Below are 72,089 nucleotides of genomic sequence, written 5' to 3' on the forward strand. Positions count from 1 at the left end.
CTGGCCTCCCTTCTGTACTCCAATCCAGAGCTACCATTTACAGGGCATGTTAAGATTTGCAAAACACTTTACAAAAATGACTCCTCTCCCTCATTTCCCCATATCCGACTGGTTGTCTGATCCTGTGGTTCTGCCTTTGTGACATCTCTTCTATAGATTTCCTTCTCTCTTCTGACCCAGCCAGCAACCTGGTGTAGTTCTTCCCCGCCTTACACCTGGACTGAGGAATTAGCTGCTAGTGGCTCTCCCTGCCTCAAGTCTCTCCCCACTTCACACACTTGGATGTTCCTAAAGCACCTCCCTCTTCAACAAACTGCAGTGGCTCCTGTTACTTATCCCAGGACCAAATATGAGATCTTTTGTTGGGCTTGTAAAAGGCTTCCTAAGCCAGCCTCTTCCTACTTTTCTAAGTTTCTTATACTTTACATCCTTCCACCTCCTACTGGCCTGTCTTGCTGTTTATTCTTCCCTCAAAACACTCCACCTCCTGACTCCAGCATTTTCTTTGGCATCTCCAGGTCTGGAATGCTCTCCCTGTTCATCTCTGCCTCCTGGCTTTCTTGGAGTCTCAGCTTAAGTCCTACTTTCTGCAAAAAGCCCCCCCAGGCCTCAATCCTAGGGCTCTCCCCACTCTCAGACTTCTCCCAATTTATCCTGTATCTTTCTAGTTGGTACTTGGTGTTTTGCATGTTGTCTCCCCGTCAGATGGTGAGCAGGGACTGTTTTTGTCTTTCTATTCTGGGCACATTACGCAGTGCCAGGAACATAGTAGGCACTTAAACTCCAGTAGACTTCAAAATCTATGTCAATTTGAAATGAACTTGAGAATTTGAAGGGGTGTCTTGTGGAAGAGACATATACCCATGTATGTCTTATTGGGCTCAGACTATAGAACTAGGAACCACTAAGCAGAAGGAAATTTCAGCTTACAAAAAGAGGGAAGGGGAGGGCTTCCAACCATTATAACTGTAAAAATGGAATTGTTTTAGGGAGTCCGGGACTTCTCATCACTTAAGGTCTTCAGGCCAGGGCTTCCCTTGGTAATCTTGTGGAGAGGATATTGTTGACAGAGTTCAGGATTTGGGCTGGGGTTAGACTAAGTGACTCCTAAAGTCACTCTCAACTCTAAGGGTCAGTGATTTCATCTTTTAAGAAGGTAAGGCAAGGATTGAAAGGTAGAAAGAACATTAGCAACAGGCATCCTGGATAGTTAAGGGAGCAGAGTTATCATGAGGCACCTGTGATCAGACTCAGTAGAAAAACCTGATATTGAAACAAGTGCCTGCCTTATCCAGGACTTCTGTGAACTTTCTGATGGCCATGAGCTAATTCCTGCTAAAAGAATTGCCAGAGGGAGAGGTGAAAGTTGATACAATGGCAAAACAAATTCAGAACCCAAATATTAATACACCTGAAGTCATGCACAAGTTCTTTTGCATATCCAGAAAAAGAAAAAAATAGCCAGGACTTTAGTTTTGAACTTGACTAGGCAGGTTTCTGAGCCCTCACTGTATGTAGGAAACCCTCATTTCATTTGGCTTTGCAGAGATGGTGCTTGCCATCTCTTCCCTGTTACCATTGCTACTCGACCCCAGAAGTTGAGACAGACTAGTAGACTTAATAAGTATTAGTAAAAGCAGAAGCTAGATAGCCAGGGTCTTAATCTGGAGTCTACGACCTTCAAGAGATCCATGAATAGATTTTAAAGGCCCATGAACTTGGGTCAGAAAAATATTTGGATAATTATATTGTTTTCTTTTGTAAACCTGCATTAAAATCATTATTTCTGAGAGAGGGTCCATAGGCTTCCCTACACTGCCAGAGGGGGGGACCATGATACAGAAAAAAAAAAAGACCCTCACCATAGAATATATTCATGCAAAAGCAATCAGTTAAAACTCGATACTTTTTAGATCCTTAATATATACAGAAGCAAAATCAGAAAAGGGCCTAGGCTGGTCAAACAAGAGAGAACCAATAACAGATGGACAGTCTGGGTGCTCTGTTGGTAATGTCAAGAAGGCACTTTGGGTGAACTCCTTTTGTCAAATTTGCAGAAGGACATGGGCAAATGTCCCAATTCTTCCAAAAGAAAAGAGAATGAGTCTACAAACTATTGAGAAATGTTTGACTTTCATTCTTGGCAAAATTTAAGAATAATAAAAAGTGACAAAAACTTGCCAGGTGATTCCATATGGTGGGCAAGGGAGAAAGAAACACTTTGAAGTTTTTGGACTGTTGTTGTGAGGTTGTGAGCCTAGATCAGTGTAAAGATAGTCATGCCTTCAACATAAACACCAAAATTTGAAGTAGGGAGCAATTTTAGGGGAAACAATATTGACTTGTTTTCTTTAATTCATTTTAAAATTTTAATTTATTTTATTCTGAACTTAATAAAACAAACATTTCCACAACATAATGGAATAGCAAAAAATATATCAAACTGCAAATCCATTATGTAGAACTTGCTATTCCTTTTGAATATATAGTAAAGATAACATATGATTTTCTTTTTTCTCTTCTTTTCTTCCTCCCTATAAATGACCACCATTAGACACAAACATGTAATGTGGGGGTGTGCACGTGTGTGCAAGTATGTAAAATCATTCCATACATGTATTTTTTAGTCTTTCTCTGGATGCAAATAGCATCTTCCTTCATAGGTCCTTTGTAGCTAATTTGGTTTTTTTATATTAGTCAAAATGATGTATTTGCTCAAAGTTGTTCTTAAAATAATATTGCTGTTACTACAAACAATATTCTCTTGGTTCTGCTGATTTTGAACATGAATTTGAGATGCTTACAGGACAGCCAGATGGAGATGTTCAGAAGGCTTATCAAAAACTAATACAGGAGTAATGAGAGATCAAGAGATGAAAGAGAGGGAGATTTGGAAGTCATCTGCATATAGATCACTGAAACTCTGACAATTGATGAACTCACCAAGGAAAGGGAGTGTAAAGACAGGACCTTAGACAGCCCTTGGGGACATCCATGGTATTAGAATGGGTCATGGATAATACACAAATGAAACTTGGAAGGAACAGTTATATCAGTAGACAAATCGGGAGAAAACAGTATCAGGAAAACCCAGGAAAGAACATATGGCAAGCTAATTCAAGTGCTTCAGGTCAATGCAGAATAAAAACCAAGAAAAAACTATTGCATTTTGCAATTAAGAAATTGTAACCTGGGAGATTGCCATTTCCATATAGTAGTGGATCAAACTGAGATTGCCGAGGATTGAGAAGTGAATGGGAAATTTTGGAAGTGGAAACAGGGAATATAAAATGATAGTTTGATGTTAAAGTCAACTGAAGGATTTTTAAAGATAGGGAAAAGCTGAGTATGTTTGTAGATACTAAGGAAGAAAAGATTACAAATGAAAGAAAGGTGTGAGGGATGATGAATGGATGAAACTACCAGTGGAGAGAGAAAGGAGTGGAATCAAGAAAAGGTGTAGAGCTCGTGACTTTGGTGAGGAGAAAAGCAGAGATGGAGTAAAGGAGGGAATTTTGCAGAGATTTTTGAGTCGTAGATGAGAGGAACACACCACATGGGGAAACAGCCTCTGCTTTTTTAAGTAAAGTAGGAAATGTAGAGTTCTCTCCTGATAGGAATGGGGGGGGGGGGGAATGGTAAAGAACAAACACCTAAGAAAGAAGAGAAAATCTGGAACAGTTGATGTGAAGAGTGTATTAAGAGATTAGTGAAGAAAGAAGGATGGTGAGCACCCAGGTAAAGGTAAATAAATTTGTACATCATTCAATCAGATTTTGTGATTTCTTCTCGCAGTTCTCAGGAAATCTTGAGGTTTAGCAAAGCATGAGTGGTGATAGGATAAGGGGCAAAGGATTCCAGGGAGAAGACGATGTACGGTTGAATTCCTTAAGTACAAGGAAGAAGTGGAATGAGTAGAGATTGTGATGAAGATGAAGGAGGGATCTGGGGAGAGTGAGCAGGATAGAGGTAAAGATGGGAAGCTGTGTAATCGGAGGGAGGAATTTCTGGATCCTGGCCACAGAACTTATGGGTGATGATGAAATCAAAGGAAAGGCTTTTTCTGTGTGACAGAAGTGAAACGGTGCTTCTCTTGGCTGACAAATTGAAGAGTTTGAGAGTACATCTTGTTGTGTATTGGAGTCTCCTAAGCAAGAGAGCAATCAGTCCTTTAACAGTTATAAAGCACCTACTGTGGGTGGACAAGAGATGCAGGCTGAGGCAGTCCTTTAGGAAGGAGAGAGATTTTGTATCCTTGCTCTCTCTTCATTCCCACTTTGATGATGATGTTGAGTTGTTTTTCCAGTCATGTATGACTCTCTGTGACCTCACGTAGGGTTTTTTTGGCAAGGAAACTGGAGTGATTTGACATTTCTTTTTCTAGCTCATTTTACAGATAAGGAAACTGAGGCAAACAGAGTGATTTGCCAGGTTCCACAACTAGGAAATATTTAAGACTGAATTTGAACTCAGGTTTTCCTCACTCTAGGTACTCTATCCAAGCTAGGTACCACCTAGCTGTCCATCCCCCCCCTTAATTACCTTATATCTATTTTTCTGTCTTCCTAAATAGGAATCATCTGCATTGTAAACTCTTTTGTCTTTGTATCCCCAGTATCTACCACAAGAGTACAATACTGTTTATTGTTAGCCACAAGCCAAGAAAATATTTCCCAGGGTTTTAACTGAAGCTTTTATCTTAAGGGTCTTTTGATGACTGAAATCAACTGCTCATCGGGCTTGCAGACTAACCATAGATATGAGGGATAACTAATACCTTTGCATCATAGGGTTCAAAATCATGGCCAGCCAAAATCTTCAGTGCAACCCAAACCACATTAAAAGATCTGTTTAACAAAAGATGTATTAAGAATGCAGTGCTATATACATAAGGTTAATTTGTAGTTTTCCAAGTCTATATGCAGTATCAGAATTTGAGTTTAATACTACTGCCTTCAGGACAGAATGAGTTTCACAAGACTAAAATATGGGATAGCATCAATTAAGATGAACTTACTTTGGAAGTAGAAGGTTAAGGAAGAGTGACTGGGCAGTGATTATTCTGAAAATGGTCTAAGAATATCAGTAGGCTAAAAATTCAAGAGAAAACTTATCCTGTTTAGTTCTAGAAGGCAGATCTGGAAACCATGGGTAGAAGTTATAAAGAAGCAAATTTGAGTCAGATGTTTGGAAAAAAATCAGCCTCAACAGTGAGAGCTGTCCAAAAAGTGAACTAGACTGCCATGTTGCCCTTCACTAGAGGTCTCCAAAAACAGACCATGTCCACTGTATTGTGGAGGGGATCATGGGGTGCAAACTGGAGTAGACAGCTTTGTAGGGCTCTGTCACCTCGATTCTGGAATGGAATCTGTCAGTCACTACCAGCAGATTAGTGAACACCCAGCACCAGCCTAGCACTCTCCTGCCCTGTGCTCAGGAAGCAGGAAAAAACTGTATCTCCATCTACCACAACATGAACCATGCCAAAAACTTGAAAAATGAGCAAATGAAAAGATTCTTTAGGGTTGTAAAATAAATCCCCAAAGTCTTTCAGCCTCTCAATGTTTTGATCACCAATGTTGACAGATTGTAAATCAGGGTAGGAACATCTTAAACATTTGATAGTACCTTATTTATTTATTTATGTGGCATATAAAACTAGAATTGATTTTTTTTTCCTTTCAGTCTCAATAGGATTTTTCTTTCAGGAGCATATCATTCTTCTTCAAGCCCTGAAGTCTGATTGTGTGTCTTTGTGATTATGTGTGCATGTAGTTATTATCCTTTCTGAAAGAAGAGAGGGGAAAAAATCCCAGGCATTGAAGAAATCTCATGAATCAAAAACAGACTCCAAAAATTTGGCCTCGTGGTGTTTATCCTATTCATTCTTCTTTTGAACTGGTAATAACTCTATAATAGAGTTGTAAGAGACCAAAGAGTCCATCTAGTCCAATTTGAAAGATCCTCTCTATAGCAGTCCTGCTGTCTTCTCTATAGTGAGGAGGAAGCCTCCTCCTTCTGAGGAACTCATTTCACTTTTAACAAAGGTAAAAAGCTAACAGTCTGAGAATAAGGAAAGGGAAAGGTGGAGACACAGAGAGGAGGGAGAGAAAGGGAAGGAAAGAAGGAAGGAAGGAAGAATAGTAGGGATGGAATGTGTGGTATAAGGTGGAAAAAAGGGAATTATTAACAAATTCTAGTGGCTCCCTTTTACTTCCCAGATCAAATATAAAATCCTGTTTGACTTTTAAAATCCTTCATAAGCTGGTTCCTTCCTACTTTTCTAGTGTTCTTACATCCTTCTCCTACTCACATACTCTACAAGGAGATCCCGACCTCTTGCTCCTCCTAGGAGAGGCTCGATCTCCTGACACTTAAACATTTTTACTGAATGTTTCCCATTTCTGGAATGCTCTCATTCTTCTTCTCTGGCACCTGTAATACACTGGACAATGATTTTTTCTTGGAGACCTCTAGTGAGGGACAACATGACAATCTACTTCACTTTTTGGATGGCTCTCCTTGTTAGAGACCTACCTTCCTAATCCCCCTTAATATTAATGCCTTCCCTCTGACATCACTCTAGTTTATCCTATTTATAACTGTTTATATGTTTTTTCTTCCATTACTTGTGAGCTTCTTGAGGACAGAGATGGTTTTCTACCTTTATTTGTATTCTAGCACTTAGCACAGTGCCTGGCACATAGTAGGCACTTAATAAACATTTGAACAACTCTCATAGATAATGATTCACTGTCATAGAATGCTAAATTCTCAGAGTTGGAACAAGCCCCAGAAGTGAATTTTACCTGAAGGAGGATCTCAAAGAGATTCTTGGTCACACTTTTGGCAAACTTTGTGGTTAATAAAAACACTTTCTTATTTAAAAGTAAGTTAAAATTGTTCTTTTGGCAATTTATGCTTTTAATAGAAGCTGGGTATCCATTTCAAATCGTTTTCAGAGATACAAAGCTTAATAGTCAATCCAAGAACAGTGGGCTTTAAATTGAGGGTAGTCCAGCTCGATTGATTATTTTACAAAAGAAATAACCAAAATTCAAGTATATTTGCTGCCATAATCTTTTGTGGAAAAGATTAAAGAGAGAATAAAAATTATTTTTATTTTCCTATTGCATTAGTCTTGGAAATGATTCTACAAAAATAATGTAGATCATGCTCTTTTATTTTGAAATCCCATATGAATGTTGACATTAAGTATATTGAATAATAGGAATGGTTTTGGTTTCTCCAGTTTTTTGTCTTAATGCTTCCATAACATTATTCAACATAAAATTTTCCTTTTAAAAATACAAATTTGCATTTGCTACAAGTAAGTTGAAATTTTTGACTATTGACTTTTAATAATCAATAGTCAGTTTTGTTAAGGGTAAAAAAAAAATCCCTCTGTTGGAATTTAAGCAGCTAATTGGTGTTAGTCATCCTGTTTCAGTGTATACAATTTCTATGTTCCAGGATGCAACATAAAATTCTTTTTGCATCAAGATCAATGCAAAACATTGATGCAAGGCATCATGAAAAGAAAGTTTTTATTTAATGAGAAAGGTATTTTGTCGTACTTTTTGGAATTTTTGTGAAAAGTTATTATATTTGGAACTATTCTGAAGCTGTTAATCTTTTTTTAAAAAAAATAAAATGTTGCAGGTTTCTAAAATAAAATAAAATATTTTTTTACAAGTACCCTGTGAATATATATAAGCAGATAGTGTGAAAGGAGAGAAGGAAGTTGGTGTTTTGTCTTTGGAAAAAGCAAAACTCAGATGCTCCAATCAAGGAAACATCTTCCCTGATTTCTGATAATACTTGAAGCATATTATTTCTTCTTAGTAATGATGATAGCTGACATATAGCTCACTTTAAGGTTTGCAAAAAACATATGTACTGTCTCACGGCATCCTTAGAATAGACTTGGGAGATATTGACTCCCATTTTATAGAAGAGGAAATTGAGATTCAGGAATATTGTCATTTCCTCATAGTATCCTTTCATGCTGGGATTAGTGCCTTCCCTAAGGAAGGACTGAATTCAAATCTGACCTCAAACCCTAGTAAGTCATTTTACCCCTGTCTGCCTCAGTTTCCTCATCTGTAAAATGAGAATGCTAGTAGCACCGACTCACTAAGTTGCTATGAGAATAAAATAAGGTAATATTTGCAAAACACTGTCAACTTTAAAGTGCTATGTAAATGCTAACTAGTGTTATGTTTGGCCACAATTATTTCCATCTTATCTCTTTAGTTAGAATGGGAGTTCCTCTAAGGCTAGGCCTGTGTGCCTTTCTTCATATTCCCAGCACTTAGCATAGCACTGAGAAAATAGTAAGGGCTTAATAAATACTTGTTGACTGACCTATACTAGGTATCAGAAATGGATTTTAACTGAGAACTTCCTCTTCCTCCAAGTTCAGCCTCCTTTTCATTATACTACAAAGACGGATGCTTTTTTCTTACCAGAAAACTTCAACCTTAGGAAGTTGCCTGGACACTGAGAAGGGAGAAAAAGGAAGGAAGGATTTATTTGTCACCTGCTATGTACCAGGCACTATGATAAGCATTTTACAGATAAGTCACTTAATCCTCACCATCACCCTGGAAGCTAAGAGCTATTATTAAGGAACTGGAGGGAGACAAATTAAGCGACAGAGCCCAAAGTCTAATAAATGTCTCAGGCCAAATTTGAACTCAGATCTCCCTGACTCTGAGACCAGTTCTCTGTGCACAGAGCCATCTGTCACATTCTCTTTTCTAGACTTGAATTCACCTAAGAGCAGAGACGCTGTTCTATGCATATTTTATATCTTTCCTAGCACTTAGCACCGTGTTGTGCATATACTAGGAACCATTTGTTGAATTTAGTCATATGTTCTGTTTTCAATCATATGTTGACTGTCTTTTGCCTTTTTTGTATCCCCAGGGCTTAATACAGTGCCTGGTACACAGTAGGTGCTTAAGGAGTGTTTAATGATTAACTAGACAAAGAAAGAATTAAGATTTAACTCTGGTCAGGGACCTCGGAGGTCATGTCCAACAGCCTTGGCAGATAAGAACATTGAGACACAGACTGATCCGAGGTCAGACAGGATAAATTAGTTGTAGGTCTGCTTTTAGCAGCTTTGATGATTCAGAATCCAATAGATATTAATCTAAAAAATCTCTCTGTGAGCCATGATACTAGAGAGAAGACACAAGGATCTTTTCTCCCCAGTTTAGTCATCCCCAACTTCTTCCCCTTTCCTGTATATATCGACCAGACCTTTAAAGCTAATTCCCTTTTCTGTCTTCTTAATGCACATGAGAGTTTTGCCCTCAAGTTCATGAGTGACATTGGAATAGCTATGCTAGGCAGCCAGACTCGGTGGTCCCTCCCACTGTCTCCAGATGTGACCCCCTAAGGCAAGGGGACAATAAAGTCCTGTGCACCCCAACTTAGACCCTGAATCCTAGAGGAGGGGAGGAGGAACATGAAGTCAGCAAATGTCTGACCCTTTTATTTCATAGATGGATAAAACTGAGTTCCAAAGAAGGAAAAAGAGAGAACCATGGTTCAGAAGAAGAATACATATGAAATACTATTGTTGCAGAGTCAAAAACACTATCCCAGGAAATGCATAAATTTGTATTTCTCTTTACTGAGTAGATAAGAATATCCCAATAAGTAAGTAAGGCTTGGTGAGGTTTTATATAAGTTTGTAAACGTTTACACGTTACACAGACACACATTGTGGCCCTTTAGAGAGAAAACTGCTTGTGAGTCCAAAGACTCGAGTTTGAGTCTCACTAACATTGGACAAATTCCTCTGAGTCTCAATTTCCTCGTCTGTAAAAAAAAAAAAAAAAAAAAAAAAAAAAAGTGATGCTACTTACTCTTCCTAGAGTGTTTGTGAGAATAAAATCAGTTAATTGGGTGGAAATGTATGTTGTTAATTGTAAAGCATTGGGGCACTGTAAGGCAGCAGTGTTGTTATTGCTATATAGTACTAAATTCAGAAGTCAAATTCAGCAAGCTCTTGACAAGCGACTAATCAGTGATTTCATGCAAGACACTAGAATGAGATCCAAAGGGTCTTCATGCCTCTCTGAAACTACATGGTATTCTTTTCTTTGAGTGTTAAAAAAGGAAGAATTTTTGAGAGTAGCATTAACTCCTTGGCTCCCTTGCCTAAACCTTTCAAAACTAGAATGAGAAAAGATGGGGGTGCTATGGTGTTAAATTAGAGGAATACTCAAATTTATCTGTTCAGGTTCTGGGATCATTATGACATTTACTAGCTGGGTGACTATGGGCAAGCATTTCTCTGAGTTTTGGTCTTTTCATCTTTGAAATGGGCAAAATAACACACATATAAAAGGGCTTCTTAAATTTTTTCCACTCAGGACCTTTCTCATCTTTTCATCACCTTTTTCATCTGAGAAATTTTTATGCCATCCCAGGTATATAGTTATATAAAATAAACATGCAAATCAAACATTTACTGATAATAAATCATGTTTTAAATTTTATTTTTAAAAAATTATTTGGCATATATACAATTTACACAGTAATTTTCATTTTTCATATACAAATTACACAACTCCATTTGGGGTTGGAATCCACAGTTTAGGTTTGACCTAGGGTACCTACCTCACAGAGTTTTTATGATCAAATGAGAAAGATTATATAAAGTACTTTGCAATCCTTAAAACAATCTCTAAATATGATCTACTTTTATTTTTATTTTTTTACTTTGGTAATGGAAGAGAAGAATGAGTCAGCTTGTTATGGCTAATCAATGATCATCCCTTTATGTCCAGAATCAAATAGAAAATGCTTTCTTTGGTTATAAATGAGCATTCTGGAGACAGAGATTTGATTTAAATTAAAGAAAACTTCCTAGTACTTAGAACTGATCAAATGTGGGGATGGGCTACTTCCCCCCTCATCAGAGGTTTTCAGGCAAAGGCTTTTTGGCTACTTGAAGGGAGATGTTTTACAAGGGATTCCTATTCAGGACAGGTTATTGAGGTCTCTTCCAGCTCTGAGGTTCGGTGGTAATTTAATTCTGATTTAAAAAAAAAAACCTTCCAGAACCTTGTATTATACTGACTGTTTTGGAAGAGTTTCAAAGCCATGTAATCCAGCTTTCTCCTCTTATGGATGAGAAAACGAGTCTCAGAGGGGATAAGTGACCACACTGTAAGCAGCCCTTGCAAGGCTCAGTGCTAGGTCTCCATTTCACAGATGAAAAAAGAAGGGAGACGGAATGATCAGTGTACCTTGAGGTCAGAGGACTTGAGTTCATCATCTGGGACATTTAGTACCTGGATGATGATGGACAAGCACTTAAATCTCCATTGTAAAATGAAGGGATTGACTTGACATGGTCTCTCGGCTCATTTCCTCTTCTTTGCAGGCATAGAGCTGGGGGCTGGGAACAGGAGCCACTGGTTTTTACTCCCCCATCTCCTTCCCCCGTAGTGCCCCTTTCCCTAGTGCATGCGTTTCTGTGGCCCCATAAGTGGAGAGGAGCCACGTGCATCCATGCAGAATCAGTTAACAAGCCCTGTAGCAAGGCCCCCAAGAAACCAGAAGCCTCCTTTTGGTAGCTTTGATATCTTGACAGGATACATCCCTTGCAAGCTTCCAGACAACGCTGTTATTTCCCCTGACAGTTCCAGGAAAAAGCCATTAAATGAGAAGTGGCACCCCCTCCAAAGCCATGAGGTGGGAGGCTTTGAAGTCTGGCACGTTGCTCCTTTGGGCTCTGGAAGCTGACAGGTACCTCTAGGGTACAGGGCGCTCAGTCCTGACCCTCCTAGGTTTCTCTCTTGTCCCTGTTGGGTTCATGCAGAGTCCGAGGATGTCGAGCACCTCTGAAGTCTGACTGCTCACTGTCTCAGGACTTAAAATGCTTCATTAAAGAGTTCAACTATCAGGGGCATTTCCCTCACCCTGACAACTAAGCCATGTGTCATCTGCTTGAAGACCGGGGCTCCCGGGCTCTGTGACCTATATTTTCTCTGGCCCCTAAGACCACAGGCCATTGTGGGGAAAGGGCAAGAAATGTCACAGGGCCAGAATGCCCATGTCTTTGGTATGGAAGAAGCTTTGTTCTCAGAATAATAACAGAGCAGGGAAGGATGGATGGACAGATAGACACTGAAGGAAAAGGGATGGAGAAGTGGTTACTTAAGAAAGCATGTGGTTGTGCCATTTTGCAAGTCAGCCTTTTAGAAATTTAATATGGCGAGGAAGAAGGAGTCAGCTAAACTGGAAGGACAAATGCCCAAAATAATGATAAGCCACTCCTAGAATTAATTTTAAAATAAAAAAATAAAAAAAAATAATAATTTTAAAATTCTGCAGAGCCAGATGATGCCATGGCTGCTTTAATTTAGGATTCATCCACATGTCTGGTTTGGGATTTCATTGATGGAATCGAGAACCTCAGAGTTGGGAAAAATATTATAAGGTATCTCATCCAACCCTTTTCTAAACAGAAATCCCTGTGGAAAAAAGACATGCTCCATTATTTTTGAGCAGCCTTGGTGAAATCTGTGAACCCCTTTTCAAAATAATGTTTTTAAATATATAAAATAAAATACATAGGATTGCCAAAAAAAAAAAAAAGAGATCAGATTGAAATTCAGTTATTGGAATTTTTTCTTAATTTTTCAGGCCCCAGGTTAAGAATACAAGCTTTTGTGTATATATAAATATATCCGTATTTAATTGCAGCCTTTTGGGGGGAGGGGAAGTAGAAAGGGGGAAAAAGAGTATAGTAAAAGTGCATGGCAAAGAACAAAAGCACCTATAAGGAAGCAAAGCAAAGACAGAGATTTCTGAACACAATGTGCAGTATTTATTATATAGGCTTTCTTGAAGTGGAAATTTATTGTTTTCTATTTTGTATCCTTTCTTATGTTCTGCTGTACCCATGGCAAAATTTCTCTTCTTCTGTTTTGTATTTGTCATAAATATTTTTTAAAGAGAAAAAGAATACATGCTATATACTTTTTCTACTCATGATCCCTTTTGGCCTGAGAAATTTTTATGTGGTTCCTAAATATACAGGTATATAAAATAGGTTTACAAACCAAACATTTACTGATAATCAAAATTTTGTGGCCCTCACATTCAGTTTAAGAAACTGGGCTCTACAGTATATCCAGCTACTGGTGATCCACTCTCTTCTTAGAGACTAAAGAAGCATTGAATCCACTACCTCCTGAAACATCCCATTCTACTTTTAGACTGCCAGCCCCTTATTTGTTGAGAAGTCTTTCCTTACATTGTACTTTCTCACTCATTGTTCCTGCTACAGCCTTCTGGAGCTAAACAGAAGAGTCAGTCTTCTGCCTTACGGCCCTTCAGATATCTGAAGATTTCTATGACAGTCTTGTCTTCCCATGCATTCCTTCTCTCTCAAAAAAAAAAAAAGAAAAGAAAAGAAAAAGACTTCTTCAGGATAAATATATCTAATTAGATTAACTGGTTAGAACATGACATGATTTCAAACTCATTCACTCTCTCTACTCATCTGACAGTTTTTCAAAGATATTGCCATCCAGATTTGCACTTCCAAAACCTTCAGGAGAGTTCTGACCATGGCAGACAGCAGTGGGATTATTGCCTATCTGTCTATCTTATCCTAGGCACTAATTAATGCATCAGATTACCATCATTTTTTAGCTATTCTATCACTCTTCTCTGTCCCATATTCATATGGTTCATAAGCAGATCTTTGTAGAACTTTCATCACTGTCTTCACTTCCTATCCCCTAACTTTATTCCCAGTATTCTTTCACCTCACAAAAATGGAAGGACCACTAAGGAGGGAAAGGTAAACTCCACAATGAACAATTTGGAGAGAGGCACCATCTTTTTAACCTGTCTCCGCTCTGGCAATACATAGTAGCCCCAAGAGGTATAACTGGGGAAGAGGTCTCTGAAAGCGTAGAATCGTAGTTGGAAAGAGGACCTCTAAAACCATTTGCAACCCCTACCTGAAGCATGAATTCCCACTACAGTTTCCCAAAAATGCTTCTCTAGTCGCTGCTTGAATGCTTCTAGCAATAGGGAATTTTCTGTCCTGTAAGATAATTCTAGGAAAAATCATTAAGAAATTCCTCCAGATGTTGCTCCAGATACTGCCTCCCTACAAATTCTACTTATTAATCTTAAATCGTAAATTGGATCATGGGTTCTCGGAAGCCATATATCGCCACCCCTGAGTGTTACAGATGAGGAAACAAAAGCCAGTGTGATAAAATGACCAGACCACTGGTGTAAAAGTCAGTGGGCTCTGCACGAAGGAACCATTGATGCTGGTTCTTTCCACTGTACCATGATCTTCTCTGGATTGTTGTCACAGCTCTATACTTTCACCATCTGCCCAGAATAAAAGAAATGCTTGGATTGAAATTCAAAATGGCAACTCTCCAGGAGCCACCTGGGACAGACTTGATGTGACTAGTGAAGACATCTTGGTAGAGTGGAAGGCATATCTCCCAGTGAAAGATAATGCCTTCATTCATGGGAAAACTAAACTCTTAGAGGAAAAAAAAACAGACTCAAACACACATTCACCCACATATGATATTTTGTGGGATTTTTTTTCCCTTCTATGCATACAATACCCCCGTTTTTTTCCTTCATGTCCTATGATCCACAAGAGGCAATGGCCCAGTCACTGGAATGGGACTAATTCCATCTGCCACTGAAAGAACACATGAGAAACAATTAGGTGTTTAATTTAAGTGAAGTCTTTTGTTGTTGTTTTTTTCCCCCTGTCAATGCACAGTTTGCTGTTACCTAATTTAGAGACACTAGCAAGTCTGGTCCAGAGTTCAATTCAGTGAACACCAGTTTAATGTGACTTGTACCACCAAGACAGAAATAACTTGTAGGTAATTCTTTTTAGTTTCATCCATAGTCTCTGTCTGAACTAAAAAAAAAAATGGTTTGCCTCAAAAGCCCTGAAGCCATATATATTCCTGTGTCTTTGCATGTAACCCCTAGGATCAACCAATTAGCAAGCTTTTTTAAAAGCACCTACTGTGTGTTAGATGGATAGAGCACCAGGCCTGAAGTCAGTGAGACTCATCTTCTTAAATTCAAATCCAGACTTAGGCACTTACTAGCTGTATGACCCTGAGCAAGTCACTTAACCTTATTTGCCTCAGTTTCCTAAAATGAACTAGAGAAGGAAATGGCAAACCACTTCAGTATCTTTGCCAAGAAAACCTAAATGAGATCCTGAAGAAACTAAGCAACATGTGAGTACTTTTATATATGTTGCATTATTTGATATTTACAGGAACCCTGAGAGGAAGGCATTATTATTATCCCCATTTTATAGATGAGGAAAATGAGGCTGAGAGAAGCTAATTTATTTGCCCAAAGTCACACAGCCTGTGTGAAACAGGGTTAGAACACCGACTCCAAGTCTAGCATTATCTACTACACCATCATGTGTCTAAAATTAGATGGGTAATTGGTGATTTGGGAGGAAAGCAGAAAGCAGCAGCCCCAAGAGGTTCAGGCAGGATCCAGAAAGGCCTCCTCTTTAAGAGGTTGTTTGAGCTAAACTTTGAAGGTAGCGAGGGATGCTAAGAAATAGAAGTGAGAAGGGAGGGCATGTCAGGTAAGGAGGAAGGCCCATGCAAAGGGATGGTGGTGGAAACTGCATTGCTACGAAGGTGAAAAGGCAAGGTCCATTTGGCTAGAACAGTGAGTGTGGAGGAGAGTAGTACGTGATAAGGCTGGAAAGAGAATGTTAGAGCCACGTTGTAGAGAGCCGTATATTTGTTCTCAAAGATAGCAGGGAACTGCCGGGGTTTAGTTAAGTAGGGGTATCACATGGCTAGATTTATGCTCTAGGAAAATCCCTTTGACAGCAGATTCTGAATCAGAATCAAGAAAGACTTGAAGCAGAAAACTATTTCTAACCCTTAGAAAAAATGCTCAAAATGGAGGGAGGGAGGGAGGAAACAAGCATTTATTAATCACTTCCTACACAGCAGGCTCTTTGATAATGTTATCTCAGATTATTATCCCCAATTTTACAGCTGAGGAGAATGAGGCAATATAAGTGACTTACTGAGGGTCACACATAATAGCTACCAAAATAGCGTAATAGTTGACATTTCCACAGTACTTGCAGTTTACAGAATGCATTCACATGCATTGGTTCATTGTGTCCCTACAATAAATATGTAATGCCTTAAGGTTTGCAAAGTGCTTTACCTGTATTCATTGTTTTTATTGATTAAAATCCATGATATAAGTGCTATTACTAACCCCATTTTATAGAGGAAGAATTTAAAGCAGACAGAACTTACGTGACTTGCTCAGGGCCACACTGCTAATAAATGGCTAAGACTAGATTTGAATTCAGATCTCCCTGCTGAGCTGCCACAACAGCCCAGTGAGACTGAGGAATGGAGGCCTTGGATCCACGTTAAGGTCCCGACACCGTATAATGAGGAGTAAATTTTCTACCTTGTTAGTGGCCTCCAATACTTTCCTGCTTTACAGAGGAGAAATCATGTCTGGATCAAAACAGAAAAGGATCTTGTGTGGTAGATAGTACAGCGTATTATTACCCTTGATATGAAGGGAAGAAAAATTAAGCCATGAGATATGAGGGTCTTTTCTGAAGGGGCCCAGCTACCTAAATTTTAATTTATGTCTTCCAGCTGCCCAATGCTCTTTCCACTTGCAAAAGCAAATGTTTCATGTCAGGTCTCTTAAATTAATCACAGGATTGGAGGATCATAAGAGGAATTCCCACTGGAACTTATCCAATAGTTATTGAAGCTTTGCTATAAAGACATCCATTGAGAGCTCATACTTTTCCCAAAGCAAGCCCTTCTTTTTTTTTTTTTTAATTTAATAGCCTTTTATTTATAGGATATAAACATGGGTAACTTTACAGCATTAACAATTGCCAAACTTCTTGTTCCAATTTTTCATCTCTTACCCCCCCCACCCCCTCCCCTAGATGGCAGGATGACCAGTAGATGTTAAATATATTAAAATATAAATTAGATGCACAATAAGTATACCCGACCAAAACGTTATTTTGCTGTAGAAAAAGAATCAGACTCTGAAATATTGTACAATTAGCTTGTGAAGGAAATCAAAAATGCAGGTGGGCATAAATATAGGGATTGGGAATTCAATGTAATGGTTTTTTAGTCATCTCCCAGAGTTCTTTTTCTGGGCATAGCTAGTTCAGTTCATTACTGCTCCATTAGAAATGATTTGGTTGATCTCGTTGCTGAGGATGGCCTGATCCATCAGAACTGGTCATCATCTAGTATTGCTGTTGAAGTATATAATGATCTCCTGGTCCTGCTCATTTCACTCAGCATCAGTTCATGTAAGTCTCTCCAGGCCTTTCTGAAATTATCCTGTTGGTCATTTCTTACCAGAACAGTAATATTCCATAATTTTCATATACCACAATTTATTCAAGCATTCTCCAACTGATGGACATCCATTCAGTTTCCAGTTTTTAGCCACTAAAAAGGGCTGCCACAAACATTCGTGCACATACAGGTCCCTTTCCCTTCTTTATAATCTCTTTGGGATATAATCCCAGTAGTAACACTGCTGGATCAAAGGGTATGCACAGTTAAAGCAAGCCCTTCTACTCCAGGATAGCTCTAATTGTGAAACTCTAACTAGCAGCAGATTGCAGCTAACACTTCTTCTGCTTCTATCCTCTTGAACCAGACAGAATCAGCAGGCATGCTGAACACAGAATGGTTCACCTGATGCATCTCTCCTTCCTCATTGGTCCTAGAACCATCCTTTCAAAGAGAAGCATTCAACACCTTTATCTTTTTTGTTCTAATTTCTCCTAAGCCATGGAATGATTATTGTGATCCCTGGTCCTTGCTTTGGTGTTTTCTTCCCACAAAATTGATTTTTTTAAATTCTTGTTTAGAACTTCCACTACCCCGATCCAATCTCTTTTTGGTGATTTACCCAGTTATGTGAGATGGCAATTGGGATGGGTTATGGGAGTGACTCAGATGTTTATTTGCTTTTAAAAACTTATATGCGTTGCGAAGAGAAATTGACCCTGCCCCTGTTCTCATTCCACAGTTAGTTATGTGAGATGGCAATTGGGATGGGTTATGGGAGCAACTCCGATAAATGTTTATTCATTTTAAAAATTGGATATGCATTGTGAAGAGAAACTGACCCTGCTTCTGTTCTCATCCTGCAGATATAATGTGGTCTGATGTGTTTAGTGGATGAAGCTGACAGGAATCATTTTCTGAGCTGAAATCCTTTCAAAAACATAAACGCCAGACTTGAACGTTCGAAGGAAGCCAAAGCCATTTCAAAAGCAAAGTCCTTCTGGATCATTCCCCACGTTTTACCGCCCCACCCAACTTAAGTAAAATAAGACATTTCACACCAGACATACTATGGCAAGCAAGAGGAAATCAACAACCCCATGTATGGTCCGCGCATCCCAGGTAGTGGAACAGGAGGTCCCCGAGGATGTCGACAGGGGCAAAGATAAAGAGGTCGGAGCTCCCCAGCCTGACTCTGGTAAGGAGGGCTGGACCGCAGAGCCCGAAAACTCTTCCAAAGAAAGTGAGCTGATGGAGGTGAAGTCGGCAGCGGAGAGCCAGTCCAAAAAGCTCCAGGGGGGCTACGAGTGCAAATACTGCCCCTACTCCACCCAAAACCTAAATGAATTCACAGAGCACGTGGACATGCAGCATCCCAACGTGATCCTGAACCCGCTCTACGTGTGCGCGGAGTGCAACTTCACCACCAAAAAGTACGATTCCTTGTCCGACCACAATGCCAAGTTCCACCCTGGGGAGACGAACTTCAAGCTGAAACTGATAAAGCGCAATAACCAAACTGTGTTAGAGCAGTCCATTGAAGGCTCCGGCCATGGCACAGTCATCGGCGGCAGCAGCCTGGCGAGCAGCGACAGCGACCCCAGCATTTCTATGAGCAAGACACCCATCATGAAACTGGGGAAGCCCAAAGCTGACGCCAAGAAGGCGCCCAAGAAACCAGAAGAAAGCGGTTCCGATAACCACGTGGAAGGGAGTGCCGCCGCCCGGGTGGTGACGGAAGCCGCCGAGGCTTTTGCGAGACTCAACGGCATTGAGCTGCTCCAGGACTCGCTAGGGCACGTGATGCCTTCTGTACAGCTACCACCAAATATTAACCTTGTCCCCAAGGTCCCTGTCCCATTGAATAGTACCAAATATAACTGTGCCCTGGACACCAATGCCACCATGATTAACTCCTTCAACAAGTTCCCCTACCCGACCCAAGCAGAGCTGTCCTGGCTGACCGCCGCCTCCAAGCACCCCGAGGAGCACATCCGAATCTGGTTCGCCACCCAGCGCTTGAAGCACGGCATAAGCTGGTCTCCGGAGGAGGTGGAAGAGGCGAGGAAGAAGATGTTTAATGGCACGATCCAGTCGGTCCCCCAGACCATCACTGTGCTGCCCGCCCAGTTGGCATCCACAAAGATGTCCCAGCCCATCATCCAGACTGCTCTGCCTTGCCAGATCCTTGGCCAGACCAGCCTGGTCCTGACCCAAGTGACCAACGGATCGACGGTTTCCTGCTCCCCCATCACGCTCGCTGTCGCGGGGGTAACCAATCACGGCCAGAAGAGACCTTTACCAAATCTCCAAGCAGCTCCAGAGCCCAAACGGGCCCATGTGGCCCAGGTTCCTGAGCCCCCACCAAAGGTAACCCCCACCATATTGCCCACGACAAACGATCGGAAAAAGACAAAAGAACAGATAGCTGAACTGAAAGCAAGTTTCCTCCAGAGTCAGTTCCCTGATGATGCAGAAGTCTACCGGCTCATCGAGGTCACCGGCCTCGCCCGGAGTGAGATCAAGAAATGGTTCAGCGATCACAGATACAGGAGCCAAAGGGGCATCGTCCATATCACCAGTGAGTCCCTTGCCAAAGACCAGTTGGCCATCGCGGCCGCCAGACACGGACGTTCCTACCACGCGTATCCAGACTTTGCCCCGCAAAAATTCAAAGAAAAAACCCAGGGTCAGCTCAAAGTTCTGGAAGATAGTTTCATGAAAAGTTCTTTCCCCACTCAAGGAGAACTGGATCGTCTCAGATCAGAAACCAAGCTGAGCAGGAGAGAAATCGATACCTGGTTTTCAGAGAGGAGAAAGCTTAGGGACAGCATGGAGCAAGCCGTCTTAGACTCCATGGGATCCAGCAAAAAAGGCAAGGAAGCGGCCATCCCCAATGGTACCTTATCTCGGCTGGACCAGCTCTCCAGTGCCCAGCTGGCCAGCTCTCTCTCCAGCCCCTCCCCAGCGATGATGAAAAACCAGGAGCAGATCCACCTCCTGAAGAGCACGTTTGCAAGAACCCAGTGGCCCACCCCACAGGAGTATGACCAGCTCGCAGCAAAAACGGGTCTAGTCAGAACTGAAATTGTGCGCTGGTTTAAAGAGAACAGATGCTCATTAAAGACTGGAACCTTAAAGTGGATCGACCAGTACCAGCAGCAGCACGCTGTGGACAGCCACGGCAATGAGTCCGTCCTGAGAAAGGGAGCGCCCCACCTCGCGGAAAGCCCAAAGAACGGGGGCGAGATGGTTCAGCAGTATTTTAAGGACCACAAAAAGCCGAGTGAAGAGGATCTGGACAAACTGGTGACCAGGGCAAAAGTGGGTTGCGAAAAGACCAAAGACTCCTTGCCGAGCAAGACAACAGAGGCCGCCTCGGACAGATCTGAAGGTAACAGCCGGGATGGTCATGGCAGTGATGAGAATGAGGAGTCTGATGTTGTGGACTGGGTAGAGGTGACGGTTGGGGAGGACGATGGCGTCGCAGACTGTGCAGATAGCTGGAGCCGCGCTGCACCAGACGGTCGCGCCGAGCCGGCCAGTTATGATTCTGATTCTGAAGGTGTAACTGAAGACACTGGCCACGTTTAGACAGGTAATTCTGCCTCGGAAGTAGTCATCATCTAAGTCACTCCTAGGCAAAGAGTCCGAGGGAGAGAGAGAGGTAGCTCCTGTCATCTCCTAAGTCGCTGCACTTCCGTTAGGGACCATGAAAGGGAGAGCCTGGGACGTGTCTAGTCCTTAAAATAATGGGGTTGTATAATATACACGCATATGTATACACACACATCCGTGAGTGTGTATGGATGTGCGTCTATATATACGCATATAGTCAGGTGTCAGTATGATAAGCAAATTTAAATTAATGTATAGAGATAGAGGGGCAGCCAGGTGACACAGTGGATAGAGCAGCAGCCTGGAGTCGGAAGATCCTTTTTCCTGAGTTCAATCAATATCTTCTCCTCCCCTTCCTTTCTTCTCTCTCCCCTTTCTCCCCTCTCTCCTTTTTCCCCCCCTCTCTCCCCCTCTCTTCCCCCTGTCTTTTCCTCCCTGTGTCTCTCCCCTGTCTCTGCCTCCCTCTCTCTCTTTCTCCTTCTATATCTGTGTGTGTGTGTGTGTGTGTGTGTGTCTCTCTCTTTCTCTGTCTCTGTCTCTCTCTTTCTCTGACTCTGTCTCTCTGACGCTGTCTCTGTCTCTGTCTTTCTGATGCTGTCTCTTTCTCTCTTTCTCTGTTTCTGTCTCTGACTCTGTGTCGCTGACTGTCTCTCTGACGTCTCTCTCTCTGTCTCTCTGACTGTCTCTCTTTCTCTGTCTCTCTGACTCTGTCTCTCTCTCTGTCTCTCCGTGTGTCTCTCTCTTTCTCTGTCTCTGACTCTGTCTCTCTAACGCTGTCTTTCTCTCTTTCTCTCTCTGTTTCTGTCTCTGACTGTCTCACTGACTCTCTGTCTCTCTGACTCTGTCTCGCTGACTCTGTCTCTCTGAAGTTGTCTCTCTCTCTGTCTCTTTCTATCTCTCTGACTCTGTCTCTGTCTCTTTGTCTGACTCTGTGTGTCTCTCTCTTCTCCTGCTTTTTATTTCTCCCTCTCCCTCTCTCCTCCCCCTTTTCTCTTCCCATCCCTTCATTTCCTCCCTGTTTCTTCCCCTTTCCTCCCTTCTCTCTCCCCCTTGACTCTTTCCCTGTATTTCCTACACACACACACACATATTTAATCGGAGTTGACAAATTATGTCCTTATTTATAACAGTTGGCCATGTCTACCTAAGAAGTCACCTCTCTGCCCAGTCTATGATGTCCCACGTGCCTTTTTTCCTTTTCTAATAGCAGTTGTTCAAATCCATCCTGTACTTTGTGTTGGCCACTGCTAAAGAATAATACGGTTTTTAAGAGTAAGTACCCAGGGTAGTTAGCAGGATTTTCTTTAACTGAAAATATTTTAAATGACTTCTGAAGTAGCTGATCTGTCCAGTGGCAGAGGTGAGAGGCTGAGTTGCCTGCCCTAGTTAAGTAAAGGTATTCTCCTTTGAATTGGTCACCCATAACCCTGCAAATCTAGACTAGATTGGAGTAATTCAGACCCAGAGAGCCCCAAGAGGAGAGGCCAATGAGGTAACCATAGTTACTAATGTCCATGCCCTCCACATAATGGTCCTTTCCATGGAATCGGATCTAGGCTGATGCTTTTCAACAGGTCAGTGCAGATGGGGTCCCTCCTGCACCATCGCCAGCTTGGTAGGGAATGCAGAGGATGCAAAGTAAGGAAAGGAGATGGATGCACAGACAAGCCCACCTTCTCCTCCGCAGCCCAAACCCTGCACGGCCAGCCCAGGGCTAGCGGGGAGGGGGCAGGGAGGGGGGCCTCCTGTGGCTGAGCCCTCTTAAAGTCCCACCCGCCTCCCGAAGGAGGAGCCGCACATAAGTTTAATGGCGTATGAAGACCTCACACCTTATTTTTAAAAGAACAGTAGAAATCTCAGTTTCTGTTTTGTATCTAAATGAAGCAGCAGAGATGCTCACTTCCCCTTGATGAATAAACCTGGGCAGGATTGAGGATGAAAGAGGGAACTGGAAGCCAGGCCCAGCCACCCTCCCTTTGCTTAATTAGCAGCCAGCTGGCCAGTCTGACTGGTGCTGTTCCCCCTCCTCCCTGTCCACCTTCTGGTGTAGGTGCTAATGGGTATTGCATGAGTTAGCGGTGACAGAGCCGGCGGGGTAGGCACCCACAGAAGAGGGACGGGAGAGCCTGATTTGGGATTCAGGCCGAATTCTTTAAGAATTATTTTTTTCCTTTCTCAGGCAGTTAAGTTTCACCAGCAGATGCTACTGGGTGTTAGTGATTAATCTCTCTGAGAGAGAAAGAGACCGTGTTAACCCAGCCCACAGATCTCCCAAGCAAGGGAAGACGTTTCATCAGAATGAGGTGGTGATGTAAAAAAAAAATCACTAGCCACAAGCATTCCCTCCAACCTCACGTCTTCTGTTTTCTGCTCTTCCAGGCCCTTTAGCCATGTAGACGTGGAGATTTTTTGTTTTTCACATATCATTTTAAGGCTTGGAAAATGATCAATAGAGAGAGAAATCTATCTAGGTCTCTTCTATACATTTTACAGATGAGGAGCCTGGGGCAGATAAAGATTAAGTGATTTTCCCAGGATCACATAGTTAGTTACTGTGCGTTGTTAGGTTCAAACCCAGCTTCTCCAGATTTTAGCCCCAGCACTCTCCTCTGAGTCACCTGACTGCCTCTGACGGATTACCAGGTTAGATACTAGTCTATGTTGGGTCCACTCCTTTTTAAGAAATCAAGCAAAATAGTTTAACTGAATTAGAAAATTTTCCACGGCAGGGAGATATTAAAAAATTAGAGACCAAAGTAAGTGGAGAAATATTATACTGTCCACAATTGGTCTGTGCTTATATAAAAATTGATGTCTACCTAAATCTACTAATTCAGTAAATTAGTGGTGTATGTGTACATATATGCATACATATGTGTGTGGATATATATATTTCACATATACACACACCCGTAAATAGGATACTGGGACTGGAGTCAGGAAGATCTGAATTCAAAAAGAGCCTCCTGCTTGCCTCAGTTTACTTATTTGTAAAATGGGGATAATAATAGCACTTATCTCCCAGGGTTGTAGTAAGCATCAAATGAGATCATTTTTAGCAGTGCCTCTCATTTGTACAGTCACGTCTGACTCTTCTTGACTCCATTTAGGATTTATTGGCAAAGATCCTGAACTGAGGTTTGCCATTTCTTTCTCCAGCTCATTTTACAAGTAAAGAAACTGAGGCAACCCATTAAGTCACGGCACATGAGGCTAGCTTTGTATTCGGCATGCCAGCTGCCCAGCCTGGCTCCTGGTAGTTGCTTAAATGCGTGTTCCCTTTCCCTGCGGGTACAGTCTGGAGCGTCTCACTTCTGTCTGTCCCGGGACTTGAACTCTTACTACGTAACACAGGGGCTCTCCCGGGCAGAGCAGAAGCTGGTACAAAATGCCAGGCCGTCTTAGGCCAGAAAGATCATTTCTGACAGTAGCAATTAGGGAGGGCTTCCTGTAGGAAATGGCTTTGGGACTGAGGAAGCCTGCTCTGTGCGCCATAGGGAACGGAGTTAGGAAGGAACCCTGTTGTTGAGGTCAGAGAGTCGGGTTCTAAGATTCAGAAAGCTTTCACCAGAATAGCCCCATGGAGTAGGAGTGTCCCCTTCGTCCCCTCTTGGCGTTGTTTCTGGTTTCCAGACTTCAGAATCACATCTTTTACCACTCCCTTCATCACCTGGAGCCTCCTCATCCCTGGAGATGACTACCCCACCTGCCTTCCCAGCCTAGCCGCCCCCTTCTCCCACTGGGCATTCCCCCGGGGTCCCATTTTGTCCAGAACTTGGGCTAGCCTGCCTTCCTCTCCTGGCCCCATTCCTTAATTGTACGCGCCCATTGAATTAAATGAAAATTGATGGGCCCCTGGTGACGCTTCCATTTGTACTCCAACCCTTGTTCCAGCTTTCTTTTATGAGTTGTCCTCCCCGCTAGAATGTAAGCTCCTTGAGGGCTGGGAATGACTTTCCTTCTGCTTTTCTTTCCCCAGCACTTACCACAGAGCTTGGGCACACAGTAAGTGCTTAATATATGTTTCCTTCCTTCCTTCGTTCCGTTTCACACAGAAACTGCGGCCTACTGCATTTTAGGAACTTGCCCCTGACCACCACGGTACTTCCAAGTGTCAGGAGCGAGATGTGAATTCAGGATCTGAATCCCAGTGTCCTTCACAGGGAGTTCTCCTTTGGGTGGAAGCCACAGGGAGGGGGACTCACTAGGAATCTTTAGGGAAAATTGCTAACAGCCGTTGCTTTTCGCTGAAGGACTTCAGGCAGAGGCTGTGTGACTTTGTTGGAGTTGTCAGGATTTCTATTCAGATCCAGCTTGGACCAGGTGATCTTTGGGTCCTTTCCAACTCCGAGCACTCTATGTGACTAATAATGTGCCCTAGACTTTGGCCTGAAATCAAAATCAAGCTCAGGGGATCATAGTATGTAGACATCATTCTTTGTCCTTTTTCATAAATTGGGACATTTTTCCTTCTCTTGTTCTTTGCCTATTGTCCATGATCTTTCAAGCAGCAAGTCAGTGACCTTTAGTGTCCCAGAATATTGTTCATCTAAAAGTGTTGATTCAGGCCATCAAGGCTAGTCAGGGACTCTCATACTGCCTACTTATCTTGGGTTTTAACTTCTTTTATTCATTTTTGTTTTGTATTTTTCCAATTCATAGCTCTTTCTTATCAGAGAAAACAGAAGTATAGCAATAACCATTATCATAACCCATATTGACATAGTGCTTTAAGATTTGTACCATTCTCGGCATATGTTATCATTTGATCCTTAACAACAACCCTGGGAGGCAGGTACAATAACACCTATTAACCCTACTTTGTAGTTGAGGAAACTTGAGGCGAAGATTAAGTTACTTACCTAGGATCAGGAAGCTAGTAAGTTTCTCAAATAGAATTCAAGCTCCTTTCTTCCTAACTCCAGGCCTATTATTCTATCACTGGGCCCTGATGTCTTATATAAGGATGTTGTAACTGTCTCATAAGGGCAAGCTTAAAATCTTCGTGATCTCAGACACTTACTAATTGTGCGACATTTAACCCTGTTTGCCCCAGTTTCCCTCCTGTCAAAAGAGCTGGAGAAGGAAATGGCAAATCACTCCAGTATCTCTGCCAAGAAAACCCCAAATGGGGTCACAGAGTTGAATAAAGCTGTCATGAATCAACAACAACGACAAAAATTGGCTTGTCCGTGCTAAAAAGTGATACTTCATCTATGATTCCTCCCCCCACCAATAATATATCCTTTTTGTTGTCCTTAACTTTTCATATCAACCTCAGCTCGTTATAAGCTTCAGGACTCTTTAACACTATTCTGTTTTGTTTTTGGTTTTGTTTTGTTTTGTTTTGTTTTGCAGTTGGAATTAAGTGACTTGCCTAGGGTCACACAGCTAGGAAATATCAATACTATTCTGAAAGTACCATACCACACTTCTGTGGGCACCTTATCTGCTTCTAAATCCATTTTCTGTACTTGATTCTTTAAATTCTAATTTCATAAATGAGTTCCCATGTATATCCGTGTTGTTTTCTATAAATAGTTCTCCTTTTCCCCCTCTGGATTCAGAATTTCAGTCTTGAGAATTTCCCACTCATCTTGGGCTGACTTCCCCTACAACATTTTAGTCTGTGGTATCTCACAGAGCCCTTACTACCCTAAATCCTTGGGTATCTGCTTTCCTAAAATCTAGGCTGTATATTCAGCTCAGTGTCCAACCTTCTTTATCTTTCCTGTCCCAAATTCTAAGATAGAAAAGAAGTAATATAATCAGACCTGTCCAATAGTTAACTAGGCTTTCTCAGAATGTCCCGAGTTTATGTGGGTGATCATATCATCTTGATGGTATTGTAAAAGGAATTCTCATTCAATATATTACAAAATCCCTTGTGGAAGGAATTTCCATTGAACTTGGACTCAATGATTTCCAAAATGACTACCATCTTGAATTAAGATCTTTTTCTGCTTCTTAAGACTATATCCCCCCTCCAAGGCCTTTTATTTTGAAAAAATGTGCTTTTGATTTTCACCATCCTGTGAAATAAGTAGGACATAATTATTATACTGATTCTGTAGAGACTAGAATTGAGACTAGATAAATGATAAATAATAGCTCAGTGTACCAAGAGTAAGGAGAGCCTGAGTTCTAGTCCCTGATCTGATCCCAGCTGACTTTAGACAAGTGATTTATGGAACTTCTCTGGGACTCAGTTTTCTCATCTATAAAAATAAACGAGAATGACAAGATTATCTGAGGACCTTTCCAATTCTTACATTCCATAATCCCAAATTCTTAATAGCTCTATGACTGTGAAGTTTGTATCCATAGACATGACCCCTAGACCAAGGAGATTTTGAAAGAACAGTGTAATATTTCTCCCTTTAAAAATAATTGTGGGAAGAATTGAAATTTTATGTAATATTCTCCTCTAAAATATAAAGTTCTCTGGGAGCAGGTTTCTTGGGGGATCTTCTGGAGGCAGCCTTCTTTCAGTTCAGAGTAATCACCCCAAATGCAGCCAGGAGTTAAAGTCCCGATCCTTTATTGTCTTCTTCAAACTTATCTCCTTCACTTGGGGCTCGGCTAGTTTTTCTTAGAGACCTTCTGTAGTCTTGGTTCTGAGAGTTTAAGCTGCCTTCTCTGGCTTGTGAATCTCCTCAACTAAATCCTGGCTGAGGCTCCGAGAGCTTCTAGTGGCCTTCTGTTCTAGTGGACTTATATTCTAGTGGGTTTGTCCTTCCTGGCCCCAAGACCTCCTCCTTATATATCCTACACTGAGTATACACCAATCATTATATCACTAGGAAACCATTATTTGTTGTAGGATTAAATCAATGCTAAACTAGATTTAACCATTGTCTCCTCAATTCTACTTAGTACCTTGTTTCAAGTTCAGGCCCATAACATCTCCTTGTAGGATTAAATCAATCCTACTGAATCATGCTAAATTAGATAACTATTGTCTCTAACAATTCCACTGACTTAGTACCTTGTAAGAATCCTAACAATTTTAAGCACAGTAATGGATACAAAAAGATTTCAAAGAGACAAAACTTCTCTGTGCATCATTTTGTTGGCATTTGACAACAGGGAACTCCCCCTTTCCCTTGCATCCTTGCCCATGCCCTTGGTTTTCTCCTCCCTGAAGGTTCTTCCTGGCAGCTACAAGTAAAAAAAGTGAGCTTGGAGACCACACTCTGTTTTCTGGCTTCTCTCCTTTCTGCTGGTACCTGACTTGAGATATAAACCAAACAGGTACCAAGAACTTTGGGAGCACCTTCTCTTGTGATCATATCTCGTCCTCAAGGGGCTGGACTCTGATATCTGAACAACAAAGTCTTCTAGGTGAAATGTGTCAAGGGCCTCTACTCGTACACTTGCTTGGGTTTGGTTTTTATTTTGGAGATAAATGTATTTTTGTTTGTTTTTTATACCATCCATTCTGATGCCTTTTATCTAGAGATAAGTGCTACTAATTTAATTTACTTTCCCCTTAAATCAGTTATTAAAGGCAGGTGAGTCTTACTGTGTAGTCTGAGAACTCTTAGATGCCAACATATTATAAAGGACATTCTGGGAGGAGAAGTAGAATTGCAGTAGATGGCAAGGATGTGGGGAGAAGTAGCCCATGGAGAGCAGACCAGCCATAGACACAGTCATAAAGAGCAGGGAATCTGTCATCTGACACCCTGCCTCTTCTGTTCATTCTTGGGGACCTGAGACAAAGCCCTATTCTTGCTGCCCTAGTTACACCTCTCCATGTAGGGGAAATAAAAGTGGCTGAAGCAGCTAAATAACACAGTAGATAGAACGTTGGGCCTGGAGTCAAATGTTCAAATCTGTCCTCAGACACTTCCTAGCTGTGTGACTCTGGGCAAGCCACTTTAACTTTTTCCTCAGCTTCCTCATCTTTAAAATGAGGATAATAATGGTGTTCACCTTCCAAGATTGTTATGAAGATCAAGTATGATAATAATTGTAAAGCACTTAGTGCATAGTAATGGCTATAAATATTAGGTAATGATTATATATATATATGAATCAAATATGTATTTTATCATTATTTAATATATATTGATATTATTAAATTTTAGAAACTGGATCTCATATTCTCGTAGCTATGTGACCTTGGGTAGTAATTTGTCTACACTTTCTATATCTTAGTTTCTGTATCCATAAAATGTGGGTAAAAATATTTATACTTTCTTCCCAAAAGACTTGTCGTGATGATCATATGAAATTATATAATATGAAGAGACACAAAATTCAGTTCTAAAAATGGAAGCTGCTAACGTATCAGAAAACCAGCTTTTCTTGGGGGCCTCTTCCATCTTTCCATCACTTCCCTCACAGGCTCTTTCCCAGGTCCGGCCTTCTAGTGTGAGAACAAATGTTCTTCTCTTTTGGCATTTAATAGTGGCAGCTTCCTTAGGAGCTCCTGGCTGTCATTCCTCCAGGCCTCCCGGCCCCCGTGTTCACTTCCCCCAATACTGTGGCTCCTGACTCATTCATTGTTGCTCCCTGAAGAAAGCTCCCAGAAGAAACACAGCCCAAATACTGAGACTCAGGGGCGTATCTGTTAATGCACTAAATTACCCATAAACATCATCTGTGATTTTTTTTTTTTTTTTTTTTTTGCTCTACCAAAAAAACCCTCCATTCCAGACATAGTTTCTCCCCTACCTCCCTTTTGACCTTCTGATCGGGTAAACAGAGAGCCCTTTTCAGCTTTTTTCATTGCTAGTTTGCAGGATGGGAAGATAGTGTTTGTTTCAAACCATGTACAATGAGACAGAAAACCTAAAAGCGTACTCACTTGCCAGATGGAGAGGGGGCCGTGCATTGAGTGTCATCCAAAGAGAGAGAGAGAGAGAGATTTTTCCAATCAGTTAGCAAAAAAAAAAAGGTAGCTTTCAGGGTGACTTGTGCTTAGCTTGTGGGAACGGGTGTATTTGGGGAGTTCAAGAAGGGGGTGGAGAGATACACATGCAAACAATGAGCACACTATCTTTTTAACTTCAGAATAATTTAGATTTCTACTGGGCTTTACCATTACCAGTATTTTCACCAACACTGTCTGAAGTAGAATTCTACATCTGATGTTGGAGACAGAAGGGGCAGGTTCATCTAAATAAATCAGGAATTTTTAATTCTGAGGTTCTTGACCTTGTTTTGTGTTATTGTTTCTGTTTTGCACTATTTCTTGCATCTAATTGCTATATTTTTCCAAATACACATATAAAGATAATTTTCAACATTCATTTCTGTACAATTTGAAGTACCAATTTTTTTTTTTTGCCCTTTTTCTTTTCCCTCCTCCTTTTCCAGTTTTTCACTATTTTGATAATGGTATTTCAACATAATCAGTTTCCTTTGTGATCAGTCTTGTGTTTTATTTATTCACTCTGCAAAGAAGTCTGTTACCTTTGCCAAACGTCCCCCCAACAGAGCTAGGACACACAAAAAAAAAAGGTTAAGAAATCCTGCCTTGGTTCAGTCTCCAAGCCATGAATGCCATATACAATCTGATCTTGAAAAGAACCTTTAGATCAGAGGATCATAAACCTTTTTTTTTTTTTTCATATCATGGACCTCTTGGGCAGACCATGTGAAGCCTGTTCTCAGAATAATGTTTTGAAAGGCCTAAAATAAAATACATAGGATTACCAAAAAAAGTTACATTGAAATATAGTTAAAAAAATATAGCAAGTTCACAGATCCTAGATTGAGAACTCCCTACTCTTGGATGATTTTTTTTGCATGTTTACACTGGCCTTGAGAGCATTTCTTCAGTTCAACAATGGAAAGAAGCAGTGACCCAGCCCCCACTAAAAACTTAGCCTCATTTCACAGAGTCTTAAAAGTTTCCTAAGATGTAGTCCAGCTTCTGATATCTTATCACGATATAGAGGTGACTCCAGGATTCTTGGAGGCTACATCAGTGAAGTGTAAGCCTAGGCTGGTTCTACCAAGCTAGGAAAAACTTTACTTATGGCCCCTCTAACAGCTCAGATCTCTTTTCCTGAGCATCAACCTAAAGTAGAGAGGCTTGTCATCAGTAGACTGGGCCACCTCGTGATGAATCTCGGAGGGAGCCATGGCAACGCCACAAAATAGAGAAAAACAAAAAATGGCCTTTCTCCCTGTATGACCCTCATTCATTTCTGAGGTGACAGTGAGATACCAAAGGGGAGATGAGCAGAAGGTGCTGAGAATCACAATTTTTAAACTATTAATAAATTTTGATTTATTTGTATTTTAAATATCCTCATCCAACAAGTGGACATATTGCCGGAGGAACTAAATCATATCAAGCTTGACTTTCTTGCTATAAATGAAACCAGGAGAAAGCAGGAAATTGTAGTGAGAGGATTGCTAATTCACAGGCACCCTGGAGAAGCAAAAAAAGGAGTTGGCAGAATAGGGTTTCTGTACCCAAAGACTTTTGTAAAAGCATTATCTCCTTGGATTTGATCATCAGTTATTGCAGAACTAAATATAAATAGTTGTTAAAAAAAATTAAAATAACTGATTGTTATCAATTGCTGAAAATAAAGTGGTAGAGAAATTCTAAGAATTTGGTAAAATCCTTCAAATCAAACTCAGCTTACACTCATATTTGGAGACTTTGGGTCAAAATCGAAAAAAGGGGAAGATGGGGGGAAGTATATGAGGAGAGTCTAGTTCAGGAAGAAGGAATGAAAAAAGTCAAAGATTTGGATGTTACCCAGAAGTTACTATGTGCCTCTGTACCATGAACCATCAAAGAATTTGGTGCTGGACATGGCAGGCAGTCAGCTGCCACCGTTTATTAAGCACCATTTTGTGTGCCAGGCATTGTTCTGGGTCCTGGGTATACAAAAGGAGCAAAAAAGACAGCCCCTTCCTTTGAGAAACTCACTCCTTCTTGGGAGAGTTCGAGTCCTCTGATCTATGTAAATGGAAGGAACTCCCAAAGAGATGAAACCACAGCCCACATTTGAGTACAGGGTATCCTACTGTCCAAAGGTTGTTCAGGTTCCCTTTGCAAGATGCTGACATCTTGGTACAGTGGAAAGAACGCTTATTCTGGAGTCAGGAGACTTGGCTTAATGTCCCTCCTCCCCTTCCTGTCCCATAGGACCTGCATGAACTTCAATAAATCTTACCTCCCTGGACCCAATTTTCTTGATCTGTAATATGAGATCAAACTCAGTGGTCTCTTAGGACCTACCAGCTCTAGATCTAGGATGCTTTGTCTAGAAACATCTAGGTTGCCCAATGGGGAGAGCACTGGGCTTGGAACCAGGAAGACCTGAATTCAAATCTGGCCTCAGACACTTACTATGAAACTTTGGGCAATTCTGTTTGCCTCAGTTTCTCATCTGTAAAATAGGGTAATAAACAGCCCCTACTTCCCAGGATTGTTTTGAGGATCAGATATGATAATACCTGTAACATGACTAGCACATTGCCCAGTACATTTGTTATTGTTCAGTCATGTCCAACTCTTCATGATCCCATTTGGGTTTTTCTTACCAAAGATACTGGAGTTGCTTTGCCATTTCTTTTCCCAACTCATTTTATAGATGGGGAAAATAGGGTGAAATGATTCCCTCAGGGTGACTCAGCTAGTGTCTGAGGCCAGATTTGAACTCGGGAAGATGTTTTCCTTGCTCTAGACCCTGAACTCTATGCACTGTAATACCTCACTGCCCCTGTCTGGCACATAGTAGGTGCTTGTGACACACCCCTCCCCATTATCTAAACCATATGGAACCAAACTGTCCTCTAGGGAGCAGCTCCCGTGGAACAGTAGAGAGAGCTCACCTAGAGTCAGGAAGACTCACCTTCCTGAGTTTGTGTGAACTCAGACACTTACTAGCTGGGCAAGTCACAACCCCATTTGCCTCAGTTTCCTGGTCTCTAAAATGAGCTGGAGAAGGAAATAGCAAACCAATCCAGGATCTGCCAAGAAAATCCCAAATGGAGTCACCAGGCGTCGGACACAACTGAAGAGCAACAAATCCGACTTTCTACATCAATATGTAGAATTATCCATTTCTATTTTAATTTTATACCTCCAATCTATAACCATCCCCAAACCTACAGTTACCCAGCCTCCACTTCCGGACCTTTCTTTTTCAGCCGTGGGTAAGTCACTATTTTCTAAGGCACATCGGTTTGCTTTGGAACAACTCTAATTTTTAAGGAATTTTTTCTTTCTCATGTTCTATTTTCTACAGCTCTGTAAAGTAGGTAGTACAAGCAATACTCCCATTTACAGATGAGGAAACTGAGTTGCATAGGAGTGAAGATCATCCGTTGCTAGTGATAATATTCAAAAGGGGCACAATCCCACTCTTGTAGCTCTAATCCAGTGCTCTTGGCATTATATCACACTTCCTTCCTCCATTGTTATACTTTGAATTGGCCATTCCCTGACAAGAGATACTTTAATGAATGGGTTCACTTTGGATCTAAACAGAATGGGATAGAATGTCTCCAGAGACCAGAACCCAGCATGCTAAGCTAGTTTATTATGAGCTTCAGAAAATAGCACAGGTTATTTTTACCAACACAGATAATAGACCCCGCAGACCCTCTTTGTTTTAATAAGGCACCGTATGTGAACACTCTTTGTCAATTATGCAATTTTGCAAACATTCCTGATATAATGTAAGGTAAAATTATTTCTTAAACCTAATAACTAGCCTGATTTATGAGACATTTCCAAATAATTTTCAATTAACCTCTGATAAAGGTAATCATGAAATAACCACTTCTCCAATATCCCTCCACTAACTTTATTGGTTTTCTTTTATTAATAATGCCTTTTGTTGATTAGGGGATTGTTGATTCAATCCCCTAAAGCCTTGCCTTATAATAATGGCAGAGAGGTAAGCCAAACTTCACACTGAATCTGTGGGTGAATGCACTATTCTGCACCCATACCCTCTCTCCACATCTGTTCTTTTGAATCAAAGCTGAGTCTTGCAGAGAATCCAGTTTATGTTGTATTTTCATTTTTGTAGCCACAAGGCTATTGTTTTATTGGTTCTATATACATCCCTTCGGGTGTTGCCCATATTTCTCTGAATTTCTCCTGTGTTGTTTTTTTTTTGGGGGGGGGGGTGAGGGGGGAGCATTCATATTTAACTGACTTACTGGGAGTCATACAGCTTGTGTCAGAAGCTAGATTCGAATTCACATTTTCCTGACTCCAGGACTGGTACTTTATCTACTGTGCACCTAATTGCCCATTTGGTGCAGTAATAGCCCCTTGCATTCTTCTTAGACCACATTTTTTAAACTATTCTTCAAATAAAAAAGCACACACTTTGTATCCAGTTTTTTTTTTACTACAACAGAAAGTGCAATTATGACTATTTTGCATTTCTTAGATTCTTTAAATAAATTAAACAAATTTGTCAAATGAGAGGGAAGGAAGCCAACAAACATTTATTAGGCACTTCTTTTATGTCAGGCATGGTGCTAAGTGCTTTTTAATGCCATCTCATTTGATCGTCCTAATAACCTTGAGAGGTAGATGCTAATAGTATCCCATTTTACAGTTTAAGAAACTGAGGACACAGGACCTGACCCAAGCCAGTCAGCCAGGCTACTTTTGGAGTTGATTCTTTGTGATCCCAGACCTAGCACTGCATCCCCTAGCTGTCAAATTCTGTTGATCTCTTTAATTAAGTGACTTGGGGCTCTCGGGGGCCTTATTTTCCTTATCTATGAGTGGACTTAGATTAAGTGACTTCTGAGGGCCCTTTCAACTGCGGGTCAGTGATCCTGAACCAAGATCATTTGGAATACCATTATCCAGCTCTATCCACCTGGTTTTATTATTTAATTGCTTCAGTCATGTCTAACTCTGCATTTGGGGTTTTTTTGGCAAAGATCATTAAGTAATTTGCCATTTCCTCCTTCAGCTCATTTTACAGACAAGGAAACTGAGGCAAACAGCATTAAGTGACTTGCTCATACAGCTAGTAAATGTCTAAGGTCAGATTTGACTTCAGGAAGAGCTCTTCCTGACTATCCCCTGCACCATCTCTCCCCGTTATCATTGCTGGAGTTACCCAAGAGTAGAATGAGAATCCCCAGGGATTTGTGGGTTTTCCTTCCCTCACTGCATGTCTCCAGGTGAAAGCTGGAAGAATATTTATGGGCAATGTCTCAGAAAGGGGGTTGTATGTTCACTTACAGGTGGGACCAGACGGCCTTTGAGGTCCCTGGCAAATTTACTCACCAGATATACCCAACCTTCACTGGAGAACACATACTTACTAACAGCACTTCCCCAAGCTCGGACACCATGAAAAGTCATAAATAGTTTTGTTTTTCCTCTTCTCAAAGAAGGATGTTGGAAGATCGGCAAAGAGACCTTCATAAGTAACTTCCCTGAGAATGATGGGGCCCTCACTGATAAACTTTCTCCTTGTGCTTTGTTTTCAGAGAAACCAGTCAGACCTACTATCCCGATCATCAGTGGGGCTCCGCCTGTGAAGAGAGCAGAGAAATTCACTCTTCCTGCCTTTGGACAAGACCGCCAAGGACCGCTAACTCCAAGCTGAGCTGCCCTGGGGTCTGCCTTTCCACGGCCTCCACCCCCGGCAAGCACTCATCCGATGGAATTGTTCATAGTGCCAAAGTCCTACTACTGCATTTTCAAAGGGTCCTTGTAAATAGATTGCTCCTCCTTCCCCGTCCCACCCACCCTACTCTCACGCCCCCAATTTCTTGCGATACTGGAATTGATTTGTACAACGTGGCCATTTTGTTACCTTTTTGAATCGGCTCGAGTTGCTTTTACAGATCATATGCTTGCAAGGTTTTTGGGGGGGAGGCTGGTAATGTGTGCTTTTCTTTTTTCTTTTTTTCCCTCTTTTTTTTTTTTCTTGTTTTTGTTTTTAGAATTAGCAACCACTATATCTGCATCTGGGTTTTGGAGGGATTCTCATGATTTTGTTTCATTTTTTAAACCTAGTTTGGAATGGGGGAGATTTCCGACGGGGTGTGCAGAGAAGTCTCCTTTTAGTTTACCCCAGAGGTAGCTTATAATCAGCAGCCTCAGACCCAGACTTAGTCCCCTTTCCTTCCCAGCTGTTTGCATGGGACTCCCTGCTGTAAGCTCTCCATAAAAGGCTTTCTGCACTGCTGGGAGCGGGGGCTGATTGCCTAACTACTGTATGTCCCTAGCCACGCTCTTGGCCCAGCGAGCATCCCGAGAGCTGCATGGCATGCACCTGTCCTTTTAAAGCACCTTTTTATATAAAAGGAGGAGAAGGGCTCCAATGTTTCTTAGGATTTTTTTTTCTAAGATGGAATTCATCATACCTGGATGGTACCAAGATCAACTGGAGGAAAAGCTCCAGTGTTTCGTAGGATTCTTTTTTTCAAAGCTGGAATTCATCAAACCTGGATGGTACCAACATGAATTAGAAGAAGGGCTCCAATGTTTTTTAGGAATTTTTTTTTTCTAAGATGGAATTTATACCTGGATGGTACCAAGATGAACTGTTTGGGAGTCTTGTTTTTTCTTAACTGCCTTTTTGTGGGTGTGATAATTGACAAGATCTCTGCATAAGCCTTCACTGTTATTATTTTTTTTTAAGCAATTTTAGATCCCTGAGTGCACTTTTTTCAAATGCCCCTAACTTGGAAAAAAAATAAAATGAAAGATATCTCATGTAAATGTTGCAGTATGAATAGTTGTGTTGGCAAACTTTCCCCCACCCCCCACCCCCTATTTCAGCACACCGCACAAATCAGAACGTTTAGGGAGTGTGGATAAAACCAACTTTTATAACTTGTTGCTCATTTGTTGTAACTCAATAAAACAAAGACTAAACATTTTTATAACCTTTTCCTCTGCTGCTTTTCTTTATTTTATTCCCTTCGAAGAATCCTTTTATTCACTAGAAGAATTCCTTAGATCAGGGTCTTGGGTGTTTTCTTCCCTACTGGACCAGGCTAGCTAAGCTCAGAGGTGACCATAATACAATGGATTACAGAGGGAAGAACATTTTGGCCAGAGCAGCTCTTAAAGGCAAGACAAACAAGTCAAAATTGTTGGAGTCTGAGTCTCAAGAGCAAATCTCTGCCTTGATGAATTCATAAGGAGGGCCTGGGAAGAGGAGACATAGTCACTATCTCCAGATACTCAAAGGGCCACATAAAGGAAGCAGTATCCTCATTCAGTTTGGTCCCAAGCTAGAACTGGGAGCAATGGAAAGACATTACAGACATTTTTCCCACATCAGGTGGGAAAAATTCCAAAGAGTAGATCCAGCCCAAAGTAGAATAAGCTTCCTCTAGAGATAAAGGGCTCCCCATATTGGATGTCTTCAGGCAGAACCTGGATAGGTCCACTTGTATGCTAAAGGGTGTTTTGTTTGTTTTTTAATGAGTTTTCCCTATTTTTCCCAGACTAAAAGTACAGCAGCCACCCATAGGTTTGATCCTACCACTAATCATCCCAGGAGTTTTCATTTTTCTTGATCTGGTTAATTGGTTTTTCCTTAGGCATCCCGATGCCTTCCTTGCCCTACATCATCCCACAAGGCTCATGGGATTGGTACTAGACTTAGTTCAGATACTTGCTATACTCCTTAGAACTCCTAAGCCCACACCCACTAAAACCTTTCTCTATCAGGATATAGCCAGGCATGTGCCACCATATCCAGCTTGTAGAGTCTATTGAGTTGAAGGTTGTTTCTCTAATATTTGTCAGGAGAGAGAATTTCTAAGGTTTCTCTGGAAATGCTGAAATTTTCTTAAAATATTTTTAAAAATTAAAATTAAACTAAAATTTAATATCTGAAATCTTTAAAATTTCTTAAAATATTCCTATATTCCTTCAGGACCATGATAAGGAATAAGTCCTGGACCTGTCCTTTCATTAGTATAGGCAATTATTAATCCCCTTTACCACTCCAGATGGGTACCTACTCTGTACTTTATAATCTTAAAGAGTTCTCTGGAGTATTGATAGGTTAATTGACTTCCCTAAAGTCACACAGCCTGCACAAGATTTGAACTCCAGTCTTTTTAGTTCTGGGCCTGCCTCTCTCATTATATAGCACTAGAAATCTCAGACATTTGACCTACATCCCTGGAGTGAAGCAGAACCAGGTTAAAGTGTAGTTGAGAAACATTTAACTAAATAAAAATGCAATAAGACATAAATAAGTTTGTTCTTCAGGCATTTCCAATACTTCATGGCAGAAATACTGGTTTGCCATTTCCTTCTCCAGCTCATTTTACAGATGAGGAAACTGAGGCAAAAAGGATTAAATGACTTGCTAAGTTTCTCCAATGCTACCTCACTTAAACCCAATTCACAAACAACTCAAGACATCACCTATGAATCATTGTCCTCTTGGAAAAGGAAAGCCAGATTTGAACTCACGAAGATGACTTCAGACCCAGCATTCTATCCACTGCTTATCTAGTTGCCCCTAAGCATAAATATTACATTTCAAAACTAAGTTGACATGGGCCCACTGGGAGCTTTAAGTAGATCCCGTTTCTATGGGACCTGGCTCCCACTTCAGTGCACCAGGCCTGTCTTCTCATTTTGGAAAGGCTGTCATAACAAAAGGGTTTGAACTTGCTCTGTTAGTCCTCCAGCGCACCTTTAGGAAGTACCTCCTATCGGAAGCAGCCTATGGGTCAGGTCAGAATTCTTTTCCACAGGGCTTGGGAAGCTCCTAGTTGATTTTCTCCCAAAAGACACACAGAAGATGGGTTCTGTTGTTAACTACGTGAGAGCCTTCCAGAATTGATTTGTCAGTGAGATATTTGCAGAGAGAGTCTGGATCCTGAGGGATTAACTATCAGTGTATTCTGAAAGTATAAAGTTTTCTAAGAGAAGTGATCAATAAGACCCCAGGGTCTTACTGAATGAGGAAGAGAGACCCCTGTATTCCACTGCTCCCTCCCGTTACCAGTTATTTGGGCTTAGGAGCACCCCAGTGATTTTTTTCCTGTGTGACTACCTGGGTCACACAGCTAGGGAGTGTTAAGTGTCTGAAGTCAAATTTGAACTCAGATCCTCCTGACTACATCCCAGTGATCTTACATGTAAAGAGGGTATTTGCTTGCCCTACCTGAATTCACAAATCTAGATCAGATTTTAAGTTACTAACTCTAAGATCGTAACTAACTAGTTAACAGACTTAATTCTAGATCTTAACTAACTCTAAAATCATTCATCTTTTATTCACTCAAGTCATTAAGCATTTATTAAGTACTTGCTGTATGCAGAACACTGTGCTTGGGGCTGATTAGATTAATGTAGATCAGATAGGGTCCCTTACCCAGCATAATAATTATGCACTAGTAGGGTGTGGTTCATTGGCAAGAGCTCTGGCTCTAGAATCTTATGATTCCATTAGATTATAAACTCCTTTGAGGGCAAGATTGAGTCTTTTATGTCTCCATTCTCAGCATAGTCTCTGGCACACAGAAACCACTTAATGAATGTTTATTGATTGAGTTCAAATTCTACTTCTGACATACTACATCTGGGCCCTTGTTTTCCTCATCTGTAAAATTAGAGGGTTAGACTAGATGATAATTTTTTTTCCAGCTTCAAATCCTATGATCTGAGTTAGTTAGAAGACCTTTCTCCTTCTCCCACACACTGTATTTTTCCCCCAAAGCATAACAAATTATCAAGGAATTCATTTAGGTACAGAAATTAGAAGACAGATGTTCCCATAAAGTTCTCCCTTTGGTTTTGTGAAACAGTTGCTACTGTCTCACACACCGTCTTGCTTGAAGAAATCATTTAAATTGCCTTAGAAAGAAGCACCATGAAGGGATGGGGGTGGAGTGGGGTAGGAACAAGGTTGGGTGCAGGGAAGATGAGAAGGCTGAAGGGCTGTAAAGGCTGCCTTCTGCCATAGAAGCCCGAGGAATCCTGGCAAGGCTGGAGTTGAGCTTGATGCTCATTAAATGGCCCCAGAGGGGAGAGAAACAGCATGAAAGTGATGAGCAGCCTCCATGATGCAGATGCTGAAAGCATTAACAGGGAAAAGAATTACAAATGGAACCAAAATGAGCAGGATCCCACAAAATAAATCCAATGCAATGGAAAAAATTACGTGTTGGAGTATGAAGGAGGGGCAGGTTGTTGTTAGCATTTGCTTCCACAGACAAAATGTTGTTATTATCTCCTGAGAATAGGAGCTTTTCCTCCTCCGTTCCACTTCCCATATGTGAGACCCCTTTCCCAGACAGATCACTGAGTCCTAGAATTCAGAACTGGATTTGAAACAATTCCAATAAAAGAGGTATCACAAAACAGCAATTTTTTTATATGCAATTGGGGGTGGGGGGATTACTTAAAGAAAAAAAGAAATAAAGAAAAACACCAGCTCAGAAATGTTAGCTAACTTAGACTTCAGAGGCTTGCTACAAGCAAACTTAAAGATCTCTCATTAATTAAAAGAGAGAGAGAGGAGAAGAAGAAGAAGAAGAAGAAGAAGAAGAAGAAGAAGAAGAAGAAGAAAGAAGGAGAAGAAGAAGAAGAAGAAGAAGAAGAAGAAGAAGAAGAAGAAGAAGAAGAAGAAGAAGAAGAAGAAAGAAGGAGAAAAAAGGAGAAGGAGAAAAAAGGAGAAGAAGAAGGAGGAGGAGGAGGAGGAGAAGAAGGAGGAGGAGGAGGAAGAGGAAGAAAGAAGAAAGCTGCTTTCCTGCTCCTTGGATCAGTGGCTCCCCATCTTCATTTGGGGAAACTGAGTATCTCCAACTTGATCAAATGCAAATTGAGAGGGGTCTCAGATTTTACCAAAAAGGGAACTTTGCAACGTTGGAGGTGGGGATAGGAAAGAGAGGCTGTTGTTGATAAGGGAACTCTGTAATATCTCGCTTCTTCTAAGAAAAATAAAACCCTTCATTTCCAGTTCTTTGCTAACAGAAAAAAAAAAAAAAAAAAAAAAAAAAGCTTCCAGATATAGCTTTGTTCATGAATACTTTTCAGGGGAGTCAACCTGAAAGAACTCACAGCCAATTGTAAAATTTCCAGCATAAGAATTTACATTTCAAAAAATTGAGACACTACAAATCAGGGCTTGATTTTTGTTATTGTTATCGATTATCTAGACTTAAGAAAGTGATGAAGGAAATTTTAATAATGCAGATTAAACTTAAAAGTGTATTCTTCTCACTTCTTTTTTTTTTTTTAGAGCACTGAATACCAACACTCATCTTTCTTTGTTTTCTTTTGAGTCACAGGCTTAGTAGTGGTATGGCTAGGTCAAAGGGAATGCACAGTTTAATTATTTTTTTGAGCATAGTTCCAAATTGCTTTCCAGAATGATTCTACCAATTCACAATTCCACCTAACAGAGCCACAGTATGCCTGTTTTCCCAAAGCTCCTCAAACATTTATCATTTTCCCTTCTTGTCAACTTTAGCCATCTAATGGATATGAATCACAGAATAACTTTAATTTGCATTTCTCTGAATATTTGTGATTTATAGTGGGTTTTTTTTTCCCTATGGTTCTGAAAGTTTGGATTCCTTCCTTTGAAACCTACTTGTTCATATACTTTGGCCATTTATCAATTAGGAAATGGCTAAACAAACAGAAGTAGATACATGTAATGGAATATTATTATCCTGTTGTCAGGATCCCCAACCCAAGACTCTCTCTACTTCTCTCTTTTTACTATTAGGAGAAACCCTGTTTTCCAAAACTGAGGTCCAGAAAGCAGGCTGTACCATGAGCTTGGAATAACAATAATCCTTTGTTCACCCTCTGGATGAACTCTCACTTCAGCAAAATCCAGAATTGTTTCACACTAGCCCCAGGTGGTTCCTGAATTTGAACAAACACCTACAGGACCCATGTCCTGGTCATGAAGTCCTGCTGTGAATCAAATTTGTTGCTATTACCCCTCACTGTCAGGGCTACAGCTCATTATATAACAACTAGGACATGTGTTGGGATTTGCCCACACTAAAGTGGGTCTCCTCGGTATTAGGAGGCTCCAGAACATGTCTAGTTTCCCTCCTCCCACAGAATAAAGTTTTTTGCTTGTGATCATTTTAGAGCTCTTGAATTTTATTTTATTTCTTAGAGTTAACAGTGGTTGTGATAACCTGTGGGAGCTCTTTGGCATTTACAGAGTTAACACTAATTACATATGACTTTTTGGTCATTTTCTTTTTTAGATTTGACACTGGATATAGCTTATTTATACAGATTAAGTTTTTTTAAGACAAGGACTGTCTTTTGCCTCCTTCTGTATCCTTATTTAGCACAGTGCCTAACACATACTAGGTACTTAACAAGTGTTGTTGACTGACTCTAAGAAATTATGAAGATGTTTCATTGAAATGTGGGAAGATTTGTATGAAAATACTGTAAAAAGAATATAGAACCATTTTTACAATAACACCACCAGAAAAATAGAGATTTGAAAGACTTAATTAAGAATTCTGATCAATCTAATGGCCAGCCATGATTCCAAAGGACTAGCAATAAAGCTTGCTCCTGACCTCCTGACAGAGAGGTATTACTTGCAAAGTACAAAATCAAAAAATATATATTTTTAGATATGGCCAATTTAGGAATTTGTTTTTGTTGACTATGCATATGTTACTTGATTTTGTTTTTCTTTCCTTTTCCTTTTTTTTCAAGGGGGAGGGGAGTGGCAGGAGAAAACCAATTTTTGTTCATAAAAAATAAACTTTAATTTTAAAAAAAGGCAAAGGAGATAGAATATATTCTAAGATAGCCAGGACCACCACACCCAATTGCTGGGGAGAGAGCCAAATCTTGCAACTGACAGCAAGAATTAGAAATGGCTTAAAGTATAATTTAATAGTTTGAATGCTCCAGAATTGAGGAAGCTTAGATAAAAGAAATTATTAAAAAATTAAACTTGCCATCCTGAATGCTCAAGAAATGAGGAAGCCCAGGTAAATTTGAAACCCTGCTTAACTGAGGGTTTAGGAAAAAAAACTTTTTTTTGATTCAGCATTCTTATCAAAATCCTCATTCTATCTAGTGTTCCCAGATTCACATATATTTTAACTCTTTTTTTTTCTTGGTGCAGGACACTCAGCCCCTTTACTCAATTCTCCTGAGAGCATCCTTTCTCTTTCAAGAAATCCTGGATTCTTCCTTTTTTGAATGCTTTTCCACTGGGCCAAATATCCCAGATTCTAGGTGGTGCAATAGATAGAAGCCTTAAAAAGACTTGTCTCAGTTTCCTATATGCTTAGAACTTAAATTTAGTTCAACCTGGATGGGTGGATGTCGCATTGTTTATCACACCACAACATTTATAGATATTCCCCACTTTCTTTTTCTTTTCTTTTTTTAAACCAAAGAAGTCTATTCTTTGGAGTAGGAAATTCCACCTAGAAATGCAGATTAACACAATTGTTGTTCAACTGTCACTTCTGCAGATTAATTAACACAGTTATCAATTCTTTCCTCTAGCTCATTTTACAGATAAGGAAACTGAGGCAAACTGAGTTTAAATGACTTGCTTAAAGTCGCACAGCTGGGAAGTGTCCGAGGTCACATTTGAACCCCGGAAGATGAGTCTTTCTGACTTCAGAACCAGAACTCTATCCACTGTGCCATCTAGCTGCCAGATTAACACTAACTCTGCAATTTAGAGTCTTCCAAAATTGCTTGAGGGCACAGAGGTGTTAAATAAATTTCCCAGAATCACACAGCCAGTATGTGTGAGAAGAGGGACTTGAAACTAGGTCTCTCTATCCACTACAACACGCAGCCTCTCTCATTGCCACCTTTTTCTCATCTCAGCCCCACTAACACAATTAGTAAGGCAGTTCCTCTCCCTATCGAAAATCGGTTTCACCCTCTTAACAATTCTTCCTCAAAGACCTGTCAGTTGGAAATTCCTCATAGTTTTAGGGAAATTCACAGGCTTGGAGAAATTAATAATTAAAAAAAAATTTGGTGATAATAGCACTTATATAGTACTTTAAAGTTAACAACACCTTTTATATATGTTAACTCATTCATACTCACAAAATACTATGGACAGATGCTATTATTATGCCCATTTTATAGACAAGGAAACTGAAGGACAGAGATTAAGAAACTTATCCAGCATCATGATTTACCCAATATCACACAGAAAATAATGGTTATAATAAAGACTTGAACCCAGCTGGTGGACTTTTCTACCTCAGTCACTTTTAAAGACTATCTACTAAGTCATAGAAAGGATTGTTATTAGTTGTGCTTGATTCTTTGTGACACCCAAATGGGGTCACATAGATACCCCCATTGATAGGATTACAATTTATCAGTAAAGGAATCATATCACTACTTGGCACTTAGTAAGAGCTTAATAAAAAGCTTGTTGACTAACTGATAAAACTATCCTGGAAGGATTCAAGTATGCTATTCTAAAGTAAGAACCTAAAAATCTTTGAATTGAAACCAGTATGACTGACCTTGCCTATCAAAAAGAAAGATATCTTCAAAATATAGAAACTATTTAAAAATAAAAATAAAACAGGGCAGTGGAAAGTCCTTCAAAAAGAAATATCCCCACAGTAGATCTACTTGCAAAAGAGTAGATAATAAAGTAAGGCAGCTAGGTGGCCCCGTAGAAAGAGAGCTGGACCCAGATTTAGGAAGGGTCCTCTTCCCAAGTTCAAATCTAGCTTCAGACACTTGACCGTGGGCAAGTTACTTAGCCCTGTTTGCCTCAATTTCCTTATTTGTAAAATGAGATGGAGGAGCAAATAATAAACCACTCTAGCATTTTTTGTTAAGAAAACCCCAGATGGAGTAATGAAGAGTTAAATATGACTGAAAAAAACTCAAGAAGACAATAAAGATGAATGTTAGAATCACTGAATATTAAAGTTGTAAAAATAAATAAATAAATGATAAAAAGCCTTTGAGATCACTTGTTTCACTCCTTTTTATAAAAAGTATTTGAGTCCCAGAAAGTCAATCCCACTTCACTCTCTGCTGGACAGAACATTTCTGGAACAAAAATCTAGTTCTAAGTTCCACACCTTAGGAAGATGATAGAAAAGCTGTAGAGCATCCAAAAAGAGATAACTAAGGAGTTGAAGAGCCTAGAGGATCAATCTATGGGGATCAATTGAAGAATTGAGAGTGTTTAGCCTGGAAAAGAGAAGATTGAAGAAGGGTGTGTGTGTGTGTGTGTGTGTGTGTGTGTGTGTGTGTGTGTGTAGCAATTTTTTCCAAGTATTTGGAGATCTGTCACATGCAAGAGGAATTAGACTGAGTCTCTCTATACCCAAAAGGCATAATTTCTATCAGATGAACTCAGCTGCTGAATCAAGTGCTGTTGTGTCAAAGACACAAAGATCATCAAATGCATCCTGGACCATCATCTTGACTTTCCTGCCAACACTGGAAGACTCTGGGAGAGAGAATGAAGCTGGTGACTCTGTGCAGCCCTGCCTTCCTTAAATCTAATTCACTTGAAAGTCAAGACATCTCCAGTGATGTCACTGGTCCTCTTCAAAAAAATGAAGTTCAGCAAAGGACAGAATTATGAGAAATAGGTAGAAGTGGCAACAAAGCAAATTTAGGTTTGAAATAGGGAATGGGAGTGAAGAAGGAAATGGGGTGGGGGGCTCCTGTCAGTCAAATTGTCCAAAAGTAGAGTGGACTTCTCCAAGAAGTCCCCTCTTTAAATAGAGATTGAATGACTGTTGTCCTTGGGATTCATTTTCAGTTGTGATGTTTATCCTTCATTCTCAAAGAAGAATAATGCCATCAGAAGGATGATATCTTGACTTGCAAGTGAACTGGATTTAAGAATTGGCAACTCAAGTGCCTTCCAACTCTTAAAATTCTGTGAGTTGGTGATGCGACCAGTTAAGTGGCAGATCTAGGATGAGAACCCAGATTTCCATTTCATTGTTTCAGTCACTGTCATACCTTGTTTTTGTCCTTTGGTGATCCAGTTAGATAGTTATTTCTGCCACCCAAACTGTCTCTTCAGGGTTTGGGATTCTGCAGTGTAACATTCTATCCCTCGAATCCCAGCCAGTCTTTGGACCCTGAGGATCCTGGGGAGAGTTAGGTAGAAATTAAGACTAGGGAGAATGCATGATTCAACAAAGCTAACAGACTCTTTTTAAGCCACCCCTGTGGTAGGCGGGAAGGAGCTCTTTCCCAAAAAAACAGCCTGGGGAAATGACAGCTCTCACAGACCGCCACAATACAATCTGGAGACAAATCAGTCCCTTCCCACTGATTCCTGAAAGCTAAAAGCCATAAATACCTCTAGGCTGGACATAAATATATATCTCTCCAATGAATCTCCTGCTTATCCTTGTCACCATTATTATCTCCTTCCTTTGTTACTAGACTTTGATGGCTCTTGAGAGCAGAAAAGGAAGGAAGGAAGGAAGGAAGGAAGGAAGGAAGGAAGGAAGGAAGGAAGGAAGGGAGGGAGGAAGGAAGGAAGGGAGAGAGGCAGAGAAGGAGGGGCAGAAGATAGGAGGGATAGAGGGAAGAAGGGAAGGAGGAAGGGAGAGAAGGAGAGAGGGAGGAAGAGAAAGAGGGAGGGAGGAAGGAAAAGAGAAAAAGAAAGAAAGAAAGAAAGAAAGAAAGAAAGAAAGAAAGAAAGAAAGAAAGAAAGAAAGAAAGAAAGAAAGAAAGAAAGAAAGAAAGAAAGAAAGAATAGTCTGTGAAAGGAAGGATAAACAATGATAGTCTGTGATCTCCTTCCTTGTTTGTGAAAATAGTTATTGAATATCTAATGGGGTCCTTCTCCCAGCTGTGGGACTTTACGGACTAAAGAACACCCTACCCCTATCCTCAAAAATCTTACTTTCTATTTAGGTAGTTCAGTGGATAGAATTCTAGAATTGGAATCAGGAAGATCTGAGTTCAAATTTTATCTCAGACACTTGCTAGCTGTGTGATCCTATGCAAATCAGTTCATTTTAGCTTCATTTTTCTCATTTGTAAAATGGGGATAACAGTAGCACCTACTTCCCAGGATTGATATAAAGGTCAAATGAGATACTATATATATAAAGTACTTTTTAATCCTTAAAGTGTTATATAAATGCTAGCAATTATTATTTTATTATTACATAAATACTGATAGAAAGAACACTAAAACATTTACTGGAGAGGATATAGGTGAGTTTCTCTTAGGGCTTATGTCCATCAAAAAATGAAATCCATATGCTTCAGTGAGGTTAAATTAATAAAGGTACCATATATACTAAAATTTTCATAGCAACTCTTTTGTGATTAAAAACTGAAAACAAGTGACTTTCTCCCTATGACTACAACTGGAAAATAGCTAAACAAACTGTGGTTTATTAAAGTAGTGGTGAAGGAAGCTCATCAGAAATCACCAACACCACATCCAACAATTTATCTCTTCCAACCGCAGTTGATGTAATCACAAAAGTTAAGGGGCAGGTTGATAAAGACAACAAGGTACTAAGCAAAATGTGAAGAAGTAATTTACACATTGTTGCTCAATTTATTTAAGATTAAATTTTATGCAATTAGAAAGAAGCTGGCTGCTGAAAGATCTGCCACTCTCCTGATTTAAAAAGAATCTTGACAGCGCTGAAGTCAGTTGACAGGCAATGGCTATAATTCATGACCTTTGGTCTCAGAGAAGAAAACCAGCTATTGAAGAATAACTCAACCCTCGTAAGGGAATCACTCTTTACAATTCAAGGGTAAGAAAATTCTCCTTCTTCCTTTTCTCCCCTTTCTCCCGATGGCCACTTTTTTGGACTTCTTACAACAGAGCTATTCATTAAACAAGAGAAATTATAACTATAAGGAAGAAAGCCACTGGTCAAGCTCCATGAACTGAGAAGAGAGCCAGCCCTTACCATTGGTAATTGAGTTATAGAGAATAAGTCCAGGGAACCCATCTCAGAAGTCTGCACAGCAAAACTATGGAGCTCAGGAGGAAAAACATGAAGACACCCCCAAAATGGAGAAGAAATGGGGACCTTCCATGTGCCCAGAATTTGGGGTTGTCTCAGCTTCGTGTGTCTCATAGATTTATATATCTCTCTTCTAAAGGACTTTATGTTTGGGCCTGCTCTTCCAAATGATGCTCAGTATATTTATGAGTCTATCCCTCAGATTTTGAGGAGGAGTGTTTTGTTGCTCTTCTTCCTATTTTTGACATCTCATTATAAGCCTTTGTTTGAGCTAGTTCTACCTACTGGCTGACTGTTACAGGTAGGCACACTGGGTTGGGGCTTGCAAACTATAATTTGGGGAGTGCAGACTCACAGAGTATCTATAAGCCAAGATAGTCATTCCCCTTAGAGACTCAAAGCAAATGAGGAAGGGGCTAGTCCAAAAGGGATACTACATCACTATAATATCATCATACTGGAAAAATTATGAATATGAGGGATTTACAGAAACAAGAATGTGAATTAATACAACACGAAGTAAGAAGAGTCAAAACAATATACACAATAATTGTAATAAAGTAAATTAAAATAGTGAGAAAATTTAAGTGTAACAGATTAATTGGAATACAGAAGATGAAACAAGCTTTCCTCCTCTCAGTAAAGACGTGGTGAATCTACAGTTATGGATTGCTACATACTTTTCAGATACAATTAGTTTGTCAGTTGGTTTGGGTTAATAATTTTTCTTTGTTACTGGGTAAGTTCAATGGGAAGAGAGAAAAGAATATAGAAAAATGTCTGTGTATTCCCAATAAATAAATGGTCAAAGAATATGAATAAGAAGCTTCTAAGGAAAGAAATCTAAGCTATTAATAATCAAATGAAAAGATACTCAAATTCACCAGGAACTAGAAACTTGTGAATTAAAGCATCTTTCCCCTCAGATTCAATAGACTCCAGTCTTTTTCCAAAAAGACAACTAAAGAAGGAAATAACAAATGTTGGCGGGTCCTAGGGAAAACAGATACATTGCTGTACTGTTGGTGGAGCTGTGAATTGGTTTTGCCATTCTGGAAAGCAACAGAAAGTTATTAGGCCCCCAAAACTTCAAAATGTGCATTCTCTTTGATCTAGCTATAACACTATGAGGGCTACACCTCAAAGAGATCAAAGAAAAAGGGAAAAAAAAAACAATATGGAGAATAGTAGCTTTTTGGTGGTAGCTAAAAATGACAAACTAAATGGAAATCCTTCTGTTCAGAAATGGATAAACAAATTACAGAATATGAATGCAACGAAGTATTATTTTGCCATGAGAAATGATTAAATGGATAGTTTCAGAGGGAACTGGGAAGATTTCTATGAACTGATGCAGCATGAAGCAAGCAGAAAGGGGTCAGAAAATTCTCCCTCTTCCTCTTTTCTTCTTTCCCCCGATGGCCCCTTTTTTGGACTTATAAGAGAGCTATTCGTTGAACAAGAAAAATTATAACCATAAGGAAGTAAGCCATTTTTTTGGGGTGGGGGGTGGATTTTGAGAATCTACCCAAGGATTGTATTGTAGAGAAAAATAGCTTTGAAACATTTTATAACTGTTCAATATAACAATAACAGCTAATATTTATAAAATGCTTACTATATATGAGACACTGTGCTATATGCTTTCAATTATTATCTCCTTTGATCCTCACAACAACTCTGGGGTTAGGTGCTATTATTATCCTACTTTTACAAATGAAGAAACTGAGGCAAACAAAGGTTATATCCTCCTGATTCTAAATCCATCACTCTATTTACTTCATCACCTAGCTGGCTTAAATACAAAGAAACAAAAATGAAACATACCAATCACCCACTACTAGAAAGGTGATAAATTTAAAATGCACAAGACATATTTTTGAACATGACCAGCAAAGGAATTTGTTTTGCCAGAGTATGCAACTATTTCTAAGTGCTTTATTTCCGAAGGTTTTGTTATTGTTATTATTGTTTTTAAATTTGTTTAATGAAGATAGGGGAGAGGAGGGAAGAATAATAGAAGAAGTAGATTATTAAAGAAAACATGCTTTTAAAACAAAAATATTTATGATAGGCCACTTTTATTTCAATATAATTTACTGCTGTGTACAAGATGTGTTCTGAATTAAAACTCGGATACTAAACTATGCTACTAAAGAGGAAAAGTCAAAATATGTGACATTTTAATACTTTTAAAAGAAAAAAAAAGTATTTCAATGCCTTAATGGAATAAGATTGCTTTTGATACTAACTGCTATTATTGAGGGTGAATGGGGAGTGTTTATTGAAAAAGATATCCAGAATTTAAAATGAATATCACTTGTATTTTTAAATCTTTGCAATACTGAGACAAATATGTTGTGTAATTTTTTAAAAAGCATATTTAAATGAAAGGAAAAAAGCCACAAAGAAATCTGTGTTTCCTTTTAATAATTAAATTCTAATACTTTAATAACAACAACAACAACAAAAATCCAACAAATTTGAAAGTACCCAGATGTCTTCTTCATAACATCCACAAAATTCTTCATACCTTCTCAGTCTTCTGTAATTAACCCTGTTTTTAATCAAACACCCACATTCAAGATAAATGCTTTAAAATGATACTTGCATTTTATCATTTTGTAGTTGTACTTATTTTTTCAAATAAGGAAAATGAGAGGAATCTTTTCTTTGATTCAGGCATATCACCAGCATTCCTCTTCTTGTTGTCACCTATAATAAGAATGATTTTTTGGCTTGCTGAATTCAAAACAATACCTGTCTTCTCTATGTCACAAGATTGTTATAGAAACAGATGAAAACCAGACATTTTATAAAGGTTTTCTATGTAAGAGATGAGGAGGAAGAGAGGCAGAAAGAAAGGAGGAGCATGAGGAAGAAGATTATATTATATTATAAATATTAGGAATATACACAGTCTGAATGTTCTTTAGTAACAAGTAAATTTAGTAAACTGATTAGAGACAAAGACTGGATATGGAGACAAATGACCATACCCAGTTCACACCTGAAAAAAAAATTCCTAAATCTTGTGAATTCATATGCTATAGAGACAGGAGGAGATTAAAGCATGTCTAAAGATTCAGGATTTGGAGTAATAGAAATGCAGAACAAAGTATATGAAAGATAGAGGAAATCATTTTTATAAAGATTAAAAATCATATTCTTTTGGTCAGTGACTTCTTTTTTAACCATGTCATCTCATTAAACAATTTCCTCTTTCTCTTCTCCTGTCTCTATGTCTTGAGAATATCATTGTTAAGAGCTCTCCAATGCAATAGGGTTGCTTTTGTTGGAGAGTTTATTTTCCCTTGGATTCTATTTATTCTTTATCTGAATCCTCTGAAATCTACTCTTCCATAACATAAAGTGCATGTCAGACTATTTGCAACTTTCTTCTCCTTCTCTATGACAAATTCTAAGATGAAGTGGATATTTCCCATGAAAATTCCCATTATTTACACCCCAACAAAGTTTTTCTTTGTTATTATAAATAGAGTACAGAGGAATGATTTGGTTTATCCACCTTTTGAAGGATGAAATTATCATTAAGGCAAGTCAAGGAATTAATAACTTCTCTACTATTGGCAGAAAGAGAACTCTAGCATTTACTGGGATCACTACGATGGGATTTTCATGGATTTTCTATATAATATGCTCTGATGGCTTGCTTTCTGTAAAATTTATGCATCTCAAGCCATAAATTATATTGTTGGCTTATTTCTTGGACCTACTGCTATTTTTCTTCCTATATTATAGTTTCTGCTCCCTGTGATATCTAGCTTGATGGAAATATATAAACAATTTTCTCCCTCTATTTTCAGTTTAAAACTTTCTTGATCAGATTTGTAAGATTATAGGAAAATATATTTTTATCATCCCTTATTACATACACTCCATCCTTGGTCAAGGACCTATCATTCTTATTTTAAAACCATAAGTTCAACTTCTAAAAAAACCAGTTCCTACAGTGATGAAAATACTACTTGTGCCTCGACCATAATCCTCAGTAAGGAGTTCTGTGTTCCTCTTCAGGCAGCATCATTTGTCCCCTTGTTAATCATGAGAAATGGATGAGTTTTCAGAGATTACAGACCTGAGGAGTTTCACTATCATGTTCCAAATACATGCTCTGGAAAGATTGCAGACCTCTCATTAATAACGTCAGATTGACAAATAGCTATCTTAGTCCCCTTCCATAGGGAGTCACCAACTACCACTACTCTCCTCTCTCTCCTTTGTCTCTTCTTGGATGACCACCCCCCTTGTTGCCATCTGTTGGTCCACTGCCTTGGCACATAAACAGCTGCTTCCTCCTCAGAGGGCCTAACTTTCTCTTTTATGGAAAGAATCTCATAACTTATATCTGTTCTAATTATTTAATGGTCTTTTTTCCCCATTTTTTGTCCATGTCACATTCTTCTATTTTCCAACTTCCTAACAAAGATTCTTTTAAAGATTTTTCATATTCTTTGAAACAAATTTTTTAAAGTTTTTAATGAATGCTTTTTTGGTTTTTTTTTTTACAACCCAGATATTTTCCCAATATACTCTTCCAGTGATATTATAACAAGGAAAATATTTTAGAAAAAAATGACTATGCATGTAACATTATGTTCCCATAGTTCCCAACCTCACTACTAAGAGGGAAGTATGTTGCATAGCCTGCTTTTCAGGGCCAAGACTGATCACTGAACCTGAATTCAGTCACTTTTTAAAAGTGTCATTTTCATTTACATTATTATGGTCTTGCATATATTTTTCTCTTGGTTCTTCTCAACTTCCCAGAAGGGTTTGTTATTCCCTTCAATCGATTAGCCAACAAAAGAAACTAGATATTAAGAAATTTTCCTCATTGCAGTGGATCAACAAGCCTGTGTTCAATTTAAAAGTTTAAAATTTAAAATTTATAGAGAGGACATTGGATGAAAAACAGATAATGCTATACAAGAAATGTCTTGAGATTGATTGAGAAAGATCAACTCTCATCTCTTACACTATGCTTAAAAAAAAAAAAAGGAAGCCAGTATAGTCAGTAAATTGAATGTCAAATCTAGTGAAGGTCTCCTGGAAAGGGATTGTTCTTAGAGAAGAGTGAGAAACAATCCTCTTTCCCTCCATCCCCCTCCCCACCTCCCACTCCTGTACCTGCCATCTCTAGTCATCCACCCTCACCAACTCTCAAGTACAAATCTTTGTGATAAGGTTATAGGAAAGTTCCTTAATAACTAATTTGCTTTGTTACTTGGTCGATTGAGGTTGACGCATAAAACTCCCTTCTTTACACTTCATTCTGAATGAATCCATGTCTTCCTATTTTTCTCTAAATTACTATCATGCTTACCATACAATAATATCCCATGACATGGTAAGAATAAATTGCAATTCATAGACTACAAGTCATTTGTCTATTGCTTTACTGATAACTGTCCATTTTGTTCCAGTCTTGTTTCTGTTTTTGCTACCACATAAAGGGCTGCTATGAATGTTTGATAAAACCTTTTTCTCCTTTCAGGTACATGCCCAGTGGTGGGAGTACAAGGTCAAAGGATTTTAATGAGATTAGTAACTTTTCTCACGCTGTTATAAATTGTTTTCCAGAATGATGGGTGTTCATGTCTTCCCACAGACCCTCCCAATGATATTTTTTATTATCTTCAATTTTTTCTTTGTTTTTACCTTGAAATTTTCCATTTTCATTTTCAGAGAATATTTCATTCTCCTTGATAAATTAGAGAGGGCAGCAATTAGGTGGCACAGTGGATAAAGCACTTGGAATCAGGAAGATTCATCTTCACAAATTGAAATCCCTCCTTAGACTCTTTCTAGGGGTATGTACCAGATTTGATTCAGCTCCTTATCTGTAAGATGAGCTAGCGAAGGAAATGGCAAATCATTCCAGTATCTTTGCCAAGAAAACCCCAGATGGGGACACAAAGCATCAGACATAACTGAAATGACTCAAGAACAACAAATAACAGAGAGCAGAGGGACCTACCTGGCCCCTTTTTACCTTCTAGGATGGAAAACAACATGATTTTCTACATATATTGCAGTTATTTGGCATAGTACAAATACAAATATGTCTTTCCTAAAATAAGGCATCCAGAACTGAAGGCAATACCCCAGGTATGCTCTCCTCAGGGCAAGATATAGTGAGATTATCACTTTCTAATACTGAACACTGTATCCCTTGCTGCATCCTATGACCCCATTAGCTTTCTTGGATGTAATATCATATCAGAGAGATTGCAGAACAATAAAGCCTTGGATCTTTTCCAGTCAAATTGCCAACTAGCTAAATTCCCCCTATTTTTGAACCCTAATGAAGATTTTACATTTATTACTAAAAAAAAAAATCATTCTATTCTATTTGATCCAATTCTCCAGCTTGCAGAGATCAGATTAGATCCTAATTCAGTAATCCGTAGAGTTTGCTATCTTTCTCAAACATCTCTCTTCATGATTGTGTGTTAATGATCCAGACTACATATGACCTAAAAAGCTTTTTGGAAGATCCTGAAGAGCCCTTAGGTTATAATGATTCTACTCCCTCTGCTTCTGCTATCAAACTCCTAATTCTTCCTTTTGCCTGATGATTTAGTTGGATGGTCTTAAACCAGAGGCTGTTAAGTGATACAGTGCCTGGAGCCCTGGGTCTGGAGTAAGGAAGACTAACTTCAAATACAGACACTTCCTATTTTTATGACTCTGGGGAAGCCACTTACCCTCTCCACCTACCTCAGTTTCCTCAACTGTAAGATGGAGATGATAACAGCACCTCCCTCCTGCCTCTGGTAATGGTTGTTGTAAGGATCAAATGAGATAATATTTATAAAAATTAAAAATTATCTAACACAGTGACTGGCACATAATATATGCTGTTTTGTTGTTTGGTCATGACTGAGTCTTCATGAATCTGGGGACCATAGTATAGATATACTGTCCATGGGATTTTCTGGGCAAATATACTGATTTACCATTTCCTTCTCCAGTGGATTAAGGCAAACAAGGGTTAAATGACTTGCTTGGAGTCACAAACCTAGCGAGTGACTGAGGCCAAATTTGAATCCAGATCTAGTGTTTTACCAGCTAAGCTGCCCAAACGTCTTATAAATGCACTCGTAAATTCTTAGTACTTTCACTTTCCCCTTCCTGTATTATATTCTAACTGAAAATAATGACTGGCATTTGCCTAGAACATTGACATGTTACAACTTTGCAGAATTCTTTGCACATATTATTAAATTTAAACTCCACAGTAACCATATTAGGTAATAATTTCAAATGCCCCTTTTTCAGATGGGAAAACTGGGGCAAGCCATTAACTCTCATACTTACTAGTCTCAGATGATCTCAACTTCAGACAGATGAATCTTTCTATCCTGCTTCACAGAAGCATATTGCTACTAAAAGTAAGTTCAGCCGAGTGAGATCATACAAACACACACTTTAATAGCTATTCACACACACATAACTACTAAATTTTGGACCCAGGAAATTGAACAGTTTTCCTGAACCGACCCTACCACGGCAACTTGACCAAAAGGACCCAAGCTACTTCTTGAGAAGATAAATAACTGAAGTCATATAAGAATGCTTTGTGTTTTGTGATAGATGGAGACATTTCTCCCTTTAGCTGTAAGGTTAGAGTATCATAGATTTAAACTGTAAGTGCCCATAAGCAGGGCAAAATAATCAAACCCCTTTTATTCTACCCAGAAAAGCTTGACTTGCCCCACGCCACACGGCCAGGAGAGAACAGAGATTCAAATCCTGGTTTTCTGACTGTGGTTCAGTGTTCCTGCCACATTACTAGTGCCCACATAACTATGGTATTCAGAAAACTAAAACTCAAAGACCTTAAGGAGAACAGCCTACTGCCTGAGAACCTGCCTCCAAGGATTGGCATGACCAGTCAGAAGAGCTGAGAACCAGGAGTCTGGTTCCAATCCTGCCTAGGCCATTTTTTACATTGGACCAGTCACTTCAAACCTCTAAACCTCAGTGTCCTCATTTGTAAAATGAAGAGATTAGCGAAAATTACTCCCAAAGTTCCTCCTAGTTCTCCAGTGTGTGTCTGTGTGATCTCACTTGGCTGGGCCCACTTTTCCTAGCTCTGGGGGAGCAGGAGAGGAAGCTTCATCTGCCTGCAGCTGGGAAGGAGAGTCTGCGGCCTGCCCCAGTCCCACAGCAGAAGCGGCAGGGCCAGGTCCCGCTCGGGGCCTGCATCTCTGGGTGTGCTGTTCTACTCCCTGCGCCAAGGCTCTGAGCAGCGGTTAACGGAGCCGGCTTCTGAGTAGGGAGTCCCTCGAATCTGCTTGGCAAAGACCATCACCAACCTTCCCCTGGGAACCTTTAAGGAGCATATGTGCCTATAAACATTGTTTAATTAAAGAGCAGCTAAGACATTATGGGAAACTTTGTGTAGCACACTGTGCATGGCAGCACTTCCAGCCCGTGATAGGATGCCAGTGTTTCTCTCTCCTAGATGAGCTGAATGCAAAATGACATTTTATAAGCAGACAGATGAGAAAAAAGAGGACCTTTGTTCAAAGCAATTTCATCAGGAATGATTTTGTTTCTGTCTTTTTAGCCCCAGCCCATAACATATGACTTTGGCACATACAAGACATGTAGTAAATGCTTGAAGAATTTAATTCAACGGCATCAAATCAGCAATTCTGAAGAGGGCAAGTGCTCCTGCCCGAGGACCCCTCACTTGGCTGATGTTCCCCAAATGAAGAGAGTCCCAGCAGAGGTGGGAGGACCTAGTGGGAGCCAGGTTGGGAAAGCAGCCAAAGAATGTTAAATGGAGACTTTGGCTTGAGTAGAACCAATTTTTCTTAATTCCTTTTGCCCATGATTTTGAAATCTATGTATGTTCCAATGGAAATGTAATCCAAGTGTTGATGATTTACTTGCATGGTAAGTCATCTGAGTATTGTGAAATAAGGACTGGAGTTCCAAGGAAGAAGTGTGTGTGTGTGTGTGTGTGTGTGTGTGTGTTAACATTTCATATTTTGTGATGAAAATTGTGGGATTTCCCGAACAACACCAAAAGTATTTGGGCCTTACAAAACTTTGTTCAGGGTTGTGTTCAGAATCCACAAATTGCAGTGGATACAGGGAAAGGCACAGAAGATACCAATTTTATGACACAGTCAGAGAAGGAAGGGTGGAGAAAGGGTAAGAGAAATGCTGGAAGAAAAGAATCTAAAGAGTCAAGAAGAACAGAGGCTCAAATCCATTCCAGAGAAAGGTACAGGCAAGAAATGGGTCTCTAGCAAGATGTTGTTTCTCTGCCAGGGGTCCTCAAACTTTTTAAATTGGAGGCCAGTTCACTGTCCCTCAGACTGTTGGAGGCCCGGACTATAATAAAAACAAAAACTTTGTTTTGTGGGCCTTTTTTTTTTATTATTATTTAATAGCCTTTTATTTACAGGATATATGCATGGGTAACTTTACAGCATTAACAATTGCCAAACCTCTTGTTCCAATTTTTCACCTCCTACCCCCCACCCCCTCCCCCAGATGGCAGGATGACCAGTAGATGTTAAATACATTAAAATATAAATTAGATACACAATAAGTATACATGACCAAAACTTTATTTTGCTGTACAAAAAGAATCAGACTCTGAAATATTGTACAATTAGCTTGTAAAGGAAATCAAAAATGCAGGTGGGCATAAATATAGGGATTGGGAATTCAATGTAATGGTTTTCAGTCATCTCCCAGAGTTCTTTCTCTGGGTGTAACTGGTTCAGTTCATTACTGCTCCATTGGAAATGATTTTGTTGATCTCGTTGCTGAGGATGGCAGGTCCATCAGAACTGGTCATCATATAGTATTGTTGTTGAAGTATATAATGATCTCCTGGTCCTGCTCATTTCACTCAGCATCAGTTCGTGTAAGTCTCCAGGCCTTTCTGAAATCATCCTGCTGGTCATTTCTTACAGAACAATAATATTCCATAATATTCATATACCACAATTTATTCAGCCATTCTCCAACTGATGGGCATCCACTCAGTTTCCAGTTTCTAGCCACTACAAAAAGGCCTGCCACAAACATTCGTGCACATACAGGTCCCTTTCCCTTCTTTATAATCTCTTTGGGATATAATCCCAGTAGTAACACTGCTGGATCAAAGAGTATGCACAGTTTGATAACTTTTTGAGCATAGTTCCAAACTACTCTCCAGAATGGTTGGATTCGTTCTTTTGTGGGCCTTTAAATAAAGAAACTTCATAGCCCTGAATGAGGGGGATAAACGTCCTCAGCTGCTGCATTTAGCCCGCTGCCATAGTTTGAGGACCCCTGCTCTAAACGAAGGATTTTTAATCTGGGATCCACGTATTTCCATGGATAGATTTCAGGACGTTCATAAATTTAAATGAAAAAAAAAAAAAAACAACCATTGATTCTCATTGACTTCTAACTAAATTAAAATCCATTTCCTTCCATTCTAAATTAAAATCAAAATACTCTGAGATGGAATACAAAGCTTCCAAACTTCCAAAAAGGTTCATGATGCCAAAAAAAAAAAAGGATGGGGGGAGGGATGGGGGGAGTAGTTAGGGATCCTGCTTGTGAGCAAATATAATCTAGATGAGGAGGCAATGCGGCTCCCACACAGACTGGAACACAAAGCAAGCTAGAAAGTGATATCCATCCCCAATCATAATCTCTGGAAGGACAAGCCAGAGAGCTGTACTTCTCTGTATCACATTCGGTGCATAGCTAACCAGAAAGCTCCAAGATTCACAGTGACAGAAGCAGTTCCCCAGAAGCATGAACTGTTGCTCTCAGTTCCATAATTTCTAGCTATACTTCCAACCAAATATATTCCAAATACACTCTGAGCAGGGCAGAGTACCACCAAACTTTATTGCTGGCCCCCCACCCAGTATGAGTCACTATACTCTCTTAACTGGAATTCTTTGATACTACATCCCCTCCTGGCTCACACTGAGCTATAGTCTGCTAATAAGCCCAGATCCCTTTCAACCAAATTTCCATGCTTTCCCATCATACACTTGAAAAATTGATTTTTTTTATGAGACTTGTTGTGTGCTTTTATTAAATTTCACCTTATTCAATTTGTCTCCATGTTTTATCCCACTGAGCTTTTTGTAACTGTGCCTCACAGGATTGTTCTGAGAAGAGCTCTTGAAAAGCCATGGAAATGTGTGTTGTTTTTATAATTATGGTAGCTGGTACATTCCCCATGAAGGATAGCATTCCCTCAAAAGGCTCAGTCTTCCAACAGGTGCACAGTTCTGACAGAGCTAAGCCCCCTTATCCAAATCCTCTAGGAGAGATCATTCACCAAGAGATACATCATATCTTCACACTTGGGGTACTCTGGTCTCCTTGTTTTATGAATGAATGGATGGAAGGATAGGTGGATGGATGAATAGATGAATGGATGAATAATAAAATAATTTATAATAATATAAAATAAATACATAATATTTAATAATTTAATAATAATACATAATATATTCTATAATATACATTACATATAATATTTACATAATATAATAAATGTAATATAATAAAAATAATATAAATAATATAAAATAATTTATTAAGCACCAAGCTATATGTTAAGCATTAAGGATATAAATACAAGCAATTCAGCCCCTGCCCTCAAGTAGCTTATATTCCAATGTGAAATTACATTCTAATGAGAAATATGTAGTTGGTTGGTTGGCTGGTTGGATGGGTGTTGTCTGAGTCAAGCTACAATGCGTCCTACTTTAGCTGATCAGACCAGTTTGAGCTCAGAAGTCTCGCTCTTGTTTGGGATCAGAGGGAGGAGAGGCAGGGGGAGCATCACAAAACCTTGTAACATAAAAGCATAGTCTAGTCAAAACAAATTCCCATACTGACTAAACTGTGTGTCTCATTCTGTACCTTAAATCCATCACCTCTCTGTCAGGAAGTATGCAGCATTTTTTGTCACCATTCTTCTGGAATAATGAAGGACTCCCTATCCTGAATTATTGCTTTCATCAGAGTTCTCAAGAATTTCAAAATTGTTCATTTCCATAACATTGATGTTATAGTATAAATTGCTCTCCTGGTTCTGCTCATATTATTTTGTCTCCACTCATATAGGTCTTCCCAAGTTTTTCTGAAACTATTTCCTAAAGCAAAATATTATTCCATCACACTCATCCTAAAGATTCATTCATTTGATCAATAAGCATTTGTTACACATTTAAATGTGCTTAGAATGGGATTCAAAGATATAAATGGATCATTCCTTGCTACAAAGATGGGGCAGAAAGAAAGGAAAGATGCAAAGAAGTAAATGCAAAATAATTTGGGGGATGGAATCATCTAACAACTAGAGGAATCAGGAACAGCCTCTGACACTTGGATCACAAACAGATTAAAGATCAGGAAATAAAGAGGGAGAATATTTCAAGCATGGGGGACAAACTAATGCAAAAAAGCAGCAAGTAAGCAAGTTCATGAGTAGGTCTGATGTGATCACAGTCACGAAAGTCAGGTTAGAACCAACTTGAGTAGGACTTTGAATGCCAAATACAGGAATTTTTATTTTACTTAAGAGACACTAGGGACCACTGCAGCTTCTTGCTCAGGGAACTAATACAATCAGGTTTGTGCTTTAGGAATATCATTTCAGCAACAGTTTGAAGGGTAGATAAGAGAAGGAAAAAATCGGATGCAAGTAGACCAATTAGGAAACAATTACACTAATTCAGGTGAGAGGTGATGAGAGTCTGAGCTAGTAATGGACATATGAGTAGAGGGAAGGAATAGATGCAAGAAATTTTGTGGAGATAGAATCAACAAGACTTGACGAATGATCAAATTTGGGGGTTGGTAGAGTGGAAAAATGAAGGTTATGACTCTGGGACAATAAAACTGAACACTGAAATTCCAGAAGTGCCTTGTAAAGAAAAAGGAAAAAAATTTAAGAGGAATCCATTTAGGGGAAAAGATCATGAGTTCTAATTTGGACATGTTGAGTCTAAGATGATGGGCTATCCAAGTGGAAATGTATAAAGCAATTAATGATGTGGGACTAGAGCTCAGAAGAGAAATTAGAGATGAATATTCAGACACAGAAGTCACAGAAATGGTAATTCAACCCTTATGGGCCACCAAGTAGAGAACAGATATGAGTTCAAATCTAGCCTTAAAGATTTACTAGCTGTGTGATAACCATGAGCAAGTCACTTAATCTCTGATTCAGTTCCTCACTATAAAAAAATAGCACTTATCTTCCAAGACTGTTGTAAGGGAAAAAATGAGAAAATGTTTGTAAAGCAATTTGAAAACCTTAAACTGCTATATAAATGCTAGCTCTTTTCTTCTTTCCTTCCTTCCTTTCCTTATTTCTCTTTTTCTTTTTTTTAGAAGTGGTAAAATTACCAAAGAGAGAGTATAGAGAAGACCCAGAATGGATCTCTAGATTTAAGAGATGAAGAGATAACCATTCTGTAATGAGTACTAAAGAATGGCCAGTTTATATACAATAAGGGGGAATTAAACATTTTAAAGTATCAAATTTTGCTGGGAATGGGGAATGGTCAGACAAGTAGTCTGACTCAGGAGAGAGCCATGTCATGAAAACTCAGGGAAAAGAGTTTTCAGGGGAAACATTGATCACCAATGTCAAATACCACAGAGAGGTCAAAGCTGAGCTAAGGCCCTGGGATTTAGCAATGAAAAAGTCCTTGGAAACCATGGAGAAACATGTTTCTGTTGAGTGCTGGGAACAGAAGCCAGATTCTGCAAGGGGTTGAGACATGAGTGAACAAATTCCCAAACATAAATGTCCAGCCTTAATAGTTCTTCTAAACTCCAGGACCACCTCACAGCTGTCCCCTGTGCTTCTCTACCTAGCTGGCTCAAGACATCTCAGATTCTGTACATCCAAAACATGTAGCAAAAATATTAATACCAGAATTCTTTGGGAAGCAAAGAATTGGGGTTGGAGTGCCCACCAACTGTCAGATTGGCTGAACAAATGCTGATATCAGAATATTGTGAAATGTGTCACGTGCAGGGAGCAGCAAAGAGACCAATGCCATTGGCTCACAGAGTACATGGAGTGTACATGGAAAAGAAGGCTTAAGAAATCTGGAAAAGGAGAAAGGGATGAGGATGCAAAGAATTTTGAAAACCAAACAAGATTTGAAATATTAAAATAAGACAGAAATGAACATTGTATACAGTAACAACAATATTTTTAAGAACAATTTTGAGCAAATAAGTCATTTCGACTATTATAAGTACCCAAATTAACTATAAAGAATATAAAAAATGGTGACAGTATTTGTATCCAAAGAAAGAACTGATAAACTATGTATAAAGTGATTTTACATCTCTATGTGTACATGTGCATATATGTGTGTGTTGTTGATATAAGTGTGTATATATATATATACATATATATAGATATAGATATTGATATGTATGTGTGTGTGCCTAATATTTGTCCCCAATGATAGCCACGGGGCTTGGAGTAAGGAATTAAAAAATGAGAAAGAAAAAGGAAAAAAGTTACATGATAAATTTATTATATATTTAAAAGAAATTACAAATTGTACATAATAGATTTGCATGTACAATCATTTTTTCTATTCTACTATGTTATAGAAATGCTTAGTTTTATTCTTAAATTCAGAAGAAGATAAAATTTTAAAAACCAAACAAGGGATTTTGTATTCAATTTGGAAGTTTCAATAACTACTGGAATATATTGAATAGAGGAATGGTATGGTCAGCTTTGTACCTAGGATTTGACAACCGAGCAGAGCATGGACTGCAATGGGGAGAGATGAAGCAGGTAAGCCAAACAGCAGGCTATCCCAGTAGTTCTAGTATAAAATAATGAGAATCTATAGTAAGTGATGGCAGTGTCAGAGATGGAAAGGATGTATATAGGGGAGATGTTATAAAATTAGACATCAATCAATTCTGATGGGCCTGGCTCCCTTCAACAATGAGAGGATCCAAATCAGTTCCAATTAATCTGTAATGAACAGAACCAGCTACAACCCAGAGAAAGAACACTGGGAAATTAGTATGGACCACAACACAGCATTTCCACTCTTTCTGTTATTGTCCACTTGCATTTTCATTTTTTCTTCCCGGGTTATTTTTATCTTCTTTCTAAATCCAATCATTCTTGTACAATAAGATAACTGTATAAATATGTATACATATATTGTATTTAACATATACTTTAACATGTTTAACATGTATGGGACTGCCTGCCATGTAGGGGAGAGGGTGGAGGAAAGGAGGGGAAAAGTTGAAACAGAAGTTTTTGCAAGGATCAATGTTGAAAAATTACCCATGCATATGTTTTGTATATAAAAAGTTATAATAAAAAATAAAAATAAAATTAGACATCACAAGATATGGCAACTCATTGGATATAGGTGGGGGAAGAGTGAGAGAATAAAAGAGTCAAGGATAATGCATAAATTTCAAGCCTGGATTATTAGGAGGAAATTGATGCTCTCAAGAGTAACAAGGAAGTATAAAAAAGAGGAAAAACTATGAAAAAGGTTAAAGATAATGAGTTCAATTTTGAACGTGTTGGGTATGAGAAGTATATGGGATGTCCAGTTTGACGTGCCTTACAAGCAGTTGTGTCACCGGAGGTCTGGAGAGAGACTGGGGTTGAATAAATAGGTCTGAGAGTTATTTGCAGGGATGATAATAATTGCAACCATGCGAATTGATGAAATCACCATTGAAATGTTTTAGATGGAGAAAAGAGACCAGGATGGAGCCTTGGGAGACTCTGACAGTTGGTGAGAATGATCCAAGAAAGTAGTAGATCCACTGTCAAAGACAAAGAATAACGAGGAGAATCAGGAGAGAATCATATCATGAAAACCATCTAGAAAAGCGGATGGTAATGCATCTTCTTCAATATCATTTTCACTGATAAATCTATGTGAGGATCAAATGAGACAAGTGCTTAGCACAGTGCCTGGCACATAGTAGGCCCTATATAAATGTTAGTTATTATTAATATTGTTATATTGTCATTATTACTAATAATCATCTTTTTCTCATGAACAGTTTGACAGTACCAAGGAGTTAGGGGGAGAGAGCCTGAAGAGGCTGAATCTCCATGGGAATCCCCTAATGATAGTGGGATCTGTACTAAAAGCAGGATTGCTGGTCTGCAATTCCAGGGACTCATGAGCTCTGGATCCTGGACTCTTCATCAGGGTCTGAGGAGACGTGACAGTTAAAGTGATGGCTTGACTCATTGGTGAACTTGTTTCTTAGAACGCTTTGTTGGCTCAGGAAAATGCATGTGATGATATGCTGGCAAAAGGGAGAGAGGCATAAGTTTATGAGCGCCTGGAAACTCATCTCTGGATCCACGCCAAAGCCATATTTCAATGATTCTTAGATTATTCATATTGTGTTTGTTGGGTGGTCTATGTTCTGCTCTTTTCCAACAATAGGGATAAAACTTACATGACTAGCTGACTAATTTAGATAACTAAATGGTTATTTAAAAGCCACCTTAAGTTATTAGATCAAGTCAATTATATTCAATTCCATTTCATCTAAGATTCCAGGTGGTACACTGACATTTGGAAGAGATTGTTTTTAAGTAGCAACTAAATATAAAATCATTTTTGTTGTTCAGTCATTTTTTCAGTGAAAGCTAACTTTTTATGACCTCATTGGGGTTTTCTTGGCAAAGATCCTGGAGTAGTTTGCCATTTCCTTCTCCAGTTCATGAGGAAACTGAGGCAAGCAGGACTAAGTGACTTGCCTAGAGTCACCTAGCTGGGAAATATCTAAGGTCAGATTTGAACTCAGGAAAATGAGTCTTCTTGACTCCAGATGCTATATCTATATGATAGATAGATCTATATAGATAGATACAAATATATAGATATATTTATATATATAGAGAGAGAGAGAGATCTAGATAGATAGATAGATAGATAGATAGATGGATGGATAGATAGATGGATGGATGGATGGGTAGATAGATAGATAGATAAATAGATGATATAGATAGGTAGATAGATAAATAAAGCTCAGGTGCCACCTGGCTACCTTACAAAATGATACAAAGCCCTGATATATATGCATGCATGTATATATTCTATATTATGTGTATGTGCATATACAACATATACAGGGATATACACACATGTATAAATGCACAGCTGTATATATTGTGTGCATGTGTATGTATAAGTTGTATACACATATATGTATATATACAAGAAAAAGCAAAACAAAAAAAAAAAAGATGATCAACTGTGATAGACTATGCAGACTAAACGTGTATCACTTTTTTGCTTTTTCTTTCTTATGTTTTTTTCCCTTTTGGTCTGAATTTTTTGGTATAACATGACAAATATGGAAATCTTGTTAAAAGGATTATACATATATAACCTATATCAGATTGGAATCTCTTGAAATTTTCTTGGATCATTGCATTGATGAGAAGAGCTAACTATCACAGCTGATCATCACATAATCTTATTGTTACTTGGTACATTGTTCTCCTGGTCCTGCTCATTTTACTTAGCATCAGTTCATGTAAGTCTTTCCAGGCCCTTCTGAAACCATCCTGCTCATCATTTCTTAGAAAACAATAATATTTAATAACTTATTCAGCTATTCTCTAATTTATGAGCATTAACTCAATTTCCAATTCCTTATCACTACAAAAAGGGCTGCTACAAACATTTTTGCACATGTGGGTCCTTATCCCTCTTTTATAATATCTTTGGAATACAAACCTAGTAGTAGCACAGGGTTTTGCATATAGTGACATTTGATAAATGCTTCATTTGTTCACTCACCTCCTGCTAAATTCTTTACTTTTTTTCAAGTTTCGATTTGGGGACCAATTTCTCTTCAAAGACTTCTTTGCTCTTCTTCCAAATGCCAGTGCTCTTTGTAAATTCAGATTCCCTTGTATCTGCTGACCTTTGAGCAACTTGAGATCAAACACTGATTTTTGTTCTGTTCCCTTTATCCGCATTACCTTGGGGATAACACAGAAACTGGACAAAGAAGACCCTTCCTTAAACTACCTTCTTTACATTGAATTGAATGACTAAGCATAGGACCTACCTTTGGGTAATCTACTTAACTTCTCTGACCCTGTTTCCTTATCTACAAAAATGGGGATAATCATATTTGAACTACTTGTCATAGAGTGCTTGTGAAGAAGGGCTTTGTAATCTTAAAGGGCTATAGGAACATCAGTAGGAACAGGGACTGGGCTTGTGAATTCATCAATATAAGCAAGTCTTGGATAAGAAAATACTCTTTATCAATGAAGGTGGGCATCTTCTTAGCAATTTATTATCGCCTCAGAGAGTTGCCTGTAGCACTGAGAGATTAAGTGACTTTCCCAGAGTCACAAATCAAATATGGATTAGAGACAGGATTTACATATCAGGTCTTCCTGGCTCTGAAGCTAGTTCTTTATGCACTGTCACATTGCCCTTGTAATAGGCATGTAGGTATGTATTTTTGAACATATATGTACATAAAAGAGAGTCCCATACCAAAGAGCTTTAGAAATGTAACATGTATATAACATATACATATATGTGTATATACATTAAAATTGTACATATAATTTTATATAGCCTATATTACATGTAATATATACACACATGTATATGTATCTGTACACATATGTAACCCCTATCCCAAAGTCCATTGGTATGGGACTCTCCTTATTGGTAGAGATGAATGCTCTGCCTTGTGACAAGGGTAGGGAGCAGGTGGTGAAAACTGAAAGAGCCTCAGCCTTGACTAACCCCTTCGGGACTTCACAAAGCCAATCCTCTTGGGGACTCCTCAGGCTTCAGACTGAGTCACTTCAGGAACTTCTGGTTTCCAACTTCAAAAGAGAAGGAAGAGACTGACCCCACTTCAGATCGCTGAAAGAAAAGACTCAGAAGACATAAAAGGAGATGGCAACCTCCATCATATTCCTGTCCCCAGTTTCAGGGAATTTCCCCTCGGGTGAGATCTAAGACTGTCTGTCTGTCTGTCTCTTTCTCTGTCTGTGTTTCTGTGTCTCTGTTTCTTTCTCTGTCCCTGTCTGTCTGTCTGACTGTCTGTCTGTCTCTCGCTCTCTCCATCCCATTGGGAGAGCTCCTTTACTCTGTATTGTTTGACATATATTCTCCTATGTATATTGTCTTTGATTCCATTTTGCTATGATTTGAATAAATGGGTTTCTCTGCTATATGCTATATATTCTTGGTAGAAGTGATATTTGGTGGGATAGAAGTCAATATTTGGATATAAAGCTGAGGGTTACTCTTAGGAGTAAATGACAAAGTTATCAGAAGTCAGGTGAAACCCACCCATCTTCCATAGACTAATAATAATTAAAGGAACAAATATACATCTAATCCCATATTCTCTCTCTCCTTCCCTTTCTCTGACTTTTTCTGTGTGTGTCTCTCTCTGTCTCTGTCTCTGATCTCTGTGTGTAGCCATCTCTCTGCCTTTGTCTCTCTGTCTCTGTCTCTGTTTCTCTGTCTCTCTTTATCTATCTATCAGAGTGGTGACTTCTTGTTTCTTATCTTGACAGGAATGAAAGTCTCTTTTGGAAAAGATGAGGGGAAAAGAGGCTTGAGAGGTATGTTCTGCCTCCCATCAAGCCATAAAAGGCCCTTTTTGCAGAAGAAGCCTTTCCTTACATATGGGGCTTGTAATCCTTATCTATGTTGAAATATATTTTTATTTTTAAATCTACGTGCTTTTATTATGAAAAATGGATATATCTCTTTCAATAAAAATATAGAGATATTATGAGAGATAAATGTACCTCCTATTAAAGCATATATAGATATTTATATAGAAATTTAAATAACTATAAAGATATAGATATATTGTGTATGTATATACACCCACACATATGAGTGTATACACTCATCCAGTGTATACAAATACAAATGTATTTAAGGATTTGGGATCTAATGGGATAATAATGAGCAACAGGGCACTTGGATGGCACAGTTTTCCTGACTCCAGGCCCAACCCATCAACTTGAGTTCAAATCTGGCATCAGACATTTACTAGCTGTGTGACCCTGGGCAAGTCACTTTATCCTGTTTATCTCAGTTTCCTCATCTGTAAAATGAGCTGGAGACAGAATGAAAAACCACTCCAGTATCTTTGCCAAGGAAACCCCAACTGGGATTATACTAAAATGACTGAACAAGACTGAAACAACTTAACAACAATAAGCAAATGCAGTCTGGAAGGCTTCCTGGAAGAGATAGCCTGTTCATTTCTATTTTTAAAGATGAAAGGAGCATAATTCGGTAGAAGGAGTATTAACAGGCGTTTTCTTTTTCTCTCACTCATTTTCTCAGTTACTTCTACTCCATTAGACTTTCCCAGTACAGCTGTTGAGGTTTTGCTCGGGTAGAGAAATGACATTCAATCATCACCCTAGAACATCAGCCTGAAATGTGTTCCAGTCTTATTATTGGAGACATCTGTTGGAGGGGACAGGTGGTAAATCCCAGCGGGTGTTCCCTTCGGGGCTTGGCAGGCAGCAAGGAGAGAAAGCATTTAGACTGACAAGGGGCAGAGAAGGTGGGAAAGGGGATGAAGAACAACAGAGAGAAAACAACTGAATTTCTATCTCCTTGAACTTTACGGGGATCTGTCAAACCTTTAATTTGGTGCAAAGGGGCCAGTCAGGCGACAGCTCGAGTAGCTTTGCCTGGGCATTCCCACAGCTCCTGTTAACATTTGACAAAATAACACAAGCTCGGCAGTCCTTAAAACTAGCAGCTGTTTCCATATCATTCCTGTGATTTAAGGACCTATTCCTGAGACCCTGTTGGCCAGTTAGTGGATATACAAATAGGCGTGGCAACAGAGACGTTTGAGTAGGAAATGTACCCTCTGGCTCTCCCGGCTCACATTAGTAGACATAAATCTCAGGAGCATAGATTAAAAATGGAAAGGGCCCTTACAGGCCACCTGATCCAACCCTCTCATTTTACAAGTTAAAAAACTGGGTCCCAGAGAAGTTAAATGATTTGGATTACCCACACTGACAGTAAGTGTCAGCGCTGAGATTTGAATCTGTATCCTGACCCTACATCCCGAGTACTTTCCACTGTACTTCACTGCCTTCTCTGGGCTCTTTGCCATAGACACAGAGGCTTGTCAAAAGTTTCCCCAACTGAAGCCACTAAGTCCATTCATCTTACTGCCTTCTTGTGCTAAAAGGGTATGAAGGACTCCATGTAAGAGATGGCAGTGTCTAGGTCCAAGATGAACAACCGGGAAGTAACAGAGTCTACCCTCACTGTGAAGATAGTCCCCATGGTCAATATAAGTATCATGGGGAGTGGAGGGAAGCTGGAAGGGAGTGATCTTCAGGCATGGAAAACCATCTTTGCCAAAAACACCAGTGATGAGCATGAGAGACAGTTCTGGGGCAGGTAGGTGATGCAGCAGAGGCAGGAGGATGAGAGTTCAAATCAGACTTCAGACAGTTACTAACTGGGTGACTTTGGGCAAGTCATTTAACCCTAATAAGAAAGGAAAGGAAAGGAAAGGAAAGGAAAGGAAAGGAAAGGAAAGGAAGGAAAGGAAAGGAAAGGAAAGGAAAGGAAAGGAAAGGAAAGGAAAGGAAAGGAAAGGAAAGGAAAGGAAAGGAAAGGAGAAAGGAAAGGAAAGGAAAGGAAAGGAAAAGGAAAGGAAAGGAAAGGAAAGGAAAGGAAAGGAAAGGAAAGGAGGAAAGGAAAGGAAAGGAAAGGAAAGGAAAGGAAAGGAAAGGAAAGGAAAGGAAAGGAAAGGAAAGGAAAGGAAAGGAAAGGAAAGGAAAGGAAAGGAAAGGAAAGGAAAGGAAAGGAAAGGAAAGGAAAGGAAAGGAAAGGAAAGGAAAGGAAAAGGAAAGGAAAGGAAAGGAAAGGAAAGAGGAAAGGAAAGGAAAGGAAAGGAAAGGAAAGGAAAGGAAAGGAAAGGAAAGGAAAGGAAAGGGAAAGGAAAGGAAAGGAAAGGAAAGGAAGGAAAGGAAGAAGGAAAGGAAAGGAAAGGAAAGGAAAGGAAAGGAAAGGAAAGGAAAGGAAAGGAAAGGAAAGGAGAAAGGAAAGGAAGGAAAGGAAGGAGAAGGAAGAGGGAAGAGAAGGAAAGGAAGAGGGAGAGGGAAAAGGAAGGAGGAAAGGAAAGAAGGAAGGAAGGAGGAGGAGAGGAAGGAGGAAGGAAGAAGGAAGAAGGAAAGGAAAGGAAGGAAGAGGAATCCAAGATAGCGAAGAATAAAGGTCAAGGCAGGCCTTCATCAAATACGCAGAGAAAGAGGATGATAATGGAAGGCAAGAGAATGAAAACTAGAATGGAAGAAAGCAGGCTCCATTGCAAACTGGAAGAAAAATCTTACTGATGGGATCCAGTGATAATAGCTGCAACGTAGAAACTGAGACCAGACCTGCATACATGCAAGGAAATGAAATGAGAATGGATATGACCAGTGCATGAGTTAGAGGCACAGCCCCAGAAACTACTTGAAAACCAGTAAAACTGTGCAATGTGGCTGACAGGTGTATCCATGCCTTGTATTCATCAATACAGATGCAAAGTTATCACCATACAAGTCAGACATGAAGTTATATGGACAGACACCAGATCCAGATGAAAGCTATTTTAAAACGAACAAAACAATCTGTTCACTGATTCTGATCTGATGGTACAGTAACTCTGGAAGGTTTTTCACATGGATCAAGAAGGTGTATATGAAGCATAATCACTCCAAACCCTAGGTTAACAATGTAAAATCATGATATAACTGAATGTACATCATGATACACAGTGAATAATATACATTTTAACATAAAATTAAACAGATGTTTGATTCTACTGGAGGATAAACCAATTTGACCACTCAAATGGAGATATTCAAGAAAGGGGATGTAATGCCATAAGTCAATCTAAAACTTGAGCTCATAAAATAAAATGTATCAAAAGAAATGAACAGCATTAAAAATACTAATAAATTAATTATATAAACATTAAAAGTTTGATAAAAATTCAATGAAACCAAAATTATAAGGAAAACAGAAAACTGGGGGAGAAATTTTTGCCACAAGTATCTCTGATAAAGACTTTACTTCTCAAACATATAAAGAACTGAATCAGATTTATAAAAATACAAGTTATTTCCCAATGGATAAATACACAAAAGATATGAACAAGCAGTTTTCAGATGAAGAAATCAAAGCCATCTATAGTCATATAAAAATGCTCTAAATCATTATTGATTAAAGAAATGCAAATTTAAACCCCTTTCAGATACTGCCTCACACCTATTGGATTGGCTAATATCACCAAAAAACAAAACAAAACAAAACACAATGTTGGATATTGAAGGGGACAAGAGAAAATTGAGATACTAGTACCTAGTTGGTGGAGTTGTGAACTGATCCAACTATGCTGGAAAGCAAATTTTAACTATGCCTACAGGGTTATAACATTGTGTAAACTCTCTGATCCAGTAATGTCACTACTAGATATTTATCCCCAAAACATCAAAAAAAGGGGAAGACTTATTTGTACAAAAATAAATATAGCAGCTCTTTTTGTGATAGCTAGGGGTTGGAAATTGAAAGGATACCCATCAATTGGGGAATGGCCAAACAAGCTGTTATATATGATTGTAATGGAATATGCTATGACAAATGACAGAATGATTTCAGAAAAACCTGGAAAGACTTACATGACTGATGCAAAATGAAGTGAGTAGAACCAAGAGAATGTGGTACACAGTAACAGTAATATTATTTGATGAACTAGGAGTGACAAAAATTCTCAGCAATACAATGATCCAAGACAATCCCAAAGGATTCATGATGAAGCATGCTATCTATCTCCAGAGGAAAAAAACTGATATTGTTTGAATACAGACTAAAGCATGCTATTTTTCATTTTCTTTCTTTTTTGTTTGTTCTTATACAATATGACTGATATGGAAATGTTTTACATATTTTCACATGTCTTATCTATATCTGGTTGCTTATTATCTCAGGGAAGAAGGAAAGGATGGAGAGAGGGAAGGATAGAATTTGAAACTCAAAACTTTTAACAAAAAAAGTTTAAAAATTGGAGAAAAAAAGGAATGATCAAAGAATATGAATAGACAGTTTTCAGATGATGAAATTAAAGCCGTCTACA

At 39.3% G+C, this 72,089-nt stretch overlaps 1 protein-coding gene across 2 annotated transcripts; it reads left to right on the forward strand.

Moving 5' to 3' along the window:
- The first annotated feature begins 2,745 nt into the window (after window positions 1-2,745).
- ZHX2 (zinc fingers and homeoboxes 2) lies at window positions 2,746-36,844 on the forward strand. 2 transcript variants are annotated; one of them, XM_012541806.3, is made up of 3 exons: window positions 2,746-3,744; window positions 18,236-20,763; window positions 35,433-36,844. In XM_012541806.3, exons 2-3 carry the CDS (start codon window positions 18,441-18,443, stop codon window positions 35,549-35,551), a joined length of 2,442 nt encoding a protein of 813 aa, XP_012397260.1. In that variant the 5' UTR covers window positions 2,746-3,744; window positions 18,236-18,440; the 3' UTR covers window positions 35,552-36,844. The 2 variants fall into 2 exon arrangements, with proteins under 2 accessions (XP_012397260.1, XP_031803013.1); XM_031947153.1 differs by lacking the exon at window positions 35,433-36,844 and having other exon boundaries at window positions 18,236-20,967.
- The last annotated feature ends 35,245 nt before the right edge of the window (window positions 36,845-72,089 follow it).

Source organism: Sarcophilus harrisii, chromosome 1 (genome assembly GCF_902635505.1).
Source record: "Sarcophilus harrisii chromosome 1, mSarHar1.11, whole genome shotgun sequence".
Taxonomy (NCBI): domain Eukaryota; kingdom Metazoa; phylum Chordata; class Mammalia; order Dasyuromorphia; family Dasyuridae; genus Sarcophilus; species Sarcophilus harrisii.

Coding starts and splice junctions, on each gene's coding strand:
- ZHX2 (XM_031947153.1), top strand. CDS start 18,441: ATGGCAAGCAAGAGGAAATCAACAACCCCATGTATGGTCCGCGCATCC.